Source organism: Aethalodelphis obliquidens, unplaced genomic scaffold (assembly GCF_003676395.1).
Source record: "Aethalodelphis obliquidens isolate GAN/ISIS:26980383/991018 unplaced genomic scaffold, ASM367639v1 scaffold63, whole genome shotgun sequence".
Taxonomy (NCBI): Eukaryota; Metazoa; Chordata; class Mammalia; order Artiodactyla; family Delphinidae; genus Aethalodelphis; species Aethalodelphis obliquidens.
The window spans coordinates 2,492,798-2,553,745 of record NW_020838007.1 but is presented as its reverse complement, the minus strand read 5'-3'; the positions used below and the strand labels follow the sequence as shown (position 1 = coordinate 2,553,745).

Here is a 60,948-nt window from a genome sequence, read left to right as displayed (position 1 = left end):
TCTTCCAATGTGTTTGTTGAATGACTAAGTGACTGAGCAAGAGAGCAGATGAAGGCATTGAGGGGAGGATGGCCAGGGGGTTCTCCACAGTACACTTTGGGTGGGATTTCTGAGCTCCAAGTTGGACTGGCCCTTCTCTGCCCTCAGCCTCTCCATCTGAAAAATGGAGCAAATCTTCATGCCCCGTGGATCATGGCAGCCCAGAGAGGGTCTCAGGGGCCCAGGGAGCCCTGGGAAAAGCAAGACTGGGCACTAAGCCTGAGTTGGCCCAGCAGGAGCCTCTCACTGTGACTTCGGAATGGGTTTGCAATGCCCACCCTGCCCTCCACTCCAATCTACTCCAGCTGGCAGCCATGGCCACGCCTAGGCCCGCCTTCCCCACCCCACTGGGTGCTTGTGGGTCCTCTAACCAGGTGCCCCCCTCTCCCGACCCGGTTTTGACCGCTTGCTGGGCTCCTGCTGTGAACAGTGGCTCCCAATTTAGCTGTCACTGGCGGGTGGGTGGCTCTGGAAGGATCCGCATTCCCTGCGGGGGTGGGGGAGGGGCATGAATCAAGTGCTGATGCCTTGGGCACAGCCTGGGGACCCTGCCTTCCAGACTTTTGGCCCTCAGGGACCAGGAACGTCCTACTCAGCCCTAGGCCCTCAGGGACCAGGAACATCCTACTCAGCCCTAGCCCCGGTCTCAGCCAGTGCCCAGACAGAGGCCACCAACTTACACTCACTGAGACAGGACCCTGAGCCCACCCCCCAGTGACCACTAGGGAGCCCTGGGGACTCACCGCATCTTCTGGGAGTCAGCAGAAGGGGCAGATCCAGCCTTGGGTGCCATGTGCCAGTGCTGTGGGTCCCACTCAGCCTGAGTTCCCTACCCTCTCCAGGCTTAGGTTCCCATCCTGGAGACCGGCCACTAGAAGCGGGGATGGGATGTGCAGTGAGGGCCACCACTGTGTAATGCACACACTTTCTCGACCATGCCCGGCAGCGTCCCAGAGGTGGGAGGTGCTGGCAAAAAGAGCATCCAGCATAGCAGAATCCAGGATGCCATCCTGTGGGAGGAAGCCTCTAGTTGGTGTGGAGATCGGAGGCATTTGGAGATGGGCAGCCCAGTGGGATTCTTGGGGATGCTGCCAGGGATTGGGCTGTCAGCCCCTTCCCTGCATTGGCCCCCATTGCTGCTGTGTGTGGCTTTGATGAATAAGAGATGAAGAAGCAGATTAATTATGGCCTAATATGCACCAAAGGTGGGCAGAGGGACTCCTCAGAGGCACTCCTCAGGCAGGCCTAGGCGTGGCCATGGCTGCCAGCTGGAGTAGATTGGAGTGGAGGGCAGGGTGGGCATTGCAGACCCATTCTGAAGTCACAGTGAGGGGCTCCTGCTGGGCCAACTCAGGCTTAGTAGTGTATGTGGCTTTACTGGATGGGTGTAGTGGGTGTCCTCAGGGGCACAGGGCTGATGACAGAAGGCCAAGACACCCTCTGCAGTCCTGAGGTTGGGGTGATGGGGGTTTCTGGGTGAAGTAGTGGCTGTGGGCAAAGGTCATCCTGGGAGGGGCTGCCAGGATGTGGGTCTACGTAAGTTCCCCTGACCTCCATTTTCTTGTCTGTAAAATGGGTAGTGGTGGTACTGTCTACACCATAGGACAGAATGGGATGTTGCACTTAGCAGGCCTGGCACAGAGTTCTTTTGGGCCTTGGGCAGACAGCTGCCCTGTGCAGAGAGAGCAGATGGCAGGCGCCCCCCAGCTCCCTGGAACTGCGACCACATTCCCAGCCACCCACTCAGAGTGCTGGGAAAGGTCACATTGGAGCAGCAACTGGGTGGAAGCAGGTTTGCTGCATGCCCTTGGAGCTAACAGGTCCTTTCTTGCACTGCCTTGGGGTGGCCCAAAATGTGTGCAGCAGAGGCCATGCCCCTTATTCCCCCATCCCTCCCTGGGAGGGTGTCAAGGGACCACATGCCCATGGGTACCACATCAGCTGCCCAAGCAAAGCCACCACAGGTCTTTCTGTCCAAGATGGAAACAAGCCTCTGGGAGCATCTGAGCAGGTTGACTCCTGTCCCTGTCACCCAGCACCAGCCACAGTGGAAGGGTCCCCTTGTCCAAGCTGGATTCTACCTCCAGTGGACCTGGAGGTTTGAGTGAGAATCCACGTGCCCCCTCAGGGCCTCGTACAGGCCTCTCAGGGAATAGGATAGGTTGGGCAAAGGAGGGACGGCGGTCAGTTGATCTATCCCAGGAGGTGTTAGTGTCGGCCTCATCCACATGCTGCCCTGAGCTCAGAGAGGGCAAGGGGCTGGACTGAGGTCACACAGCTGGGAGGGCCCGCTCATGCCTGACAGGCTGAACTTGGAGGCTGGTCCCCAGGGAGGAGGAGGGGGGTGAGGCAGCCCTGTATGTGGCTTTACTGGATGGGTGTAGTGGGTGAGCTGACAGAAGGCCATTGTGGTGGGTCTGAGGGGGACAATTCAGGCAGAAGCCCAGGCCAGGCAGGGGTGACAGGATTGTTCAGCCCCAAGAGCAGAGCTTTCTGCTGTCTCCAGGCCAAACCCACTCCTGATCCCCAGAGCTATGTGTGCAGAAAGCCTGGAGAACTCAGATCAGTGTGGCCCGAATGGCCTGTCATCTCTCCACCCTTGCTGGGCGACCCAGGGCCTGGTCAGCAGTGTGCAACCAGGCTCTCCCCACGGTGTCTCTGGCTCCAGCCCTGAGCACTGACCCCTAGGGCTGGCTGTGCTCCTGGACCAGAGGCTGCAGCCCCATCCCTCATGCTTTCCTGGACCTGCCCACACCCTGATAAACGTGGCTTACCATACCCCTACCCCACCCCCGCCACTGTCTCCAGCCTGAGGAGACAGCTGCATCCTGCTGGAGGCCAACTGACCTGCCACCCAGCCCTGCTCAGCTCCTCCTCTGCCTGCCATGGGCCCCCTCAGTGCTGGCCCACACCTACCTCTCCCTCCCCCCAGCCAACACCCACAGCAGACATTCAGGAGTCATCCTACAGGCTGGGCTTCCAGAGAGGAGGGCGCTGGCCAAGGTGCTGACTGGGGCAGGGGGCAGACGAAATCTTTCCCACAGCCTGCAGTGGCTGGCTTGCAGGTCTCAGCCCCACTCCCACCACACAGAACTGTAGGCCCAGCCCCAGGCCAGAACAGCCAGGACATCCGGGCTTGATGGATGAAACATGTGGGCCTGTGCCCCAGAACGGCTGCCCCCAGCTGCTGCAGGAGGGGGCTTTGAACCTACAGGCAGGCGGGGCACAATCTTTAGCAGTGGTGGGCCAGCCCGGGGTCCTAGATCACTATAGCCACCCAGGAGCATGAGATCGTGGTCCACACTAGCCCTGAGCCGAGAATGATGGCCAATGCCCCATGGCTTGTCATCTGGTCTGAGGTGGCCCTGCGGGGAGAACTCTTCCTGATCTGGGAGCTCCTGCATGCAGGGACCTTGGGGGAAGAGCTGACATGGGGGACAAGCCTCAGCCTCCTGCTGGCTCTGTGAGCTTGACCTCATGTTCCCCATTTACACAATGGGGGACACACCTCCATGTGGTTGTGGGGGGGATTCACTCGTGGCACCCAGCAACCAGTACCCACTGGGGAGGTGGCTCTGGGTGCATGGCCGGGTGCAGGCGCAAGTGCACAGGAGCTGGGGGTCTTGGTTCCCCCTCAGCTCCCATGTGTCTGGGAATTGAATGTACTCCACAATGACCTGGTAAGCCAATCCTGGGACAAGGGTGACAGGGACGCAACAGGCAAAGGTGTGGTCAGGGCCACAGTGCAGCAGCCAGAGGGGTCTGGGCAGTGTGGCCTGTACCCTAGGCCAGAGAGTTGGCCTGGCACGGGCACCATTATTGGTCTCCAGCCCACAAGGCTGCCTGTGATTTTGTGCTCAGATGGGAGCACTGGGCTCAGAGAGGTCCTACTTGCCCTTGGTGAGGCCAGCAGGCCTTGATCCCTTTGCTCTGCTGACGTCTCCCAGCCACATCTGAGGTCAGGAGGCCTGATGGGGAGGCAGAATGTGCCAGGCCTCCCAGTCACCAGGTCCCTCAGCTTCACATCACTGGAACACTGGCTGGGCTCCCAGGGAGACCACCAAACTCTCAGCCAGGATGCTCCAGTCACAGGGAGCCTGCCAGCTCAGGGCCTGCCCTGGGCACAGGGTCCTACAGATTGGAACCAACTCTCTCAGCCAGTCTCCATCCACGTGGCCCTCTTACCTGCCGGGCAGGCTCGGAGAGGCCCAGATCTGGCTGATCAGCTCCCAGCCCTCCTCCATGTGCAGGGCAGCCTGCAGGGACGCTGGCCTGGCAGCTGGCTGAAGACTCAAGAACTTACCTGTGAGGCCAGGTAGATCCCCGAGCAGCAGAGGGAGGTGGGACGCCTATGCAGATGTGCCTGGGGTGTGAGTGTGTGTCACTGGGTTCTCTGGCACTAGAGCCTGGCCTGGCTTTGAGGAGGGTGGGGTACTAAACAAGTGGGCTCAGAGGGGAACTCCTGGACTGGAGACCCCATCCCATGGGAGGGAACAGGTGGGGGGCACCTGTGGAGGTAGGGGCAGGCCCGTGCCTGAGTCCCCTCCCTGGGTGGTGCAGAGAAGGCCACAAAGACAGGTGGGGACCTGGGAAGTCTCCTAAGCTTTAAGCCTGTTTTCTAACTGAAAAATGGAGCAATGCTACCCCAGCAAAGGGTTGCTGGGCAGGGGGGTTGGCCTCCAGGGTTTACTGAGGAGAGGAAGGGCGTGGGCCAGGCAGAGGCGCACCCCGCATTCCCAGGCCTGCGGACCAAGCCCTGCCCGGAAGCTGGCCGCTCGGAGACCCCCAAAAGCCTCCAGTCCGGGCCGCCACGCCCTCAGCCCGCGCTCTTAGCCGACTCGGGCCGGGCCGCCATTCCCGTCGCCGCCTGCAGGGGCCGCCGCCTCTTTAGAAACGCGCCGCCTTTGTCCTGGTCGCGCGGCGCCGCTGCACCGGGCGGGCTGAGCGCCTCCCGCGGCCCGGCCCGCGCCCCCGGCCCGCGCCCCTCCCGCAGTCCCGGCCCGGCCCGGCTCAGCGAGCTCAGGTGGGCGCCCCGCCCGCCGCCAGGCCCCGCCCAGGCCCGCCCCCGCCCCGCCTGGCCCGGCCGGCGGGGACCCGGCGGAGCGCTCGCGCGTCAAACCACATGATCCCATAAAACATTCATCCGCTCCCGGCCGGCTGCCCTCGCCTCCGCGCCGCCGCCCGACAGCCCAGCCGACCGGGCGGAGCGTGCAGCCTCGTCCCGCGGCCGGGCCGGGGCCGGGCCGGAGCTGCGGCGCCTGGATGAGGACCCGGCCGCGGGGAGACGGGCGCCGGCCCCGGAGCGACTTTCGGTCCCCGACGCGCCCTGCCCGACCCCTAAGATGAAGAGGGCGTCCGCCGGAGGTGAGTGCCGCGCCCGGGCCGGCCGGCGGGCGGGGACCCGGGCGCCCCTCCCTGAGCCGCGGGGCGCGCCCGGGCTGCCGAGGCTGCGGAGGGTTACCGCGCGGCCGCGAGGCCACCGCAATGCTGCCCGGCCCCGGGAGGGCGGAGCCCGCGGCAGCAGGAAAAGTTGCCGCTTCCCTGGAAAGTTGGCGGCGGCGGCGGGGCTAGTGTGGGGGCTGCTGGCTGGAAGGGTGGGGTCCTGCCTCTGATCGCCCGTCCGCGAAGGGGTTAATAAGCAGGTCTGAAGAAACCCGGGTACCGAGCAGAGGTGGGGGGTGTCCAGCCGCCTCCATCCTCGACCCGCGGACTCAGCTCAGGACATCTGGTTTTTCTGGGGTTAGACCGCAGCAGGATGAATGGGGGCGTTGGCGACAGTAGAGGGCGTGGGGGGCGGGGCTGGCCCAGAGCTGTCCCCCCCAGGGGGCGGGCGAGGAGAGGCGCAGCCAAGCACCCCCTATCCGCAGCCTGAGGGTGCCTGAGAGCCCCTGCGGGCTCCGCTGAGGGGCACCAGAGGTGGTGGGGCTCCAAGCACCCCCTCCCTGGCAGCTCTCATGGGACCCTTCCCCCCTACCTGGTGTGAGGTGCTGGGGGTGACCTCCTGTAGGGGGAGTTGGACATGCCTTGCCTGGAGGGTGCTCCCACCGTCCCCCCCACCCCCCCCCTTGCCCCAGGGTGCCCTGCTTATTTCCAAGGTGCCGCAGGCTGCACACGTTTCTTTGCACGTGCACATGTCTACAAGGGCTGCACAGTTGCACACCGCATGTGCACATGCATGCCAGGCTGCCCCGTGTGCACGCGTACACACACACACACACGCTGTGGGTGCACATCCATGTCCTCGCCCCCGCCTGCTCGCCCACGACCATGCGTGCACATAGCGTGCCTGCTGTGGTCTCCACGCTTGGCGCACGCTGGGTCCCCTCCGAGGGACCTATTCTTGTGCCTACATGCACGTGTGTTAAGGGGGAGGCCCTGGGCAGCCTGAGCTCAGAAGGGTGAGAAACCGGCCACAGGATCCGACCCCCGTGTCCGGGATTCTCCCCTCCCAGCCCCCTGGGACTGTGTGTGTGTGAACTCGGTATGCGTCTGCACATGTGTCTCTGTTCGCATGACCATGTGTGCCTGTGAGCATATCGGCATGTGTCTCTTTGCCTCCGGACGTGGGTGCCCCTGTGTGCCCAGGCAGCCCGTGGCCAGGTTCCACCCAAATCTGTAGCAGAGGCCCAGGGAATGTGTGTTGGGGGCCCAGTGCCCCAGCCCAGGGTGTGAGGCCAAAGGAGTGTCTGATTCCTCCCCCTCCCCCCAGGCTGGGGCAGTGGTGGCTGATGGGGGCTGGGACCCACCTAGGCAGGGAAGGCCCATTTCACACCTCCAGGTCAGCACCGTGACACACAGGCCAGACCCCCGGCATGCTCTGCAGTCTGCCACTAGGTCCAGCTCAGGGTAGGAATATGCCCACCTCACGGCTGACCCAGGGTGACCTCAGGAAAGCTCTGCCCCCGGTGCCTAGGGGTCTCCACGGCGAGAGCCTTCTTGATGAGAGGTTCTGTGGTGTGTCAGCTGCCTCAGGTGCTGTGTGCAGTCTGAGGTAAGGGTATTGGTGACTCGCTCTCACTGTGATGAGGAGGACCCCAGGCCAGGGCTCAGAGAGGCAGGGCCACACCACCTGCTCTCCCCCGCACCCATCAGTGTCCTTGTCTGTAGAATGACGACAAGTAGGTCATCCTTATAGGCTTGAAACAGAGGGGTGGGTCCCACGATGGGGTGGGCAGTGGGGCTGGCCACTCCCCTTTTCTAAGCCTCAGTCTTTCTATCTCTAAAGTGGGTATCATCACCGCTCCCACTTCTACTCCAGTTGAGGTGAGGAAGGAACCAGGTCCCTGCAAGGCTATTCACAGACCCTGATTCCTGGGTGTGGGGTGGCAGGAGAAGAAGGGCCTGGATGTGGGTCCTGGTTCAGCCACCGATAGTGGTTTGACCTTGGGTGTGCAGTTCACCCATGCCTTAGTCTCCTTACCTGTGACATGGTCAGTAATTGGGCCTCCCTCAGGGGTTGTTGGGGACACTTAAAGGGTGAGGCCCCCACAGGGCTCTGACCCCAGTGCTTCTGCCTTCAAAATACTGAAAACACCACCACCCTGCCCCACTCAATGGTTCCCACACAGGGAAGTCCCCCTGGAACCCTTGCACTGCCAGCTGGACCCTCCCTCCTAACCATTTGCAGATGGGAAATAAAGGCCCATCGAGGTCACTGGGTAGTTGGAGAAGGGGGTGGGCAGGTGGGGAGGCAGAGAGGGAGAGATGGCCCTGTGGGAGGTGTGAAGTGGCCACCGATGTGTCCCCCACACTGGGGCAGCATCTTTACTCTGCCCCTTACCAGCTGGAAGCCTGCAGAACCCCGACCCTTGGTTTCCCTATGTGAGGACTAACGGTCAGCTGGGGGCCCTTAGGTCAGAGCTGGCTTTCTCCCAGTGGTCATGGAGGAGAGCCTGGCCCAGGGGGTCTCAACAGCCAAGAGGGCTTGTAGGGGGTCCGTAGGAGATGTGCTCGGGCTCTGGAAGGCAGGGGAGGCTGAGGGCTGCCCCAGGTCCTTGGTGGGACCCAGGGTTTGTTTGCTCTTGTTCATTGTGAGTGACGGGCGGTGAGGGGCCCGATGTGTGCAGCTGTCCCCACCCCCACTCTCTAGACTCCGACCTCACCCTCCCTCCGCTGCCCTCAGGACAGCCGGCACGCTGGGCTGGCCCCTCAGTGCTCCCTGCCCCGGCCTTGAATTCATGGCTTTGTGGCATGGAGGCCTGTGGCAGCTGGGGCAGCACCAGGAGGGGCCCAGCTGGTGGAGGCAGGAGGAACTCACCCCCACCACCCCAGGGCTGTGTTTCCTGCTCTCCTGGGCCTGTAGCCAGAAAGTCTCCGGGGAGACTCAGTCTGTGCATCCAGAGAGGGGTCAGGAGCATGAAGAACCAGTGAACTGAGCCAAAGGAATGGGAGAATGGGGGTCTCAGTGAGCATGGGGAATAGGTGTGAGTGGCACTCTGGCCCCCGGGCCCCATCCTGGGGTTCCTGACGGCTCTTGGCCCCACACAGTCAATGAGGTTCAGGCTGCCCTGTGCCCAGGGCTCTGACCTCTGACCCCTAGGCTGGGCTGCCTGACCTTCTGTGGCCCGCCTGCTCCTGCCCCTTCCAGCGGTCCATTCCCAGATGCCACGTTTGCTTTCAGGAACCTGTTCGTTCACTCACTCCCTCTGAGCCAGGCAGGTGAAGGGATGTGGTCCTTGCCCACCTGAGTTTATAGGACTAAATGCTTTAAAGGACAGGTGGCCATGGAGCTGAAAATGGCAGCCCAGCCAGAGCAGCATCCACACCCCTGCATATCCTGGTGCCGTTGCTGGATCGTGTGGGCCCAGCCGGGTGTCTTGTGCTGCAGTTTCTTCTTTGGTCGCTGTATTTTAAACATTTTGCACGTTGGAAACTGTTCTTGTGTATCATGGGTTTGCGGGTGTGTGTGGAATCCCTTCCCGAGGATGCGCCATCATTTATTTATCCAAACCTGCCTCGGCCTCTCACACTGCCCGCGGTTGTGCAGCTGGACAACCAGAGAAGTGTCCCTGGTGCAACCCTGCTATGTCCCCCGGGGGCGTGGTCAGGTGCCCCTCCCCCAGTAGGAGGCAGGGCCTGATCCCAACCCTTCCCAACCTTTTAAGTGGAGCAGGGCAGAGCCCTCGGGCCTCTCCCATCCCTGGGGTTGCATTTCTGCTACTCACAAGAGCAATCTGTTTCCTGGCCTTCATCAGGAATCCGGCTCTGCTGCTGGTCCAGCCCTAGTGCAGCCCGCGGCGGCGCTTTGGGGCTGTCTCTCTCCTGCCCCCTTCACTTAGCCTCCGCCCTAGCCCCGCAGTGTCCTGACAGTCCTGTCTCCTAGTGGGCCCGCTGCCTCTCCCTGCCTGGGGATAGAGAATGGGCCATGGCGGCCCAGTCCTACAGCCTTGCTAGTGCCCCCCCCACCCCCCCCCACCCCCGCCGCCAACCCAGGGCAGGAGGTGGAGCTGAAGGGCAGGGCTGTTGGAAGCCCTCCCAGAGGGGGAGGGGCCATGGGGAGGAGCTGTGCTTGTCTAAGGCTGGCCCAGGTGGGCCTGGCAGGTGGAGCTGGGCTGATGGTGACACGGGGAGCCCAGTGGAGGAACCGGGGTGTCAAGAGCTGACTCAACTTTGTTCAGGCAGCCTCCTGGTGCCCCAGGGGGATGCTCTTTGGCCTAACGCCATCACAGATCATGCTCCATGGAACTGAGGTTCCACGGAATGTTGGTGGGGCTTGGACAAGTGTTTCGTGGTCAAGCGAATTTGGGAATGGCTGGGTAAGAGGTGCTGACAGAGCTCCTTTACCACCCCTGTGTAACACACTCAGGGTCTAGTGTATCCAGTAACCTATTTTGGGAAACAGTGGCTGAGGTCCTTTGGAGGGCCTGGGTCCATCAAGGGCTCCAGGGTGGGTGGGCCATCCCACACAAATCCTGCAGCCAAGTACCTGGTGGGTGGAGGGACCATGCTCTCCTGGCAGCAAGGCAATGTGCAAATTTAACCTTTGGGTTTATGGCTCTATTTCTTTGCAGCAAATGTCACGGGAAATGTCAGGCTAAGGCTGAAGCTGATGGGTGAGGGGCCCATCGAGGAAGGGGGTGGAGTGCTGAGGGGCTCAGGCCAAGGCAAGGCTCTAAGTTCCTCACCTCCTCCCGGGAGCCCTCTCAGATTGCCCCTCAACTGCTTGGGCCCAGCACCATGTGCCCGGTCTGTCCCAGCCCTTGTGACCTTGTTGAGATGTTGCCTTTATTTACCTCCTGCCAGAGCCCAGATGGGGTGGGCTCAGGGACCTGCCAGAATTCTCCCTGCCCTGAAGTCTGGGCAGCCGTTGGATCAGCCTCTGCAGTACCGGCTTGCTGTGTGACCTTGGGCAGCACTGCCCTTTCCTGGTCACCAGAGACCTTGTCCGTAATCCACGGCTGTCGACCAGAGGTGGGATTCCCACTCGATGCCTTCATGGGTGGGAAAACCCTCTGAGTCTGAGGTGTGTGGGGTGCTGGGCTCTGGGGGTGGTGGGGGTGGGTGGCTGGCTCATGGCATCCTGTGGCAGCTCCAGGCACATAGTAGGTGCTCAGTATATAGGGAGGGGCAAAGAGTGGACATGGTAGGCAGGGGAGGGCTCGAGGCCGGCAGGGAATCCACAGCCCCCAGACTTACTGGCCTCCTGGCCTGCCTGGCAGGGCCAGCTCTGAGGCCTTAACCTGGCCTGTCATGGAGTTCTGTCTGGCCCTTGCATCCCAGTGGTTGGTTAGTAAACGTTTGTTGCCTCTCGGCTGTGTGCCAGGTCTGTGCAGCTGAGTGGGGGTCTCAGGCTCCTAGGTTGCCCCCGCCCAGCAGCTCCACACCACTTTCCCTACACGTGCTGCTCTGCTCCACTGGGTGTCCTGGGTCCCTCAGATTCAGCCTGTCTGGTGGTGATCGCCCTTATACCACCTGCCCCTCCACCCCCTACAACTTGGCCAAAGGTCCATAGTCCTGGCCACCTCCCTCTACCCTTCCCCAAAGTCCAGTATCAAGTCTGACCCCTCCCTGCCCGTCCCCTTTTATCCCTCATCAAAGGTCTGCTGTGGACTAGCCCCCCTCCTGGGCCTGTGGCCTCAGACACCCATGTCTCCTTGTCCACCATCTCATCCTCCTTTCAGGCTCTGAGATGCTTTCCTAAAACATGTTGCCAGCCAGGCCCCTCCTGACTGAACTCTCCTGTGTCTACCGCCCGATGAGGCCTGGACCAGGGGGTCTGGTTTGGGAATGTCTCTTCCACTCTGGCTCCCTGGCTCCAGTGCCTGGCACACACACCTGTGTCTGCCTCCCCACGTCCATGTCCCTGAGTCTAGCTCAGGCCTGGCACCGGTGTGCAGGGAGCCATGAATGGTAGGGTGGCCTCAGGCAGTGCCCTGAGTCAGCTCCCAGGGTCGCAGGAGCTGGTGGTCCTAGCCCTCAGGGTTGGCCATTGGCCATCAGGCGCAGGCCAGTTGCCCAAGGTGGCTCAAGAGGGCAGTCCCCTCCAGGGCACAGGTCTGGAGAGAGAGCAGAGGTGCCAACCTGTGGGGGAGTTGCTCTAGCCGAGGGCCAGTGGGGCTTGCATTGGGAGCCCAGGACTTCAGCCCAGAGCCAGCTGTGCACCTGGCAGGCCACTCACCCTCTGAGCCTCCATGTCACACAGGAGATTGCGAAGGGGGGTCAGTGGTGAATGATGCCCACGGGACAGCCCCTGGTGAGGGCTTGACTGTCCCAGCTTCTGGGGCTCCTTCCCATTCAGGTGGGACCTCCTGCCCTGAGCTGGAACTTGCCGTGGAAATAGAGGCTGTGATGGGGCCTCGTGGGGCCCCCATGTCCCAGGGGCCTCCTCAGATTCCCAAGTCCTTCCCTGCCCTGGGGACATCATGGTGGCACTCAGGCAGGTGTGTGATGGGTGTGGGCCCCACTGTCCTCTCTGGAGGAGGAGCCTCTGCTGAGCGCATAGGAGGAGCCCCTGTTGGGGCCTCCCTCCCCCCACCAGCCCTTCTGCATGAGGTCCTTGCCACCCGTCCCAAGGGGGGGTCTGTGACCTATTAGTTAATGCCATGGGGACCCAAGTGAGAAATGGGGCTGGGGGGACACGGTGGGATGGGGGTGGGAGGTGCAGGCCCCAGGCAGGGCCAGCGACTGGGGGAGGGGAAGTTGGGGCCCTCATGGGGTGTCTGCCTTTCTCAGTGAGAGGCGGAGGCCCAGCGGGGGCCTGGGGCAGGTGGGTGCTGAGCCGGCTGCGGTGCTGACTTGGAAGGAGGTTCAGGGTCTCCCTGCTTCACCACGTGGGTGTGAAGCCTTGCCCCACAGCTCACTTTGCACCAGCCTTCTGGTGTGGCGAGAAGGAGGCCAGTATTCCTGCCCGGTCCTTGGGCAAGACGGGAACTGGGCAGAGGGAGGGTGGGCCATCTGCCCCCTGTGTGGCCTCTGGCCCAGAAGCATCTCCTGTTCCCAAAGATGTGCTTGGAAGCAGAATTCCAGAGAAAGACCAGTCCTGGCTGGCCACAAGGACACACTGGGCATCAGAGTGGTCTTGGGAGGGCTGTGGGTCCCAAGGTCACACAGGACACCCCGTACCCAGCTCTCTCACCTGCCTCCACAGCACACCCCAGCCAGGAACCTGCGAGTGGGCTCTGGTGTCCTGGGCCACCCTCACCCTTCCCAGAGCCCTGCTGTGATCTCTCCCATGCTTTCCACTGCCTCTTCCCTCCCTCTGGCCTGGCTGAGGCCTCCCTGCTCTCTCGGGACACGTCCAGCCCCCACTTGTCCTCAGAGAACACAGAGCTAGCCAGTCACACCCGTCCAGTCCCAGTTTCCAGGCTCCCCAGGGCCTCCCAGAGGATGAGGCCATGTAAGGCAGTGGCTGATGAACCTGGTGGGGACCATGCTCTTAGATCTCCTTGGGGGCTGAGGCTGTGGCCCCCAGGGCCATCTGAGGAAGCAGCAGGACTGTCATGTAGCCCTGGCAGTGAGCAACCCCCATCCCACTGCGTGGGGACTAATGGAGGGCGGAGGGGGGCCCTGGGGCTGGGGTTCCTGAGTATGGCCTAGCAGGTGACCCCCCTCCCTTGGGGAGGGCCCTCCTCACCCCTGGTGGGGTTAGCCGTGCACCACAATGCACAATGCAGGTGTGGGTATGGGGATCCCTGGACAGGTCCCCGAGGGCCACTGGCTTCCACCTCTGTTCCCCTGCAAGTGCTTTCTAGCATTACTTTCAGGCCAGCCCCATGCCGGGCAGCAGGGACCTCGAGATTCTTGTGACATATTCAGCCCTCCAGGTCCCTGGGAGACACCCCAAAGCCCACTAGGTACCCAGGGGAGAGAAGTGAGGGCATGGGTGCTGGCAAGCTGGTGAGGAGCCTGAGGCCTGGGTCCCCCACTGGGCCCTCACCGAGGCCACCCTGGGCCCACGTCTTAAAGAGGCCCTGGAGCTGCTGGCTGAGGGGGAGGGGCTCCTGGTGTGAGCAGAAGCCCAGAGACTCCGGGACAGCCCAGTGCGTGCGCCGGGGCCCCTGGGGTGGGCTCAGGAGGCCCTGGGCAGCAGGGTGGAGGGAGATGGGGTTCAGATGAGGAGATTGTGGGACCAAGAGGGGTGCAGAGGGAGGGGTTCGGGGAGCTCAGGCTGGAAGGATGGGGTGGGGGCCGCAGAGGTGGATGGCGGCGTGCCCCAGCAGGAGGCCAGCCTGCTGCTCTGTGCTCCAGCCATGTGACACGTGGCCCCTGCATTCCGGCCATGTCCAGGCTGTCTTTCATCTCCCTGCCTCAGCCCCAATTTCTGTCAGGCAGAGGCTGACACGGGGACAGGTGTGACAAGTGTCTGGCTTCCTTTTCGAAAATTGGCAAAAGAAAAACTCTCGCCATAAAGATATTCCATCTACACACCTCCTGGATGTCACCGAGAGGGCCCGTCATGGCTGAGACAGATGGTGGCCCTAATGGACTCTATTCTTCACCTGCTGCTGGAGTTGTAGCCCAGCCCCCAGGCTGGCCTGACGTGGGTGGTGGTGGCATGGGGGGGTGTCAGTACCTCTACGGAGCCCTCCCGACGCCGTGGCTGCCTCCCCTGACCCCCAGATCACAGGAAGCCTGATACAGCAGGACCATCCTTGTCAGTACAAGGGGCTCTGGTGGGGCAGTATGTCCCTGGGGTGGGTGGTGGGAAATAGGGAGGTAGGGCTGTAGGCCTTCACGCTTTGACCCCCGCAGCTCATTTCCTGCCGGGTGGCCAATGTGGACTCTGGTGGGTTCACTGTCCCCACGTTGCCCCGAGGCCCAGGTGGGGTCAGGCCCTGCCTGGCATGTCATGCGCACAGGGCCCCTCAGGCCTAGCTGAGGCCCCTTCCCTGCCGAGAGCCCTTGGTGGGAGCCCAGGGACCGAGACCCCGGCCAAGCTCCATGCACTCTGCTTGTTCGCCTACTCCCTCAGTGGCACCCTAGGGGCTAAGTCCAGGTTTCGGGGCAGGGCTGTGGTTGGGGAGGGGAGTAGGATGTGCGTGGTGGGACTCTGGGAAGAAGAGCCTTCCGAGGGGGGTGTCTGGGAACAAGGTGGGGGTGCTGCCTGAGCTCAGGTCAGGCCAGGTCAGGTCAGGTGCCATCATGCCCTTGGTAGCTATAGCTTAACTTCCCCTCCATCGGGGGGACGTGGCCCCTGCCAGGGGCAACATGAGGTGCTCCCGTGGGGCGGGCGGGCCGGGCATTTCCTGTGCATCCACTGTGCGCACCAGGCCTGCGTGAGCTGTGTGGCTTCAACACCCTGTGAGGTGGGGCCTGTCGTCTGCACTTTTCAGCCAAGGGAATGGGTTTGTAGAGGTTGGGAGACCGGGCGGGGACCCCACAGCACGGGGCTCTTGAAAGGGACTCCCACTGCCTGGGGTTGGCCTCACTCACCCTACCCTGGGCCAGCTTCCCCATCCAGTGTCAGCACATGAGACCAAACGGAACAAACTAAAAACTCTTCTGATTTTACCAGTTCATGTGCATTGTAGAAAAATCTGGAAAAATATACTGGAGTTTTAAGAAATTTGTTGTACTAATCAGCTGAAGCTGTGATAGGAAAATGCTACAGACGGACACTCAAACCACAGAAATGTATTTCGCACAGTTCTGGAGGCTGGAAGTCTGAGATCAGGGTGCTGGCAGGGTCGGTTCTGGTGAGGGCTCTCTTCCTGGTTTGTAGACAGCCGCCTTCCTCACGTTGCTCACAGGAAAACAGGCTCTCAGGTATCTCTTCTTATGAGGGCACTAATCCCATCATGGGGCCCCACCCTCACAACCTCATCTAAACCTAATCACCTCCCAAGGCCCCACCTCCAAATACCATCACATTGGGGGTGAAGGCTTCAGCATATGAACTTGGGGGGTGGGGCACAGACATTCAGCCTGGAACAGAAGTGAAGCTGCCCTTGGCATCAGGCACTGCTGCCTCGCCCTGTGGGGACGTCAGTGCCCTATGGACTCTCCTGGGCCTGGGCACCTTTGGGACAGCCATCTCCACAGCCTCACACTTCTTACATTCTTACATTCTTACATTCTTACACTTCTTACATTCACACTTCTTACGTGACGGATGTTTATGGAGCATCTCCTGTGCCGTCACCAGCCCTAGTCCCGCCCCAAGGAGCCCACGGCCCGGGGGTGCAGAAACAAGCAAGGCAAACCTGCCAAGTTGACCATTGAGGTGTGGGGCAAAGGGGGCACCTGGCAGTGGACAGAGGTGGGGGTTCACGGACCCTGGGAGTGATTTGTCAAGTTCTCAGACATAGCCTCCCCCTTTTACAGATGACAGACCCGGCTCTGAGAGGCGGAGGTTGCTCGCCATGCCTGAGCTGAGCAGGGCGACGTGTCTGGGCTGGGGTGACCTGGCTCCTGACGGGGGCAAGCCTGTGACCAGGGAACAGTAGGAGGGTGGGCGAGAGGCAGCTGGCTGCCTGCCCAGTGGGTTGCTGGATTTTTCTGATGCGTCAACAGAAGAGGTGCAGGGGCCTGGGCCACGGGGTGCTGCTCTGAGCAGGCGGGGCCTGTGAGGGCCGTGGGCACCAGCCAAGGGCACCCCATTCCCTGCGCGTCTGCTTCCTCCTCCACACCGGGCTCCCCTGGCCCCATGGGGCCACGCGGTGAGGGGTCAACTTGAGGGAGGCCTTCGGGGTGCAACCCTTCTTTCCTTGGCTCAGTGGTTATTGAGCACCTGCTGTGTGCAGCCCCTCACAGGCCATCTGCAGGTGAGCAGGCCGAGGGCCTTCCAAGGGCACTGGGTGGGGAGCAAGTCTGTCTGACCCAGGCCTGGGCTCGTGCTGGGGACACTTGTGTGTTGGGCTGAGTGAGAAGGGAATGAGGATGTGAATTCGTTAGGAAAATTTTTAGGGAAAAGGCAAATGCCTTCATCAGGCTTGGTGAAGTCAAGCCGTGCCGGCCTGGGTGGGGAGGCAGGGAGGCCAGCTGGGCGCTGGGTATGTCCTCTGTCGGGTGAAAGGCTGGGCTGCCTGGGTCCTCAGGTTTACACAGAGGGGATGAGTGGAGTGTGGCCTGCAGATGGCCCCCTGCCTCCCGATGCCTGGCCACGGCAGTCCCCAGCAATGCCTTGGGCCTTCAGGGACTCCTCCCCAGCCTGCCCGTTCCTCTGCCAGGGGCATCGGTGCCCTGGGTCCAGTGAGGCGGGGGGTGGGGTGGGAGAGGCCATGCTGGGAACCTGTCCCGGGGGCTGGTGCTGAGGAAATGAGGCCACCCTCCCAGCCCCGCCCCCAGGGCAGCCGACCCCCTTCTGCTGCCAGGAGCGCCTGGTGCATCAGCCTCAGGAAGTAGCCGAAATACACTGACCTGCTTTTCCAGGAGGCAGCGGCGCGCCTGGTCCTCCCACCCTCACTGGTGAGAAGCCGCCAACAATTTCCATCCCAAATTGATTTCAAATAAGGAAGAGTTATCACACACAATCATATAGGAATAATTTATCACTCGTTAATAAAAGAGCAATTACTTATTCACGTCACCCCTGCCTGCGTGTCATGCATTTGGATGCAGAAACGCGATTGGGGCTCTCATAGAGGCCAAGGTCAGGGGAGCCCTCCCAGGGGCTGCAGACCCTTACCCGAGGGCCCGGGTTTATCCGCTGGATCCCCTGCTCCTGAGGGTCCCCGGTCTGGGGTCAGGGTGTCGGATCTGTGACCCCGGAGCAGGCAGGGCTGAGGAGGGACAGTGGGAGGGGCTGCCTGGAGGTGGTAGGACTGTGAAAGGCCCAGGGCACACATGGATCTTCAGGTTGGAAGCTGTCCCTTCAGGAGTCTGGATTTCAGAGGCCCCTGGAGCCAGGAGCTTGGAGCGTCCCCGAAGGCCGGGGGCGTCCTTGGCCACCCTTGGCTGAGCAGCCGCTGAAGAGCAGCCAGACGCTGGGCTGAGCACCAGGAGGCTTCGAGAGCTCTCAGTCCCGCTTTCTCTTCCTGTACCTTGGAGACGCCTGCTGCTAACCCACGTTCGTCTTCACCTTCTGGCAGATATGCTTTATTTTCTTCTTTTTATTTATCTCTGTTTCTGAGATTTCATTGCCAAGTATGCAGTCTTTTTAAAAAGATAACACTGTGGTCGGCCATATCTTGCTCAAAGTGAAAGCCTGCACCCAGCCCTCAGAGGCTGGTCTGGGGCATTGGTTTGTAGCCCTCCTCCAACCCACCTGCTGTTGCCGTGTTCCCTGTTTTTCCAGGTGGTTACCTTCACATTTCCATGTCTCCTACCCCAGCCCCCTCTTCTCCAGCACACTCCCCAGTGTGGCTGTCTCACTACCAACAGTTAAATTCATAACCAGTGTTTCCTAATCCAGGTCACATGAACGCTGTCACTGCCTGACTACAGGGGTGACCCTCTCGCTCTCGTCTGGCCTTCTGTTTCTCCTGGAGTTTACAGTTGACTTTGTCTTTTTTCCCTTGTCCCATATGCCACCCTCATGTGCTTACTCTTCTCTGTGTCAGGCATTCTACTGGGTGTCTCATTTTCCCCAGGGGAAGTCTCCCTCTAGGCCTTTGTCCTGCTGTCCCCTCCTGGGCTGGGCATGCTGGGGCCCCCTCACAGCTGCCCCTGACTGCCTTTCATCACCCAGTGTTTCTTGGGGTTCATGTTTATGTCCTGTTTTAGGTGAAGCACATTCCCAGCTAACCATCTAAGGAAGGCACAGCGAAGAATCATTCTATGAGCCCTTGAATGTTAGCAAATCTATTCAAGCTGGATTGGCCCAGTCCAGAATTCCAGGTTGAAAATAGTTTCCCCCCAGAGTTTTGAAGCCGTTGCAGTTTTGTGGTCTTCTGGCGTCCAGTGTGCTGTGGAGAAGTCTGCTGCCGTGTTGCTGTTCCTCTCTTGACGCCCAGAGACCTGAAATCGCACTGTGAATGTCACGTGTTGTGCCAGGCGCTCACCCAGGAGAGCCTTCAGCTCTGGGAGATTTTCGGGTATTATTTCTTTGATAACTTTTTCCTCTATTTTCTGTTTTCTTTCTGGAATTACCTAAGACAGGTGTTGGATCTGTATTTGTCTTCTGAATCTCATCATTTTTTCCGTGTCTCTTTTTGTTTTTCTTTCTGGAAGACTTCCTTAACCTTGTTTTCCAACCTCTCTATTGATTTGGGGGATAATTTTAGCAATTCTATCTTTAACTTCCAGGGACTCTTCTAGTTTTCTGATGGCTCCTTGTTCATAGCACCCAGTTCTTGTTTTAAATCCTCTTCTATCCCTACGAGGACACTGATTAGATTTTCCCTAATTTTTATCTATTCGCTGCACTGTCTCTGCTTCCTCTGGAGGCATTGCCGTGATTGTCAGCATTGGCACCTTTTCCAGACACCTGGTTTTCTGGTAGCGTTTACTAGGGAAGCATGGAAGGTGGCGGGATGCTCTGCTGAAAGTGGGGCTTGTCGACTGGCAGGTGTGGGTGGTCAGGCAGGAGCTGCTCTGGACACGCTGGAGGCCATGGTGGAGATCCTTCCTCTGGACGTTTCTCCGGGGGAACAGCCTCATCACCCTGCTCCCTAACCCCTCAGCAAGTACTGCATCACTGTCCTGGGTCTGGGGTGGGATGAACACAGGTCTCTGACACGGGTGGAGGGTGGGCACAGAGGGGCCCGCCGAGTGTGCCCGTGCTGCGGGAGGAGCAGCAGCAGCTTGTGAGGCCATTCCATCTGTGCTGGGCTCCACGCCTGTCTCCGAGCCTCCTCCCTCCACTGAGGCTGAGCTCGGTGGAGGCAGGGAGGTTGCCCTAGGTGTGTTCGCAGCATGGCCTGGCTGCCGTGCCCTCCTCCACCCAGACGCAGCCTCTCATGGACAAAGCAGGGCTACCATGCCAGGCAGGAGGGGCCTCAAGACAAGTAGAGCGATCAGCGTGGCTGCGGATGCCACCTGTGAGCTGTGGGCCTCTCCTGCCTGGGCTCCTCACCTCAGACAGGGCTGCCCAAGGTCAGAGCGGCAGAGGCCCCACACCAGCCCCTGGAGAGGCAGGGTGTTGGCCACAAAGCCAGAGCCTGGGTGGAGGTGCTCAGGGGGTTCCAGGCTGGAAGCATCTTGGGGCCCCGGGGAGGCGGGTCCTGGCCTGTTGTCATCCTCATGTCACTGCTGTAGAGACAGCTTCCCCAGCCTCTTGGTGAGGGTGTACAGAGCTGGCATCTGAGCCCAGGGCTCCTGGACCCTGGGGTCCACCTCGGGCAGCCCATGGAGCAGAGAGCTTGGGCCAAGGATAAGCCTCTCTGGGGGTCAGAGAGCCCAGAGCATGTGTTGGGGGGAGGGGCTCAGCAGCTCACCTGCTGCAGTAGGGCTGCTTCCCCTTTTTGTTATCTGGGTCACTTGGGGCTCAGGGCCTGCCCTGGTCACTTGATGTGGCAGGAGGGGGCTCTTGGACCCCGTTCCCTGGTCTTGCTGGTTCCCTGTGGTCACCACACCTTGATAAGGCTCAGTGCCCTTGTCTGAGGAGTGGGGTTGATGGTCATCTCCTCGTTGTGCTGTGGGATGTAGCGAAACCTTCAGGAGGGAGGGACATCTGTGACTTGGGCGTTCCAGGGAGGTGAGGGCCCCCTCTCCCCCAGCTCTCCCCTCCACTGGTGCTTGGTGCTGTGTGAGGCTGAGATGTCAAGGTGGATGGACAGGGCCTCCCTGGGAGACAAGCTCGACCAAGAAGGCCCTCATGGCCTCAAGGCACTGCTGCTGGAATGCTCAGGGCTGTCTCGTGTCTGCCCAGCACTGTCCACCCACTCACTCACCTCTGGGATGGTGGGGGTCTCTCCTCCTCAGGACCCCACACCCTCCTCTTTGACTCTGTGGCCAGGTCACACAGGGGTTGGCTCGCTGGCCCACTAGCATCACACTGTCCACTTGGCTGGGAGGAGGGTACACAGCAAGTCAGTTTTGACGCACTTCCCAAGATGTTAGGATTCAGGCCTCAGCTGACAACTCTTCCCATTTAGGAACAAATAACAAAGGTGGGACAACTCGGTCCAGGAAAGGAGAGAGGCACTGGCGTGCAGGCCGCCTTGCCAACAGGCTTCCCCGGACCATCCTGTGGACCCACGGCCCCTGGATGCAGTGACCTCAGCCGGTGGTGACTCAAATGGGAGCGTCTCAGGCTGAGGGTCCTGGGCCCTGCACTTGCCTCTGGCCAGGGGTGCTCAGCAGACCATGCTGGTCCTCCCCACGGTCTCTCTTGGCGAGTGCTGCCCCCCACCCTCACTCTCCCAGCTCAGTTTCAAAGCCCCCAAGCACCCTGCCCATGTTAACCCCTTCTCGGGGCCCAAGCCACCCTGGTCGGGAGCGTTTGCGAGAACTCGGCTCTCCTGGGACAGCGAAGGTGGGCTTCAGTCCAGCTGCTCCCTCCAGACGGGGCTAATGCGCAGCGGCCCAGAGGCCGGATGGGCTGATCCCCAAGGGTGAGCCGTCGAGGGCCTCCGGAGACCTGCATTTGTCTTTCCATAGCCAAATAGATGCTGCTCGGGCAGAGGCCACCGCCTGCCTTTTCGGTGATGTTGACAAGTGCCAAGGGCTCGGGAACACCTGGGAATGTGCCCACCCATCAACTCCCACCACAGAGGAGAGCAGAACCCCTCAGCCTGGCTCCTGGCTCCTGGGTGGGGCTCCCATGTCTGCCAGCCTCTGCACAGCAGCCCCTCTGCTGTTTGGCTGGCTCGCCTCTGTGCCCTGATCACGCGGGCCCCAGCAGCACAAGTTCCAAGAGTGCGTTCCTATTGTGTGTGCCCATGGCGTGCACACCCCCACCCCGTGTGTGCACCCCAAGCGTGGGCTCCTCCACTGCATTTGCCCTGTTGGAGGCTGCCGTCAGGGCCTCGCAGGAATGGTCAGCTTCGTGTTGGCGGTAGATGCAGGGTCCCGGGAGGAGTGTGGGATGGATTGCGGGGAGGGCAGGACCCATGTTGGCCCTGCCAGGCTAGGCGTCCAGTCCTGGACAGGAGCTGGCAGTGGACAGGGATCTGGGCAGGCGGGTGGGCACGGTGGTAGGTGTGTGGCGGTAGGTCCCAGGCCCTGGCACAGGGAATGCCCCTTCTCTGAGCCTCCCTGGGGCAGGGGCATGTCGGCCACTGGCCAGTTTCTCATTAGCATCCTCTGGGGACTCGAGCCTATACTGGCTGCCGGATTGAATTAGCCTCAGGACCCTGGTGAGCTGGTCGTGGAGACAGAATTCTCCAGGTAATTAGGCAGTGGGCGTTTGTTGGTGGCCTGATGGAGTGGGGGGTTTGCTGGGTGTCGGGGGGACAGGGCTGTCCAGCCTCTGGGGGGAGGAAATGCTGGCTGAGTCTCTGCTGCAAGTGTGGGCGTGGCCTGCATGGGCAGGGTCCTGGGGCTGGACGAGGCTTCAGATGCTGGTATCATGAGCCCTCCATGTGGGGCTCCTGGGTGGGAGCCGAGGGAGGTGGGCTCTGGGTGAAGAGCATGTGGACTGGACAGGGTGAGGCTCCAGAGCCTCCAGGCTGGCAGCCTGCCCTTGGCCAAGGATGGATTCCTGAGGCCTGCTGGCTGGGCCCAGTGTCCTGCCCATCAGAGGGTGTTCTTGGACCCGCACCCTGGCAGTGAGCTCCAGGGCTCCTCCCTTGACGTCTGCCTGCTGTCCGGGGCCAGCTCAGGGCTCTTTGGCTCCTTCAATCCCCCACGTGACACCTGTGGTCAGCCCGCTCCTGGACCACAGGTGTCACAGCCAGGACCACATCCCGACCACAGGGCGCCCCCTGGGGAACACGCTAGTGGGTGGGCTCTGCATCCAGGGCCTCCAGCTCCCAGGCAGGCCAGACCCTCCCCCGCCACTCTCTGTTTCCTTGCCTTGTAAGGGCCCAGAGCTGCCTCCCAGGTGCTGTGTCGGCTGGAAATTTTGGGTTCCAGGTGGGGCTGATGGGTGAGGTAGGGGTGGGGGAGCTTTAACTTTTTACTGCGCAGCAAGGCTTTTCAGCAACTGGACACCACAGGGCTGGGAATCCAACCGGCTCCTGGGCTGTGAGCAAGAGACGCCCGCCATCCCCCACCAAGCCTCATTCCCTCACCTGTAAAACGACTAAATACACTAGCCCCTGGGAGAGCTCACCAGACAGAGGGGCCTGGCCTGCTCACCCTGGGTCCACCCGTGCACAACACAGCCAGGAGGCCGGCTCTGCCCACAGTGGGCCTCAGTTTCCCCCACTGCACGCAGCTTGGCCTGGTGTTTGGAACTGCTCAGCCCTGTGTCCAGTACCCTCCTGCCACGGTAGGTCACCTTGCCCATTATCCACCTGGCCAGCCCGCCCTGCCCTGCCCCGCAGCTGCGCCCTGAAAAGATCAATAAGGAGGGGGCCTTGAGGGGCACAGCCGGGCAGAGAGCTGGTAGCCACACCCCTGGAGACGCAGGGCTCTATTGAGGGTGGGCTGCCTCACGGGAGCGGCTGCCACCCTCCTCCCTGGCACCTGAGCCAGAGAAGGGGACCAGGAAACGCCCTGGCCACGTGTGCTGCCGCCACGCATGTCTATGCCTGGAGGACGGACGGAAGGTGGGTGGTGAGTATGAGAAACAACGATGACCAAGGGGGGACAGATGGACGACGGGGGTGGGTGGTGAGCCCATCGCGAGTGGGGGGCTGGCAGGGATGGGAGGGGTATGGGTGCAGCCGTGACGGGTGCCTTGACCCTCTGCAGTGTGTGGACGCCACTGGCTCCCACCCCCGCTCGGAGCTATTTCTGGCCTGGCTGTGCTGACTATGGCCTCCTGTTCTGCCTTGTAACTGCGATCTGTGACATGACCCTTCATGGGACGTTCTTGGTGTTCGAGAGGGTCCTGAGCAGACTGATGTCCTAGCTATGCTACGGCGGTCTGGCCCCTCCGCGGACGGCTGACCCCAGCCTCCAGGGGGGTGTGCAGCAGCTCAGAACCTCCCGGAAACGTCCCCTCCCAGCCACCAAGAGCACAGGAGGGAGCTGCCCACACTCTCCTGCCGTGGCCGCATAGTGGCCGCTCTTCAGGCTTGGGCAGGATGTCCCTCCTGCCCCTTCTGGCAGCTCTGTGGCTCCTTCTCTTGCCCACCTTTCCTCCTGGACCGGCTCTGAGTGGGAGCAGGCCATGGTTTAACTGCTCACTGCCTCGGTTTCCTAATCTGTAAAATGGGCTCACGACACCAAAAAGAAAATTGATTCTTATGCAGCTCCAACTCATGCCTCATCATATCGGCTGGTGGACCCTTGTAATGACCCCCAAAGGGGGTGTTACAGCCACCCCATAGCCGCAGGGAGGCATAGAGGCCCGAGGGCACTGAGCCCGTGCTGTGGGCTTCCAAGGCTGCCAGCCCTGTACCATCTCTTCGGCCTCGCTTGTGGGGGCAGAGGCATCCCCATGAGACCTCAGGGGAGCTGTACTCCTGCAACCTCAGCCCAGGCTGGGGGGCCCCGGGAGAGGCAGGGGCCAGGGAACACACTGAAGACTTCCCCGTGCCTGCAGCCCCCAGCACGCCCTGTTTCTGAGCTGCTGACCTCAGCAGCCGCCTGCCCACTTGCCCACTGGCTCCTGCGGCTGCTGGTGACTCCCCAGAAGCCTCCACCCGTCCTGGCTCCCCTCCCTTCTGCTCCCCTCTCCTGCTCCCTCCACCTTCCTCCCCGCCCCCTGCAGTGGCCAGGAGCTGGATCAGGGTGAGCAATGCAGATGGCCTTTGAGGCCACACGCAGGCCTGACGCCCCCCAGCCTCCTGGGCCTTGTCAACTGGCCCGGAGGAGAGACCCTGAGCAGAGTCTGGTAGCTGTGCCCCCACCCCCAAGGCCGGAGTGGCTGGTCCTCCACCAACCATAGCCCTAGTGCCCCTGCCCCAGCTCCAGAGCAGACCAGGGCTAAGGTGGGGGCTCCTAGCCATGACCCAGGGGTCCCCTCCGTGGGGAGGGCACTAGAGAAAACCCCTGACCCATCCATTCTGTGCTGAGGCCCGAGGAAAGAGGAGGGATGGCAGGGGAGGGGCCGGCTTGGGTTTGCAGGAAGCTAGCTGAGGGGGCCTGGTGGCCTGGTGTGGGACCAGGACCCTGGTGTGCCTTGCGATGATTTCTGTGTATGAGAGCCGGGCGGGGCAGGGCTGTTTTCTCACCCTGTGTGCAGGAGGCAAGCTCCCACTGGACCCGGTGAGGCTGGGCGTGACTGGGAGGTGGGGCCAGGGGAATGGGCCGCTGTCTGGGGCCAGTGGGAGGGTTGGGGGGGAGAGAAAGGAGAGACAGGTGAGGCAGGGTGCAACCTGGGGGCCTCTGATGAGTGGGCAGGACCAGCGAGTGCAGATCTGCAGGCCAGAGAGGCCTCAGGCTCCGGACTGCAAAGCCAAGGAGGATGGGTTGGGGGGTGGGGGCTGTGGGATGAGAGGATGGGCTGGGAGGACAGGCTGGGGACGGGGTGGGGGGACGGATGGGGAGGACTTTTAGGGTTGGGAGGGATTAGGTGAGTGATAGGGTCCAGGGGGTTGGGCCAGGGTACACCCAGGGTACACCCTCCCACTACCTGGTGGGGCCTCCAGGCCCCTGCTGTGAGAATGAAAACATGACACAAAGTTGGGTTTGATTATCTCATAGAAAGATACCCCCTCTGCTTGCTCAGCAGAGGGGTTGCCATGGAGACCAGCAGGCAGGCCCCAAGGGGGCCAGGCTGGAGCCAATTACTGTGGCTGAGGCGAGGAGTGAGCCCACCGCCGGCCGCTATGCTGACAGCAGGGCCTGTGCTGAGGGACCGACCATCAGAAGTTGGTTTCCAAAAAGCAGTTGCCTCGGCGAGAGGGGAGCCATGTCTTCGCGCCTGTTGCCCACTTCCTGGCAGGGCCGAGCCACGTGGCTGCTCTGCCACTTTCCCCCATGCGTGGCTCAACACTGGTACCTATCTCAGGGCATACATAGAGCGGGCACGGCCCCAAGCCCATGGCTTATAGCCTTCCGGGGGCCCCGCTTAGCGACGGCTGGAAGCTGGAGGAGCCGGCCGGTTCCAGTGGTCAGCTGACCCCAACCCAGCCAAGCTCACAGACCATGGCTGCAGGCCTGGGAGCCAATGGTCAGGGTGCAGTGGTAACAGTGCAGTCGGTGATGTGGTGGGTATGGTCATGATGGACGGCCGCTGGCAGCCAAGTTGGTGGTGTGGCCCAGCCCGTGGTGGTGAGGTCCAGAGTCTGGCCTGATGAGTAACTGGAGCCCCACCTCACCCTGCCCCAGATTGTCCTCTGCCACAAGGTCTCGGGAGCAGGAAGTACTGTTTTCATAGCACAGTCATATCCCGTGGCAACAGTGAGATGCCGTGGGAGCTGGCTTAATCAGGCCCGACTTTCCAAAGGAGGCCCATAAGGAGAGAGCCAGGAGAGGATGCCAGCAGTTTAAATAGAATAGCTGAGATGCCCCCTCATGGCCTCCTGTGTGCAGCCAGCCCAGGGAGGGGCACCCAGGGCTTGGGCAGGGGGTGGTCCTGGGGCTGTCATGTCCCCAGCAGCCAACAAATGGCCCAGCCTCAGTGGCCACCAGAGCACAGGGGACAGAGGAGGCGCCTAGGCTGTGGGGACGGTGCTCCCAGTCCCGGAGGACCAGAGTCTGGGAGGGCGTATTCCTTGTGACCGCTGGACATGCCCGGCTTGCTGGGCCTCTGGGCTTGGGGCAAGCGTCTGCACTGGCCCTGGCAGAGAGGACTTAGTGGGGGTTCGGGGCCCAAGGTCATGGTTCTGGGTTGGGGAAGGTGGCCTGTGGGCCCCTCCTTTCTCCCTCTTGGCTCCAGCCCCAGCACTTAGCCGGCCTTATGTCTGCAGAATCCTGCTCTCAGCTGACTGCCAAGGAAGGTGTTAGCTGTCAACGCAGGTGTTAGCTGTCAACGAAGGTGTTAGCTGATAACTCAAGTGTTAGCTGATAAGCCATAACCCTCCCAGGGGGATTCACATTTTAATAGACTTACTCCTGAAGGCGGAAAGAACCTTCAGCATTCAAAGCAGTGGCTCTAATGGTGGGATGATAGGCAGGGAGCTTAGTATTGGGCATGTGGCCCTGCTGGTGAGCCCAGCCTGGATACAGCACCCCAGGAGGGGTCTCCTACCCGGTCTAGGTCTTTGGTGAGGCCCTGAGACGGGGGAGGGAAGAGGGGAGCTGCAGCCCCCTGGGCTGGGGCGGAACCTGCTGGGAGCATGTCTTGGCAGGAGGGTTGGGGGCAGCTGGACTGTGCAGAGATTGGCCGGGAAGGAGTAAGCTCCTCGCCCAGGGAGGAGACCAAGCAGAGAATGAGGCCGAGGGGAGGAGGCTGCAGGAGGTGTTCTGAGCCAGGCCAGGAAGCAGTAAGCGGCAGTGAGGAGGGCATGTGCAGGAGGGAGCAGCCTGCCTGAGGGGCTCACGGGGCAGGACTGCAGTGCCCCCAAGCCCTGGACCTGCCTGCCCTGCTACGCCTGCCCTCAGGGCCTAGGCTCCTGGCCTGTGTTGGCAGAGTTGCTCTGGAGCCTGGGGCTGCTGTGGCAGTTTCCTGTGTCCTGTTGGTGGGACCAAGACTCCTGCAGGAGGGCCACTGGGGCTGTGGCTCCCGGCTTCACCAAGGCCCCTGCAATTTCTTGGTTAAAGCACAGCTCCCCGAGGTGGGGAGGCTCCCTCAGAATCCAGGCAGGCCTTGGCCCCAGGGGCTCTGGGGGCCTGGGCAGGGCACCAGGTCTGAGTCACAGCCCCACCCTTCCTGCAGCCCGAGAGGACCCTCTGGGAGGGCTGCTGCGGAAGCTGCCAGGAGGCAGGCCTGGCCATGATCCTTGGCCCAGGGCTCCTCTGCATGAGTGGAGCTGGCCTGGTGCTCCAGTGTTTACCGGGGCCTCTCTCTCTGCCTGGCCTGTGGGCTGATGGGACAGGGACAGGCTGGGTCAGTGCTGGGATGGACAGGGACAGCGGGCAGGCCCACGGGGGCTTGGTGTTCACTGGAGTCCGAGAAGGTATCTGCAGGTGTGCATGTCCATCCCAGGAGGCCTTCACTTGGGCCTTGGTGGTGACCTGCTAACCCCGAGTGGCGGCGGGTGCGGGCGTGTTAGCTCGTGTGTTTGAGTGCCAGGCAGGGTGACGTGGGCGTCTGCAGGCGACGTTTCCTGGTGTGGAGCTTTCGATCCCTTGGAGGGCTGTTGTGCAGCAGCTTCCACCTGGCGGGTGGGGCAAGGATCACAGCACCTGAGTTCCCAGGGGCGGCAGCATATCCTGGGCCCAGCCCCAGCCCCTCCTGCACAACCCCAGCCTTGCAGGAGCCCCTGCCCACGAACTGCCCTCTGCTCTGCCCACAGGGAGCCAGCTGCTGGCCTGGGTGCTGTGGCTGCAGGTGTGGAGTGTGGCGGCGCCGTGCCCGGGTGCCTGTGTGTGCTACAACGAGCCCAAGGTAACCACAAGCTGCCCGCAGCAGGGTCTTCAGGCCGTGCCTGCCGACATCCCGGCTGCCAGCCAGCGCGTCTTCCTGCACGGCAACCGCATCACATACGTGCCAGCCGCCAGCTTCCATGCCTGCCGCAACCTCACCATCCTGTGGCTGCACTCGAACGCGCTGGCCCACATCGACGCCGCCGCCTTCGCTGGCCTGGCGCTCCTGGAGCAGCTGGACCTCAGCGACAACGCACAGCTGCATGCCGTGGACCCTGCCACGTTCCGGGGCCTGAGCCGCCTGCACACACTGCACCTGGACCGCTGCGGCCTGCAGGAGCTGGGTCCCGGCCTGTTCCGCGGCTTGGCTGCCCTGCAGTACCTCTACCTGCAGGACAACGGGCTACAGGCGCTGCCCGACGACGCCTTCCGCGACCTGGGCAACCTCACGCACCTCTTCCTGCACGGCAACCGCATTTCCAGCGTGCCCGAGCGCGCCTTCCGCGGCCTGCACAGCCTCGACCGCCTTCTGCTGCACCAGAACCGTGTGGCCCGCGTGCACCCGCACGCCTTCCGGGACCTCGGCCGTCTCATGACACTCTACCTGTTTGCCAACAACCTCTCTGCACTGCCCGCGGAGGCCCTGGCGCCACTGCGGGCCCTGCAGTACCTGCGGCTCAATGACAACCCCTGGGTGTGCGACTGCCGGGCGCGCCCGCTCTGGGCCTGGCTGCAGCAATTCCGCGGCTCCTCATCCGAGCTGCCCTGCAGCCTGCCCCTGCGCCTGGCTGGCCGCGACCTCAAGCGCTTGGCCACTGCCGACCTGGAGGGCTGCGCTGTGGCCGCCAGACCGTCCCGTCCCTTCTGGACCGGCGGGCCTGCCGATGAGGAGCTGCTGGGGCTGCCCAAGTGCTGCCAGCCGGACGCTGAGGACAAGGCCTCGGTGCTGGAGGCCGGGAGTCCGGCCTCGGCTGGCAACGCACTAAAGGGACGTGTGCCATCTGGTGACAGCCCGCCAGGCAACGGCTCTGGCCCACGACACATCAACGACTCCCCATTCGGGACCCTGCCTGGCTCGGCCGAACCCCCACTGACCGCGGTGCAGCCTGAGGGCTCCCAGCCACCGGAGCCCCCCACCACGGGCCCTCGCCGGCGGCCAGGTTGTTCCCGCAAGAACCGCACACGCAGCCAGTGCCGTCTGGGCCAGGCGGGTGGCGGGGGTGCTGGGGCTGGCGGGGCTGGTGGGGTGGAGGGCTCGGGTGCCCTGCCTGGCCTCGCCTGCAGCCTCGCCCCCCTGGGCCTCGTCCCCCTGGGCCTTGCGCTGGTGCTGTGGACAGTGCTCGGGCCCTGTTGACCAGCCACTGAGCGCAAAGCCTCTCTCAGCAGCCAGGTGTGTGTACATACGGGGTCCCTTCCCACTGCCAGCCAGCCCCGGGTGGCAGGCCCTCCCTGACGGCGCCTCCCGCCTGCCCACCTGCCCGTCCCATCTCCACCCCGTCATGTTTACAGGGCGTGGTTGGGGCGTTTGTTCCAGAACGCCGCCTCCCGCCCGGATCGCGATATATAGAGATATGCGTTTTATTTTACTTGTGTAAAAATATTGGACGATGTGGAATAAAGAGCTCTTTTCCTAAGCTGTGGCCTCTCAGGCTCGGGGTTGCTGTGAGCCGTGAGAGGCAGGTGGGCCCTGGAGGTGCAGCCCTGCCCCCGTCATGGCACAGAGTCCCAGGAAGGGAAGGCAGCTGCCTGGTGGTATGGCCTGAGCTGCAGGCAGCTCGACCCTTTTCAGCCCAGCACTTGTGGTGGCCATGAAGACTGACCTCAGTGTGCCTTGGCTCCCTCCCTCCCGGCTGGGCTGACAGCGGTGTCTGAGAGAGGTATGTGTCCAGCACAGACCATGCCCAGCCAGACAAGGCTGCCTCTGTGAGGACATCTGCTCTGCGGTCACACAGAGTCCCTAGAGGTCCCAGCCTTCCAGCCCAGCTTCGGCTGCCCCCCTCTCCCATGTGGGTTGAGGTGGTCCCAGGAGGAGCCTGAGGTCCAGGAGGACCCTGTGCGGGTGGGCTAGGGTGGTCCTGATGGAGTGCTGGGTGGTGAGGCTGACCCCACCTTCCAAGGCCTGGCAGGGGCCATGTGCCACCTTCATACCACTGCCTGTGATCTCATGCCAGTGCTGTGGCCATGCCTGCACTGGCGTGTGCCCAGGGTGCCGCATACCTACACCATACCACACACACGTGCAGGCACAGGCAGGGCAGGGACCACTTGTGTGCACACATAATGCATGTGCATGCGTGCTCACACGCAGCACAGGCAAACATATGCACATGCACATTTTCTCAGTCCTTACTGGGCATGAGGACTCAGTAACAAAAGAAGCCACGTGGCCATCCCACCATCCCCCTCGGGACAGGGGCCTGGGGGAGCAGGAAGAGGGAGGAACACACCGTGAGTTGGGCGAGGGAGTGGGGGAACGTTGCTGGTGGAGCCAGATGGCCGTGGGGGCGGCCAGGGCTCCAGAAGCCCAGGGGAGGGGGGAGGGGAGGGAGTGTGCTCAGCAGCCAGGCCCCGCTCCCCCACCTGGCCCCTCTGTGCCCATGGTGGGAGCTCAGACCCTCCCTGCCCCAGCCCAGGGCAGAGTCAGGGCACTGCTGGGGGAGGGTCCCTGCCTCTCCTGTCCGGCCTCTCCCCCTCCTCAGCCGGGTCCTCCCACATGCCCCATTTCTTCTTCTAAGGGACCCTTGGGCCTGGGGCCCCTGGTACCCCCTGTGTGAGCCCTGGCAGTTTGCCCCTCTGCACTGTGGACACGGGTACATCTGAGTTTCAAGACCAGGCCGCACTGCCCCCAGGCTCCAAGTGGGCAGCATGGGCAGTCCCCTTTGAGCCAGGAGACCCCATCACCACCTTGGACAGCCTCCACACACACAGCTCCGTGCCGTCTGGTGTGGAGGTATAGGGCAGCCTTGGCAACCATCAGCACCCCCGGACACCGTCCCTGTGACTGCACAGCCAGGCCAGGAGTCTGCCAGCCTGCGCCGGGGCGTTGGTGGGCAGAGGGAGCGTAGGCAGGAGTTTCTTTATCCAGTTTTATCCTGAGCAGCCCCTGCCATGCCCAAGAAGACACAGCCAAGCTGCTAAATCTGGAGAGGGTGCAGGGTTCTTGCTCAGCATGGTGGCCCCTGGGCTCCCACCACCTTCCTGGCAGCCAGGAAACTGCAGACACGCATTTGCGAAGATCTTTGAGGCACACCTGAGCTCCTCAGCTTGCACACCTCCTGGGATAGGGTGCTCACTACCTCTATTGAGCCTGCTTCTTACTGAGAGACACCCATCTGCCCTCAGGGCACTTTTCAGGCTGACTGTGCCTGTCACCACCAGCTGGCCCTCAGGTGGGGCCTGGGAGACCCCAGCAACTCAGGAGGCTGCAGGGCCCCATGCTGAGCTGGGACTTGGCTAACCCCCAGATGCCATGGCTCCATGGCCACATGCTCCTCCTGGCACTGCCAGAGCCCCAGCCCGTCCTTTGGGGCCCCGCATCCTCCCCTCCCCCAGGAGAGGGAAACCCAGGCCACAGTGGGGAATGGGGACAAGGGGCCATACAGGCCTTCTGAGGGTGAAGCAGGTAGACCTGGGGGTGGGGTGGGGTGCAGATCTTGGGGACTTTGTTCTGAGGTGCAGAGATGGGTTCTGATTTCCTGAATAGACCCATCTGGCCTCTGCGAACACAGTGAAGACTTGTGAGTGGGCACACAGGTCTGGCCAGGCCCAAGGAGGGTCGGGTGGGGGACCAGGAGGGCTGTAGCTGTGTTTGAGTTGGACCCAGCAGAAGGCAGAGGTGGGCAGGGCTCCCAGCGTCTGTGCTGAGCAACCCGTCCCCGAGGTGGGGGCCCCCAGAGGAGCAGCCCCCGTTGTCAAGGCCCAGGAGACATCTGGGTGGGGGTGTCGCGTGGGCTGTGCAGGCTGAGCTCAGGAGAGGGGCCCAGGCTGGAGGACAATTTGGGAGTTGTGAGTTTGGGTGATATTTACAGCCCAGGAAGCGATGACATCACCAGCTGGCACTGGGCCCGGGGCGGCAGGCTCAGCTCCTGCCTGCCCCACCCAACCCTGACCCCTACCTTTCACCGGACGTGCTGGTACCCTGGGGTCAGGCTCACTGGACCCAGACAGGAGGTGACCGATGTCCAGCCTCAGTCTCCCGGACCCTTGGACCTGGCTGGGCAGGAAGCTAATTCAGACCACGAGAAGCGCATTGGGAGTGCCCACCTCCCCAGGCCAGCCGCTGGTTTACCAGGATGCTCCTGGCCCTCAGGCAACGATGCCAGGCCAGCCACAGGGCAGCCTGTGCACGGGATCCTTCCCAGCTCACAGGTCCATCTGTGTCACAAGCCCGGCCAGGCTGGTGCTACCGAGAGGAGTCAGTGGAGGGTGGCACCTGGGGCCTGTGCTTGCAGGGGTGAATGGGAGGTGAGCAGCATGCTGGGCTCAGGCTGGGTTCCTCCCAGGTCACTTCTCTGCCAGTCCTGACCCTGGGGCCCTGGGAGGGCAGCGGGGCATGACTGCATGCCCACTGGGGACAAAGGGGCCCCTGGGGCCACCCTGTCCTGCCATCTACCTGCAGGGTTGGCCCAAGTCCTCGGACAGGAAAATCTGCCCCTGTCTATCTGGTGCCCAGGGCTTTGCACAGTAATTGGTAGAATTATTTTTTAATCCTTAAATTAGTGCTGAAATAATAGAAGCAGCAGTATATTCAGCAGCTGATTGTAGACCGATGTCCAGTGAGACTGAGAACGTGTCGGGAGTGTGTCTATGGAAAGGAAGTATTTATTTGTTGGATGAGCTGGGGCCCAGGGGCTGCAGGGCAGAGGCCCTTCCTCACAGCCAGGGTGACCCAGCCCACCCTCACCCCCCACGACGCCCTCGCAGGAAGAGGCTGCTGACGTCCCCTGCGCGCACACAAGTACACTGAGGCCAGAGGTGTGAAATGACACGTTTGGAGCATTAGACCTGCCTGAGGCCGTGCTCGCTCAGAGCCGCCCACGGCCAGTGTGGCTCTGCCCCAGAGCGCCATGTGGCTCCCTCCTGAGCCTCAGTGTCCTCACCCCAGTGCTGGGCCTGCACAGGCCTGGCATAAATCTCTCCTCCTTGTGCCAGTCAGCCTGGGGGTGTCCCTCTGCCCAGAGCATCACTTGACACGGCACGTGGATACATCCTGACCCCACTGGCATGATGTGTCGCGCTGTGCCCGGCCCCTCTGGCAGCCTTGCCTTTGGTCCTGCCTTGCCCCCCTCTTTTCCCACCCTGCACTGGGCTGAAGCTGCCCTAGAGCCCTGGACAGCTGGCCCGGCCGGTGCACGTAACAGCCCAGGGGCTTGGCCGGGCTCTGCACGTGAAGCCTGGGCAGCCCTGGGGGGACAGCAGCATTCTGGATGCAGCCCACCCCACGTGGCCAGGCTGGAATCCTGTGGGAATACAGGGGCCCTGCCCCATTCCCCCCCCACCACTACTGCCCACCCCAGCTCCCAGCCACAAAGTGCCGCAGGATCCTCCACCCAGCACCCTCTATTTATTTCAACACTCAACTCCGACACAAACCCCTCCTCCAGGAAGCCCTCTGTGATCCCCCCAGGCTGATTCCCACCCAGCCAGGCAGTCACGGAATGGATCCACAGTGCCCAGACCTACACGGCCAGGGCTTGGGGAAGTCCACGATTGGGTCCTGGGTCGGGGCAGATCACCACACCTCACTGGTCCTCGGTTTTCCTTCCTGTCATGAGGAATGAGTAAACCCTCATGGCACGGGTCCCCGTGGCTCATGGAGCCGCTGTGAGAAAGGCTCTCAGCTTGGACCAGCACCAGAGGGACTCCCAAGCCTCTGAGACGGCTGCGGCCGCCGGTGGAGAAGCGGATGGGATGTTCCTGCCACACCATCCTGAGGTCGTCCCTCCAGCCAACCCCCCCAGCCTACCCCCCACAGGCCTGTCTTCTTGACCCTCAGACCTCGGCACAGAGCACACAGTTGGATTCCCAGGCCGGGCGGCATGCTGTGGGGCCAGGCTGGGCCACCTGAGTGCACCTCGCCCTCGGGGCTGCTGGAGCTGGCGGCTGGGAGCACCCCAAGAATTTCCCTTCCTTCCTGCAGCCTATTGCACACCCCAGCTGGGCAACGGGAAGCAGACAGATTCACAGCCAGCAGCCACTGTCGGATGAAAGGTGGGACCTTTCATCCTGGCATCTACCAACTCACTGTGTGTTTATTAGGCACCTACTGTGTGCTGGGGGCTGGTAGTGGTGCTGCTGGGCTTTGGGCTTCCACCCCCTGGGCCACTAGGGAGATGGGGCTGCCTGGGATGGAACGTGGGGAGGCCGGTTATGTGGTCTGGCGTGTTGAATCCACACAGATGGAGCCCCAGCCTCTGTCCCCTAGAAGAAGCCCGGGGGCGGCGGAGAGCCCCTTCCCTTCCTCTGGGGGGAGTGCTAATTAAACCCACCGCCGACAAACACTGGGGAGCAGGAGGCCTCCGATCTCTCTTCACAAAGGGCTGTGCAGAGATTTATGGACAATAAAGGAACATTCATCTAGGGGAGGGCAGAGGAGCAGCAGCCGGGCAGGATGGGGGGAGGCAGCCCCCTCCCAACCAGCACAGCACAGGGGAGGATCACCGAGGAGGGAGAAAAATTAATGTGAGCAATCAGGGAACGATGAAGGCCTTGCAGGGGAAACACCTTGACACACACATCACGTGAGGCCAGCCTGGGTGGGCCTGGGGACGAGAGCCAACAAACCCAGGTCAGGGACAGCCTGATGCCACACAATTATTTTTGAAAAATGATGGAACAGAGAAAGAGCAGAGGTGGGGGTATGGGGGGTGCTGCAGGCTCCAGGATACCAGGGGCTTCTGGGATGCAGTCGCTGTGCCGCAAAGGGGAGGAGGGTCTCAGGGCCTCAGGAGCTCAAGGGGCTCAGTCTTAGGACCACTGGGGCTCCTGAGAACCAAGGGGGACTTCATGGCTGAGCCCTTCCTGGGGCTCCTTTGCCCCCCAGGAGTGGCTGCAGCCACACCTGCCCACCTCCAGGCTCTCAACCACCACCCATCCCTGATTCCCATCCTGCCCCTCCACCCCAGGACCCCTCTGCTCTCTCCCCTCTACTGGACCCACCCATCAGCATCTGACTCTCCCTGACTGCTGAAGGCCCCGTCCACACACCCGTCCACCTGTTCTCTGTCTGTCCCACTCTGTCCAGCCACACTCCTCTGCTCTTCCCTCAACAGGCCCTGGTGGGGTGGGGTGGGGGAACGAAGGCTCTCTTATCCCCAGGTCAATGTCACTCAGGACACACACTCTGCTCCAGCCCTGGACCTCTCCAGACCTGCAGAGGGACACACTGGCCCCAAAGCCCTGTCCCGGGCCAAGCCTGACTCAGAGTGACCACCCAGGCCGGGGCAGTGTCACTGTCGCCCCCATGCCTTCCGTGCCCAGGGAAGACTGTGCACCGCCCCCCATGCCGACTGCTGGATCTGGACTGTTCAGGGGCCCAGGCTGGGGACATGCACCTTGTCTGTTGGGGACTGGTGTGCCCAAGTAGTGAGATGGCCCCCAAACCCACTCCTTCCGTGCAGGTGAACTGAGCACAGCGACGTTTGCAGGTTTCCCACACATTAGGCGTGTTCTGTGGAAACCAACCCTAATTAACACCACCACACAGAAGCACCCAGCTCTGTACTCCAGAAATAGGACGTGCGCCGGGGTGAGAACTGCCATGCGGTGAAGTGAGGGGGCGCCTGGCATCCGCTGTCCCCACAGCAGCATCTCAGCGAGCCTCTGTGTCCTCGCCGGCTGTTGTGGGCATCCAGGCAGCAAGCACGGTGTCTGGCACTCAGCATTCTCCACCGCGATGAGTCCTATGGATGCTCTAACACCTGGATCTGGGGCCACCTCCTCCTGGAAGCCGGCCCAGACTGCATCCACCCAGCCCTGGAGCCTGAGCCCTCACCCGCCTCCTGAAAGAGCCCTAACTTTGTTAGGTCTTGACTCAACCCCTCCAAACTTGGTCTGGGGTGACCCCGTCTCCTGCCTGTGACAAGCGAGCATCAGGCATGGGCTGACCCCCACTCCCCAGAAAGGCTTCCTTGGTCTGGAGAGGGAACGTGGGAACAACTGTGATGCCTGGAACAGCACCTGGTCCCTTCCTGGGACCACAGGGCAGTCTGAGGCAGAGTGGAGCACCGACGACGGACAGCACAGCTGAGGGGGCCTTGGCCTCCACCAGCCTGGAGCCGCCTACCACCGTACCTGCCGTTTGCCTGGGCCAGGGAGGGTCTCTCTCCTGCAGCCCCTGGGCTGGGCCCCACCGTCACCGTCACCGTCACCGGTAGGGTACAAGAGGGGACTGGGACTTACAGAGGAGGAAAGGCTGGGGAAGGCAGTGGGGGTCAATGCCTCTTGGACAGGAGAAAGCTCACGCCCAGGGACCTGGCACCCCCAACCCCTCACCTTCCACCCACAACGCTGCCGAAAGCCAGAGGGGCCAAGGAGCAGCTGAGCCTTCAGTCAAGGAGATTCCGGCCCTGGAGAAACTAAAAATACACTCAGCCCGGTGGAGAGCCATGCTGTGGCAGTGGAACCCTCTCCTGCTGTGTCTCAGCTCTCAGTCCCTGAGGGCACCGTGGAAGGGGCGCTCTCCCCCTCATACCCCACACCCACCCTGGCTGAGCAGGTCCTGGCAGAAGGAACAGACTGTGCGGGAAAGCAAGAGGCTGACCTCCTACCCTGAGCTTGAGCAGCCTGGGTGGGGCCTGGGCTCACCTGTCAGGCTTACCTGTAGCCCGTGAGGGGTGGGGGCAGGGTCTCCCCAGGGAACCCAGTGAGGGGTGCTAGGCCAGGCAGGGTGAGGCTGAGGGCAGAGGGAGGTGACCCTGGGCACCCGTGGATGAGTCTGGAGGGTTTGCTGCACCTGCCTCTGGGGTCCCCAGGCCCCCATCATGGGCGGCTGCTGTCACGTGATGCCAAGCCTTCCCTGTTCCCAGCTAGCCTCCAGCTCAGCTGGCTGCATATCAAGCTAGGGACTCAATAATGAAGGATTTGACTTGCAAAATCGGCAAAACAGTGCTAATAAGAGGACGGGCTCACATGGGGTGGGGGCAGGGACTTGAAATCCAGGCATCAGGGCAGAACACCCAGGTCTGGCCCGGGTGCTCGTGAGGGTGGAGAAAGTGGGGCTGAGGGGACCCTGGGCCTGTCACCTCGGCCCCTGCCTGCTCAGGGCCAAGGACAGTGTATTGTGAGTAGGTAGGCAGCCCAAATTGTAGGGACAGTGCCCCACCTGCCAATCCCAGAGACTTAAGTAGGCCCAGCCCTTCCCTGTGCCCTTGTGGGAGGGGTCTGGGGTGGGGGTTCTTGCCTGACCCCTCCCATACTCCATCTTGGCTCTGGGGGCCTCACAACAGAGTGTGGCTTGAGTGTGGCTGTGACTGCTGTGGCTCTGAGTGTGGGTGGTCCTCAGTCCTGAAAATAGCAGCTCACCCCCCCCTTCTGGGTCCCCCATAGGGACTCAGAGCTGGCAGGGTGGGCCTGAGGGGACAGAGAGCTGACAACCTCAGCAGGGGCTGAGCTGGGCACACAGACGGAGTGACCCGAGGGTAGTGTGGAGGGCATCAGGGTTAGATGTCTCCACAGAACAAGCTGCAGCCACGAGGCTGGGGGCAGGGTGAGGACCCCTCCCTGGGCCCTGTGCAGGGCAGGGCAGGCCTTGCCCGAGTCGGGGCCACAAGCCACAAGGAGCTGCTTTGTGCACCCCTCCAGCGTGGGAGGTCTGTGGGAGGTGCCAGTGGGAGGAGGATGGAGGGAGGAGGGGGTCAGCTGGGGACCCTGCCAAGGCCTCTACCTTCCCAGAGCGTTCACATCTCAACGCCAGCAACATGGCTCCACGTGCCCATGAGGGCACAGCCCAGGCTGGTCGCTGTGGCCCACTGTTCATTTATAAGGAAATTCCCCAATTACAGCTCTGTCACTGAGACTGGCTGGCGAGCTGGCTGCGTGCATGTTGCCCAGAGGGGAGCTGGGCGGGGGCACCAGGGAGCAAGACGAGGAGGGACTCGGCACCTGGGAGAGCTCTGAGCCCATGAGCGCTTTCCCAGCAATGCTGAGTGGGTAGGAGGGGGGTCCCTGGCCCCCAGTGCGGCTGCCCACAGGAGGTCCTGGTCCTCCTGTGTCCGCCCAGGGACGCCGTGCCCACCCTCCACCTCCCCTCTGCACCTGGCTGGAATCTGTGCACCCAGGTCCCACACCCAGAATGCACTCGGACACACTGGCTTGAGGGTCTGGCAGGCGTGGTACCAAGTGGGCTCCTGGGGAGAAAGGCTCCCTCTCCAGTGCCCAGCATTGTCACCACAGGGTGTGCTGTGCACCCGCTGGCACTGGTAGCTGGTGGCCGCGTGTGGCCGCCCCTGGCAGGCTGGGGCTGAGGGCTCACCCACTCTTGGCCGGGCCTGCCTCGCCCCCACACTTCCCCTCTAATTGGGCCTTGTCGGGGCCCACGCGCGCGGCTTGGTGCCCATTCTGTCAACGTCGGCACAATCTTTGCTCACCAAAGTCTGGCAGAGCCGAGAGGCCAGTGCAGCCGCCGTAGCTCCTGGTCCCTGGGAGCCACGGAGCAGGAGGGGCATGGATCCCAGGTGTGGTGGGGACAGCCTGGGGCCACAGACGTTGCGTGGACCTCCCCTGCTCAGGCCACTGCGCCAAGCCAATGTGCACGGTTATGGTCTCTGGGCACCTCTCCTGAGCAGCAGGACACGAGAGGCCCCAGGATCAACTGCCCTCCTGCCTGCTGGGGAAAGCACAGACAAAGGCTCCGAAGGGAGCACAGGGGGCAGCAAGGAGGCTGGGCGGGGCCGACAGCCTGGCCTCCCGCTGCTGGGGGACCCTGGGGGCCATTTCACCAACCCAGGCCTTGTTTTCTCTTCTGCGAAATGGGGTGATAGGGAGACCTCCTCAGGGAATCACCAAAAAGCCCCGGACCTGCCCTCCTCAGCCCAGCAGCGCACACTCTCCAAGGAACTCACTGCGTGCATGGGCTGTGCCCGGGAGGGGCCTGCCGAACGTGCACACGGACTCTCACGTATGCACACGTGTGCACAGTGCACAGAGCACAGCGCCCACACGTCACCCAGCCCTCCAGCTCTCCACCCTCTTCCGAGGATCGCGTATCCGCGTCTCCCCTCGTCCAGCCTAAGGCCTCCTCCCATCGCCCCACAGCCCACAGCAGCTACTAACAGCAGACGTATCGTCAGCCCAGGGACCCCCCAAGCCCTGAGCTGCCCAGGCCTGACCACGCAGCCCTGGGAACAGCCCTCGAGCCCACACTGGGCACTGTCAGCTCCAGACGCTCACTGGTGCTCAGCCCTGGGACACGGTGCTGGGCGGGAGGCCACCTCATAACCTGACCCCAAGCAGCTGCCCTCAGGCTTGGGTGGGTCTGCAGTGTCGCCCTCCTTCTCCTTGGAACCACCCACCCAGCTGTGGGGTACCTGCACCCAGCTAAGGGAGCGAGGGTGGCCTGGAGGGGCCAGGGCTTCTGCTCCTAGCTCACTTGCCCCTCATTGCCTTGTGGCGGGTTGTTCACAGTTCACTTGGCATTAAGGTTACAAGCTGCTGCTGAACCTCAGGCAAATCGCTGCCCCAAAGGGCAGTCGCTTCAGTGAGCCGGGAGCGTGGTGAGAGGGGCTGGATGGGTTTGGGGCGGGTGCCCAGCTGCCAGTGTCCACACCCAGAGCCTCCTGAGAGCTTAGGGCCTCTCCGGAGATGAGCTCAGGAGCAAGTGCGGTGGGAGTGACCTGGGGCCATTGCGCACAGGGCTCACCCGGAGAGCAGCCCAGGGCTCCAGGCAGCAGGAGACCCCGCGCATGCATGGCCCCGTGCTTCCCAGTCCCATGTTCCACAACTGTCACTTTCCAAATTCAGCAAGCAGTTTTTGAGCACTTACCTTGTATGCACACAGTTGAGGGCGGTGCTGTGTAGCCCTCGTGGCAAGTATAGGCTGTGGAGCTAAAAGAGCCTTGGCCATGGCCAGCGTGGACCCCGGGCCTTTGCACCCCCACTGCACTCCCTCTGGGCGCAAGCTCCCTCCTCCTCTGGGCCAGTGCTCACAGCCCACTGTCTTGAAGGGCCTCCCCGACTCCCCAGCTGCACCCCACACTCTCCCCAAGGCAGTCCAAGCCACAGAGTGCTGTCCGCGCCAGGACGCTTCCCAGAGGCCTCGGCTGAGGGGAAGTGGACCTGGGGGTTCTGAGATGCCTCAGGGTCATGGAAGTGGCCCAGAAGGACATGGCCTGGCCCCCTGTGGCATCCTCCACCCCTCCTGAGCCTCAGGCCCGTCAGGGCCCTTCCTCACACGTGAAGCCAGGAAGCCGAGGGGAGGCTGGCTCTGGTAGAACAGCCACCCCAGGGAGCAGCTCAGACATGCTGACTGTAAACAGCTGTTAGTCTCTTGGAGAACAAAATAAATTGTTTTAACAGCAGAGCCGTTATTCTCTGTGCAGTTTGGGGCCGAGGGCCTTGGGAGTTCCACGCCCTGCTAGCTGGCCCTTGCCCTGGCCCCGCCCCTGAGAGTGGGGCAGCCCAGCCAGCCTCGGGGCCTTGGGTCAGCCTGTCCAGCGAGTGATGGATCCTGCCCAGGCCTAGGCTGAGTCCCCAAGACCCTCACAGGGCCCGAGCCAGGCCTGGAGCCCTATTGTCTCCCTGCCATGGGCACATGGTCCTGGCCTGCAGCTCCCTCTCTTCCCCTCCATCTACACCCCTACCCCACCACTGCTGTGCTGGGGGATCTGGGGACATGGGAGCTGGGAGGTCTGGGCATGCCCCACCTCGGGGACCACACCACACAGTCCCACGTCCCAGGCTCCTGCTGCGGGGGCTCCCCACAGCTCCCAAGAACACTGTCGGGTGGGGATGGGCTCTCAGAGCCCCCTCACCAAGCTGCAGGCTGTGGTTGCCCTTTGGTTTTGGAGAAGGTGAGTCAGGCCCAATTACCAGGGACCAATTATCGCTGCAGCAGCTCCGATGCCTGCCCAAGGCTTCTGCTGTCCTCACTTCAGTCTTCACAGAAAGTTTTGTGTGTGTATCCATGAACTCGCTACGTGAGTGGGCACACCTGTGAGGTCGTGGAGTCAGCCCTCCTGGGCAGACACCCGACTGTGGTATCTGCCCAGTTTCCCTTTTCTCACCCCGTGTCCCCACGCAGCACCCCAGCCTTCAAGTGCAGGGGGCACTTCCCCCAGGGGCCTGGTCGCCAGCTGCCACTGCACTGTCCCCCACATGGGGCCACATGTGGGCCAAGCTCAGAGATTGTGTCCTGGTCACCCCAGCTCTGGAAAGGGCTCTGCGGTGGTGCCCTGGGGATGGGCAGAGTGTCCTAGCCGGGAAGGGGTCTGGGCTGGACAGCTGCCTGCACTGCAGGGTGGCGCTCGGTGCCCATGTTGGGTGAGGCTTCCCCGAGTCATGGGCAGAAAGAGGAGCCTGAGTTCTGGGCAGCTCACCCCACCCGGCCCTCCCCTCAAGAACAGAAAACCATCCCCGGGCCGGCCATCAGCTCAGCGCCTGCTCACAGCACATTGCCTCGGCGAAGACAGGAAATCCATACTGGGCTGAGCAATGCTTCCAGCGAGGTCAGACCTGTTGGTTGGGGCGGGGGAGGCGGAAGGAAGAGTGGGCCAGGCTGCCTACTCTCACCCGCTCATAGGCTGGAAGCGTCTGTGCAAGCGCCCGACGTGCTTTCTGTAGACTAAGCTGGGCCGTCCTAGGGCCAGGACCTGCAAGGCTCCACCTGCCCTTGGGGGGCACCCGGCATATGAACCCTGGGGTCAGGTCCTCGCAAGCAGGCAGCAGATCATAGCTACCACGCCACTGCCTGCCCCAGCACAGGGGCACCAGGACAGGGCCCTGGCAGGCCCCTCCCCCCCCCCCCCCCCACTCCACGGCTGGCAGATCTTCAAAGGCCCCTTCCAGGGTCCCCCTCCATTGCCGCCCAAGGCCACATCTCATCTCCACAGGGAGCCGTCACCATAGACACCACCTGCACCGCCTGTGCTGTGAGTGCAGCTTGAAGATGCTCCTCTTCCGGCCCCCAGGCCCTTTGGCCCAGACGGGTGGCCAATGGGATTAGCACCCTCTATCCTCCAGGGGACCCACCTACCCAGTGTGAGCTCAGGCTGCGTGGTGCTGGGGGCTCAGGGGTGTTTGTGAATGAATGAATGGGAAAAAAAAACAAATCCCCAGGGATCCTCCTGCCCTAGGTGATAGCAGGATCCAAGAGCTCCAGGGCCCCACAGGTGGGGGCTCCGTGGAGGGCCCTGAACCCAGCTTTGTTTGGGGTTTCTGTCAGTACCTGCTGGCCACTGCAGCCGGGGCCTCCTGGGTCCACCCTCTGTACCAGGTGGGCTGGATACGCTGTGTGGCCTGTGGAGGGCAGAGTCATGCTCCCCAAGCATTTCCCATCAGCACCTTCCTGCCCAGGAGGCTGGCCCTTCTGACAGGGTGACCCTGTGTGCAGTTCTGGCCAATCTGTGAGCAGGAGCAGGTGGAGCACATCGGGGCTCCGTGCAAGGCCTGCAGGTTACCTCTCTCCCTCGGCCGGGATCCAGTGACGTCCCGGGTGGTGGCTGCCCGTCAGCCTGGGCCAACAGATGATGTAGACCTGGGTCCCCCGCCAACCATGGGTTTCATGTGAGAAGGAAACCATCCTCTGTTGCTTTAAGGTTTGGGACTGTTTGTTACATTTGTCAGCTTAACACGTCCATCTGATGGATACAAGGGACAAGCACAGGACGTAGAAACAGGTGACAAGCAGGGTCTGAGGCTGCCAGGGGAGGCACAGGTGTAACGCCCCCTCCCAGGCAAAAGTCCGAGCTGGTTGGCCAGCAGTCTGCAGACTTGAAGCCCATGAGGGGTAACTTGATGGACAGGCCAGCAGCACGGACTGCAGCCACAGTCCCCTGGGCCTTGCAGGGCAGTGAAGGGCCTTGGGCTGCAGCTCAGTGAGGTCAGTCTCTCGCTCAAGAGGCGCAGCCCCGTGGCCCAGCCGGGCCAGCTCAGTGGCACATGCACCCAACTGTCCTCGGGGCTGAATCATGTGATCAGGACGAAGCTACTGGCCTTCATCCCCGCTTCCCTCCTCCCCCTTCAGGTCAGACCCCTCCCTGCTTCCCTGACCAGACTGTGGAAGGGTGGGGATCCTGATGACCAGCACCCACTGTTCACTCCTCCAGGCCAGGCTGTCTGTTTTGTCTCCTGCTGGGTCCTGAGTGCTAGAGCAGCCGTGCCTGGCACACAGTAGGTGTTCACTAAACAGCCTTGAGCGGGTACCTGGTCCCCTCATTTTACACAAGGGGACACCGAGTCTCAGGCCACCTGCCCCGGCCCCAAAAGGTCTGCCACACCGCGGCCATCGCCCCAGGGCCCTTGCCCTTGGCCAGGCTTATCTGGGAGCCCTGAGACCCCATGAGGGGCATGCTGCCTGCAAATGTATGTTTCCATTAGCAAGAGATGAATAATTAATGCCACAGCACCTTTGAAACTCTTTTGGTTTTTATTTTAAATCTTTTTTTCTATGTATAGAAACAGCGCTTCCGTTAGGCACCAAATTTATTCTTTAATAAACACGGCAGTTATTTATTCAATCCCTAGGCTCTCTGAGGTGGCCTGACACAGGGGCAATGTCAGCCCGCACCCCACTGGCCCAGCCTCCTGAGCACACAGTGGGGCAGAGGGCAGAGGGCAGAGGTCACGGGAAAGGTGCACACTTCCCAGAGCCCCCCCGGTTCCTCTCACGTCCCCCACTGCAGGCCCGGGATGGGGTGATAGGTGTGTGGAGGGAGCCCAGGGCCGGGTGGCCCCAGCAGAGTTCCGGGTGGGGGCTGGGCATCTCCTGGCAGGACAGCACGTGTGGGGAGCGTGGGCCAAGCAGGTCTTGGGGATGTGAGGCCACCGGCCCCCCGGCGAGCCCTGCTTCACGCCACATGTGAGGCCTGCCTTCCTACATGCACCAAGCCTGGGACCGGAGCTGGTGGCCTGGTTGATTCAGCTTCGTGAGATCCTGGGCCAAGAGTCCGCGGGCGTTGATTTCTCAGCTCTGCAAGTCAGTCTTCAAATGCCATTACTTGATGCTTTCTCGGGGATTCAGTCAGAAACACTGATTTCTTAAACTACAAACCACGGAGCATTCGGGCAGCAGAATAGTCTCCAAAGGCACCTTCCCTGGTCTGAGGCTCTGCTGGCTGAGTGCCAGCACGCTGGAGCCCCTCGGCCTGCCCACAGCCGGAGTCAAGGGGTGGATATCACAGCCTACACCCTCATCCTGCTGCCCAGCTCCCTATCCTTAGCTAGAACATGATGCTGAACCAAAGAATTAGAATGTAGATATTTCTTTTCTTGCAAAAAGTCGTCATTAATTTTTTAAAGTGTGCAATATTGTCCTCAAGAAAACACATGAAAAATGAGTTGTCTGGGGCTTCCCTGGTGGTGCAGTGGTTAAGAATCCGCCTGCCAATGCGGGGGACAGGGGTTCAAGCCCTGATCCGGGAAGATCCCACATGCCACGAGCAACTAAGCCCGTGAGCCACAACTACTGAGCCTGTGCTCTAGAGTCCATGAGCCACAACTACTGAGCTCACGTGCTACAACTACTAAAGCCCATGTGTCTAGAGCCCGTGCTCTGCAACAAGAGAAGCCACCGCAATGAGAAGCCCGCGCACCACAACGAAGAGTAGCCCCTGCTCGTCACAACTAGAGAGAGCCTGCGCGCAGCAACGAAGACCCAACGCAGCCAAAAATTAAAAAAAAAAAAAGAGTTGCCTGTTCCTAATAAATATTTTCTAGATTAAGTATTTGTAACTCTATCAATTATTTATCTCCATATATGGAGAATACATAATTTGTAATAAAATGCAGAAAGGGTTTAATTTTTCTTCACAATATATGAAATTGAATTTTTGACTAATACGTGAATAAATTGACTCTAATCCCTTCCTGTCATAGTGTCTGGTATTGTTTTAGGTATAAATCTCTTATTTTATAGATGTTTTCAAAAAATTAATCTCCAGTATTTAAGGATCAGTGTAAATCTCCGTAACGGGGCATTCCAGCGGATTCCCATTCATAAGGCTTGTCGTTTCCACATGCCCCCCAACCCCGAATCATCAATGCCACGTGCCAAAGTCACACCAGGGCTCCCCAAACACTCACAAATGTTCATAATTTACAAAACAGGTGCCGACTTGGTTGTAATGAGGCGACCTGGGCCCGTTGGTGGCAGGAGGAGCAGCCCGGGCCCCGCACTGCAGGCCAAGGGCTCCACGCGGCTCCAGGCGCCCAGCCTGGTCCCGACGGGCAAACAGGAGGCTGGTCCATCCCTGCAGGCCTGCCCCACACGTGAGAGGGTGGCAGCTGAGGAAGCAGGGCTGGCCCGGCTTGTGTGGCCCTGAGGCTCGAGGAGGAAAGACTGGTGGGAACCTGGGAGAGCCAGCATGCGGCTGGGCACAGGCCAGCGAGGGGATGACAGCAGGGGGCAGCCCAGCCACAACCATTGCTCTGCTGGTCACTTCACAGTGACTGGGTGGAGGGAGAGTCATATGACCCAAGCCAGGCTGGCTGGGAACACAGACGGGGCCAAGAAGCAGTAAATGCCCCGAGTCAGATGCTTCCCTAGAATTTTTCACACTGAAGCAGGAGGTGGAGACCCTTTCTCCACCTGGTCTGGAGGTACAAGCCTGGCATTTCTGGGGCCACAGGTACCCACTAGTCGGGAAGGTTGACCGTGGAGGGAAGTGGCAACAGGGGCTGGGGGCACCTTTTGGGCACTCTGTGTCCTGAGGCCGCCTGGAGCCCACACCATCCTGAAACACATCCCTGGGCCTGGGGGGTTCACAGCAGAGCCTGAGCTCTTGGCCCACGAGAGTCAGCTCAGAGGTTCTGTTAACTCGGGAGCTGGGCTGCAGAGGTGCCGGGCCCAGGGACTCCGGCTCAATCCGGATGTTGTCTGGGATGTCATTCCAGAGTCTGCAAGGTGGGAAGTCGCAAGAATCGCCTCATTACACATGCCTGATAATTGAAGAACCAGAGAGGCAGGTGTGTGTTTGAAAACCGAGACCTGAGTCCTCGAAATTAAGAGCAGGACATCCGTCTGCCTCACCACCCGTGGCTGCAGGACCCAGAAAACCCAGGTGCCAGGCAGCAAAAAGGCATGAAACAGACGGGTGAAATAGGCCAGACACCAAAGGACCAATGCTGCATGACTCCACTCGTATGAGGTCCCTGGAGTCTTCACAGTCACAGAGACAGAAAGTAGGATGGAGGTTGCCAGGGCTGGGGGAGGGGAGGGGGACTCAGTGTTTAACAGGGGCAGGGTTTCAGTTTGGGAAGATGAAAAGTTCTGGATGTGACGAAGGTGATGGCTGCAGGACAGTGTGAATGTCAATGCTGCTGAGCTGTGCATGTGCACTTAAAAATGGTTAGAATGGGGCTTCCCTGGTGGCGCAGTGGTTGAGAGTCTGCCTGCCAATGCAGGGGACACGGGCTCATGCCCCGGTCTGGGAAGATCCCACATGCCGTGGTGCGGCTGGGCCCGTGAGCCGTGGCCGCTGAGCCTGCGCGTCCGGAGCCTGTGCTCTGCAACGGGAGGGGCCACAACAGTGAGAGGCCCACGTACCGCAAGAAAAAAAAAAAAAAGGTTAGAATGGTAAACTTTGTGTTATGTGTATTTTACCACATTAAAGAAAAAAGGAATGTCCTCCCTCCAAAAAACCCCCAACATTGTAAGTCTGTATGTATGTATTTTAAACATTAATGTTTAAAGTACGTAAAAATAGTTCTATGCTTCATTCGAGGTTGACTGCGCAGGATCACCTGCAGAGAAAATGTCCTGGTTACGCAATCTTTCAACACGTGGGTCATCTCAGTTGAAGGGGGAGAGCATGAAACGGGGCCCTCAGGACTGGAGACCAAAGCGGACCTGGCACCAGAGTCCACAGCAGCTTCCTGGAAGGAGGACACCCTCAGAAGGGACAAGCCCTCGGAACGCCATCCCCACTGCCTGCACTGCCGTGGGGAAGGGTCCCACGCGGTGGAGTCGGGGTTGGTGGGGGGACATGCGGGGCTTCATCCTGAGAGGCCTCGCAGCCACACTCGTGGTAGGCTCCGGGACACAGTGACTAATGGGGCAGACAAGACATTCTCAGGGGGACACAGATGGGGCCAAGAAGCAGGAATGCCCCACGTCAGAGTTGCCCTCCGAGGGGACAGCTCCTCCTTCTCATACTTTTCTTTTTTTTTTTTTTTTGCGGTACGCAGGCCTCTCACTGTTGTGGCCTCTCCCGTTGTGGAGCACAGGCTCCGGACGTGCAGGTTCAGCGGCCATGGCTCACGGGGCCAGCCGTTCCGCGGCATGTGGGATCTTCCCGGACCGGGGCACGAACCCGTGTCCCCTGCATCGGCAGGAGGACTCTCAACCACTGCGCCACCAGGGAAGCTCTCTCATACTTTTTAAATTTCCTCAAACAAAAGTTGTAATGAAAAGCCACAATAACCAGAAAGCACGTGAAGGTAGGTCAGCCGGCTGCCAGGAGGTACCAGGCCTGAAACAGGGGGCCAGTCCTCGTGAGGCCCTGCCCCCCATCCCAAACAGGTCGCTGGCCCTCAGGGATTCTAGCGGGTGACAGGCCCAGGTGGCTCAGTGGGGTAGGCAGCCAGGGTGGGCCCTGGGGTCCTGGCAGATGGGAGCCTGGGTGTCAGCAACTGCTGACCACCCCCACTCCCTGCCCTTGGCTTTCCATGCCTTTTATTTTCTGTATTTTTTAAAAAATGTTTATTTATTTGGCTGTACCGGGCCTTTGTTGTGGCATGCAGGATCTAGTTCCCTGACCAGGGATTGAACCCGGGCCCCCTGCATTTGGAGCTCAGAATCTTAGCCACTGGACCACCAGGGAAGTCCTTATTTTCTGTATTCTGATGCTTTGTCATCCTGGTCCTTGCTGACCCTGGAGGGACTGCCCGTGCCCCAGGCTAGCCAGCTCCCAGCCCTGGGAAAGAGCAAATGTGCCCCGGTCTGCACATTTCATATACAAACCAGCCGATCCAGAGCCCACCCCCAGCCCTCCCCCGCCCCAGGGCTCCCACACTCCAGGTCACTTCCCACCTGCCCTAGTCACCCAGGGCCGGTGCCCCAGAGCTGACCCTGAGCCTGCTCACCTGCTTCACAGTTCTTTCACTCAGAAGCAGCAAGACAGGGTCCTGCCCACAGCTCCCCCGTCCCTCTGCCTCACTGACCCTACAGCTTCCCCATGTGGCCCCCGGAGCTGGTGTGCCCCCTCCTCTTGGGATCTGTGAGTAACAACTCTCTTCTCAATGACGGCCGTCTCCTGATCTGTTGACTTTGCCATGCCTGAATAATATTAATAACAAGACCTACATTTGAAACCGGCAGCCCACGACGACTCTCGGGTCAGCCAGGTGCAGGGGTGGGCAGGGGCACGGGGGGCCCCATCCCTCTGGGGCAGCTCCTCCCTCAGGTGGGGCCTCCCAGGGACCACCAGCTCCCCAGGGTGACACAGATACCAGTGGGCGTGGGGCTGCTGGAGGCACCCAGACTTCTGCCAGGCAGGGTGTCTGTGTGTGGGAGGGAGTGGAGGCCATGATGTGCCCTGGGCGCCCCACCTTCCAGGGACAGACGCCAATCAGCTGCCCTGTTGGTCTGGTCCTCCCATGTCTGCCAGGCACAGGCGGCGTCTCTGAGGCCAAGGACGTGGTGGGCTGAGTAGAGTAATAACCATTGGGGCTATATAGCCTCGATTTCCCTGGGGGCCTCCCCATCCTGGGCTTGACAGGCAGGAGAATCTGTCTCCACCACAGTGTCAGGCGGGTGGAGCAGCCAAGGCAGAGCTGAAAGGAATCGGTGGGAAAGTCAGTCATCAGAGAAGCCAGGGCCAACGGAGGCTCGGGGGCAGAGCCTGGGCACTTGGGGGCCGAGGGCTGGGGAGGGAGGTGGGCAGGAGCAAGTGTGGATGTGCTCCCCCCTCACCTCAGGCTGCTGGATGGGAGCATGTTTGACAGCAGGGGACTCTGCCCAAAGCCCCAGTGGGCTGAGACGAGGAGGTGGGGGATGCCCAGGGCCCAGGCTCAAGGACAGCATGGGGCTGGGCCAGAGCTGGGACAGAAGGGAGGCCGGGCTGTGAGTGGGCAGGAGAGGTCAGGGGACAAGCTGCTCTCGCAGGTGCACCTGACCTGGCCCCTGGCAGCCTCTCAGAGCCATGGTCTTGGTGGTCAGTCCCCATGAGGGGTCTTGGGCAGGGGAAGGGGCGCCTGCAGCACAGCCGACGCAGTGCAGGGAGGCTGGCCAGGAGGGCAGGCTGTTGGGTGGACCTCCAGGAGCTGAGCATGTCCCTGGGCCTGGTGGGCACAAGGGAGACCCCACTGACTGGCCTCATTACCTACAGGGTGGCTGGGTGGACAAGCAGTGGGGTCCGACTCCTGGGGTGGCCCTTGAGTCTGTGGCCCAGGGGTCTCTGTGTTCAGCGGCACTCAGCCCTCAGATCCCTGGCTTCGCTGGGCCCAGGCCAGGTCCATCCCCAGACACTGCCCCTCCTGAGCTCGGGGATCCTCCACCAGGCCTGAGGCACCTCCTCTTTGCCTTCTGCCCCTGCTGGGCAGGCAGAAGGACCCCTGCCATCCCCAGGCCAAAGATGGGATTCAAATCCCTGATTCGGACTCCAAATCCTGACCCTATGGGCTCCCTGCCTCCGCAGAGACCACCTCGGGCAGAGGGAGGGCAGAGGGAGGGCCGGGCCCAGCCCAGGCCAGCCCCAACCCGCCACCAGGCCTGACTTCCCTGGGCACCGCTGGCCAGTGTTCCCGTCTGACCTTCCTGCCACCAGCCCCTCATGTGTGTGAGTGTGCGTGTACATGCACGTGTGTGCACATGTATGTGAACAGGCATGTGAACGAACATGTGTGGGTGTGCAGACGTTTGAACCGTGGTGGCTGCCCTGAGGACCAGCCCCAGGAAAGGCTCTGTCCCCAGGTCCTGGTATCATCATATACTTGGAGCATTGTGGGAACGGATTCCTAAGTGGGCAGAGGTCAAGGCAGCCCCGCACTGGCAAGGCGCCCTGCCTAGCCCGGGTGCAAGAGGACAGAGGCCAGGCAGGGCCCCCTCATCCAACACCCCAAGTCCAAGCTTGAGGCCACAACACAGGCAGATGTAACCAGGCCCTGGGAAGCACTTGAGCTACAGATTCTGTCACTTGGGGAATGACAGGTACATCCTGTGTCTGAGGGAGGACCCCACCTCAGAAGACAGTAGCCCTGCCCACCAGTGAAGCAGGTCCTGGACCCCCAGATGGGCGCCTTGCCTGCTGGGGGTGACAACACAGGACAGGCAGAGGCTAGAAGCCTGGAGAGGGTGGAGGGCACACAGTGATGATGCCCTGTTTAATGAGGGGAAACTGAGGCTCGACGATGGAGGTCTTGACCGAGGAGCCAGGAGCTGCTGTGGAACCTCAAATGGGACCCCTGCTCTCAGAGCCCCCAGGGAGGGCTGGGAAGGCTCATGACCCATGGCAGGCTCCCTTACCTGCGGAGACAAGGGTGGCTGTAGAGAGGCCTCAGAAAATCCAGAAACTGCACACATGTCACCCTGGCAGGGTCCTGGGGGAGCAGGTACCAGGAGGACACTGAGGCTGGGCAGGCAGTGAGGCCCCGGATAGCGCGGCTGCTCCGTGGGAGCAGTGGGATTCGTGCCCAGCTACCCGCAGGCTCGGTTCCAAACCCTTGTGGACCCCTGGGGGACCCGGGGCCAGTGCACCTGCTCCGGTCCCAGTCGTGTGTGTGTGGACAGCTCTGCATCCAGCCTGCCGCACGTGAGAACTGACAGGCACTGCTGTGAGCCCCGAGACCATCCTCTTGCCGTTCAAATCAAAAGTGCACATAGCTGTGATTCTGGCTGACGGAGCACCGGCCCGTCAGATCCCTGGCCACACAACTAAAGCTGAGTGGTCCTGAGTCCCTACTAGGCCTGCAGAAAGGCAGGCACTGCAGGGCCAGGCTGGACACGCCTCCCCATGCTGACCCACCTGGGCCCCAAGCCTCAGGCTACCCTCTCCTCCTTGTCTGGAGCCTGTGGACACATCCGGGTGGTCAGCCACAGGGCAGGGTGGAGGCACAGCCCAGCATCCCACCCTGCGTTCCCCGGGCCCAGCATCCGTGGCCAGTCTTGCCCTTGGCTCCCTTCCCGTCCCCTGTGGGACTGCGGTGCTGGCAATGCCCCAGGGGCTGCAGGGTCAGCAGTGCCCCCCCAGCCACTAGTCTGATGAGCCAAACAGCACCCAGCTGTGCCCAGGCACATGGCTTTCATGAGGGTGAAGCTGAATACTCCTCCGTTTCCTAAGACTTCTCATCACTTGGCTGGTGAATCGCCAGTGTCCCGTCTGCCCTTGCCATCCTTTTCTTTCTACGTCTCAGGAGCAGAGTGGAGCTCACACCGACCTGCAAGACCCTCAGACATCAAGCTCGTGGACCTGCTGTGCCCTGGGTCTTCCTAACAATCCTTGTGCTCCGACAGCCTTGTGTTCTGGCAGACCAGCCCCAAGCAAGGTTGGGAGGTGACAGAGGACACCGTGTCCCCCCCACCCCTGGGGACACTGCCAGAGGCTGCAGGCAACATATGGCAACAGAACAGAGTCTGGTAACAACCATGGCTGCATGGTTACCACGAGCCGCAGCCAGCCATCCTGGTCTCTCCTCACAGCAGCCCGAAGACAGGATATGAGGGGGATCCGAGCCAGGGCCACATGGCTGGCGGGAATGGTGCCAGGATTCCAACCCACCTGGGCTAACCTCCTGGCCTGGGCCATCAGGCAGCCCACCTGACACGCGTCCCACAGGCAAAGCCCCTGCCCCAGGACCAGCATGGGGCCCAAGTCCCCCAGGGGCCGAGATTGCCTCAGGGCCCCACCCACCAGCCCCTGCCACCCCCCGTCCCCGCCACTCTGTGCCCCCCCAGGCTAGAGCTGGCTCCCCGAGTGACAGCAATTAGGGCTGCGGCTGGCAGAGCAGCCCGCTCCCCCCAAAGCACCTGACGTGGCAGCAGCTCCCAGGGGGGCCGCTGTGCTCCGGCTTCGGCTTCGGCTTCGGCACTTGGATCTGCTGCCTTCTGCTGTAAAAATGGAAACATCCCCTACGTGAGACACAAGCTGGTGAGGAGACACCACCGCAAAATCTTGCACCGAGAAGGGCGGGCGGCGGCCAGGCAGGAAGGCTGCAGGGGGAGCCAAGAACCTGGGGGTGCAGAGGCGAGGCGCAGACCCCCAGCCAGACAGCCCCGCCTCGAGCGGCCGTTTTCCAAAAACGCCCATGGAGCCAGCCGCTCCCGGCTTTCGGCACCTGCCAGGATCTGCTGGAATAGCTGTGATGGAGGTGGGCGTGCGAGCACAGGCGGGGGACGGCGGGGGGGGGGGGGGGACATCCAAACTGGGGGGAGGGCGCTCTCTCCCCCCCCCCACCCCCGGCACCCAGAGACACAGCTGGCTGGGAGTCCAGTTCTCCTGCCTGGTGGGGAGGGGGGTCAGCAATGGTGTCTAGGCTGCGAGGCAGGCTGCAAGCTGCGCCAGGCTGTCCCAGCTGGGCCGTCGGAAGCAAACACACAAGCCAAGTGCACACAAGACCTTGGCCCGAGCCCCCCAGACACAGTCAGGCCGGTGTGAGGCGCCCTGATGATCCCACCTGGCAGCACAGGGTCCTCCTTCCTGGCCCCCAGGCACTGCTCAGCTGCAGGCTCTGCACCTCGGGACTGAGATCTTCCCGCCGGCTGAGCCAGTGCCTGCCAACACCCACTGGCTCACGGAGCCATGTTGTGTGTGTGAAACACCCCCACCCAGCGGCTGCTCTCGCCCCCCCCACCCCAGATTCACAGTGAGCTCAGCTCAGTGCCTGTTTGCTCTGCAGATGGTGGACAGGCCCTGGGCTGTGTGTCCCTTGGGGGGCCAGGTGTGGAGGGGAGTCCCCGTCTGCCCTCTGGGGACAGGGAAGATGGCAGCCACCTCTGTGGGGTGTGGACAGGGCACCTGTGGCAGGTCCACCCTGTTGGCACTTTCCCTGCGAGTCACCGGTTATCAAGAGGCCCAGTGGAGGGCAGGGGTGTGGCCTCCAGCCCCGAAGCCCGCGCCCTGCTCCAAGCTGGTAATGACCTGGAGGCCCCTGTCCTCCTGAGCATGTCCTACAGGGCCAGGAGCCAGATATTCTGGCCTTAAGACAGCCCAGGGGCTCGGCTATCCCATGGGCTCGCTCAGCTTTCAGAGTCCATTCCCAAGAGACAAAGGCCATGCAGATGTAAGACCTGGATGGCCCTCACATCTGCACACAATACAGGCTGACTTACACGCTCATCACACTGTCTTGCTCACTGTCTCACGTGCACGAGCACACGTGCACACGGACATGCTCTCTCACGATTCACACACACGCACAAGCACAGTTTGTCCTTGGTTCTCTCTCAGACTCTGTGCCAGGGAGGGCACAGACCCTCCCTGGCCCTCAGAGGCAGGTGTCCCCCCGGGAGCTGCTGCCAAGTGCCCCCTCCCAAGTGTCAGGTGAGCAGCCACAGCGGCCCCTCGCCTCCAGACCCTCCCCTGCAGCCCAGGGACCCCAGGTCTCCCCTCCCCTCCGAGAGGCCCTGGGTGACGGCCCTGGGTGGGGCTGGCAGCCAGCTGGCATGCCTGCTTAGCCGGATGCCGTGATCCTGGGCCCTCTGGAGACCTCCCTGGACTGGGGCCCGGGCGGGTGTGTGGGGGAGATGGGGCAGGCAAGGACCTGGGCTCTGCCCCGTGGGACTCAGAGGGCAGAGACAGGCAGCAAGATGGGGGCAAAGCCCCTCCCCTCATGAAACTCACCTCTGAGATTCCTAAAGGCCTGGAAGACACCCGATTCAGAGGTAACAGTGTGATGAGTGGCCCCAGAGGGTGGGAGGAGATGCTGGGTGGGGAGGTCCTGGGCCAAGACAGGGCATGGGTCACGACCCACCGTGGGGCCCAGGCACAGGGAGTCAGACAGAGGGACACCGTCAGGTGGACAGAGTGCAGGGGGGAGTTGTACTCAGACCCCCTGCCTGGGGGTGCACAGCCACGGGGAGAGGCAGCAGACCCCCTCATCAGCAGGTCTGGGGGACCAGGAGGACACTGCCCAAGGGCTCGAGGTCTGAGTTTGGGGAGAGGCTGGTTGGGGTCGGGAGTCTGGGGACTCTGAGGCCCTCTGTGCCTTTGCCTGCCAGTCTGAGATGACTTTGAGGGGGACGGCAGCTGGGAGGCCCTCCGGGCCAGATGCTGCCATGGAGGGACAGGCCTGGCAGGCCAGCTTTCCCGAGGCCCAGGCCACAGCCCTGACCACGGCCAAGGCCCAACCAGGAGGTCTCCTCCTCAGCCGGCGGCAGCCCAGCCCCTCCATGCACTGGGCAGGAGCCCCATGGCAGCCGAGCCAGCAGGGCAGATGGGGAAGGGGTGGGTTGGGCAGGGAGGCTGGGACCGTGCTGATGGTTGGCTGTCTCAGGCAGGGTCCCCCAGAGCAGCCATGAGCGGAGGGGACACTCGGGGAACGTGCACAGGAGGGAAGCCGGCAGAGATGCGCCTGGTCTCGTGGGGGCGTCCAGAGCTGTCTGACCCCGGGCGGGGCCAGCTCTGTACCCTACACTAGTCAGAGACAGATGGCTGGTCATCTTGAGGGCAGCCCCTGCTCAGACCTGAGCCCCCTACCACCTCTCACCTGCTAGTCCCTGTCCACACCTCAGCGGTCCCAAGCCCTTGGTGCCGAGCAAACAGGTTTGTTTACCACATTTGCACTGGGTTTGATCAGGGTCTGGGGACCCCCACAGCTGCCCACCTACAACTTCAGGCTCTCTCGTCCATCCTGGGCACCGGCTCAGGTGGGCAGTGGGCAGCTCCACACTGGTACCCCATCCCAGGGAGCCCAGCCTCAGCATGCCCTCTGCCCTCCTGGGTCAGCACTTCTCCTGTTATCCATGGGGCCACTGGGAAAGGTCAGGGGCCACAGTCCTTTTGAGCAGCCCCTGATGACAACTGGGAGGAGCTGCCAGAGACCACTGGGTAGGCGGTGCCCAGGGGGCTCTGTCTCACCCTGGGCCAGGGTCAGCAGCCTGGGTGTTTAATCAGGGGCTTGGACAGCTTTGCTGCTTCATCACACCCCTATGCTCGCTCTGCTGGTCGGGTTGCCAAATACAGGGGGAAACCGAGGCCTGGGCATAACTGACATTCCCTGGGATCCCCGCCAGACCCTTAGAGATGGACCTGGTCTGTACCTGGAAACCTGGGCTGATGGCTGGGTAACTGGCACCAGGGTTTTATTTGAGGGGCAGAGTGTGTTGGGGAGTGTCCAGTGATGAATTTAACCCTCAGAGACCAAGGTCAGTCGTGCTGACACCACCCAACAGCCCCCAAACCACAGGGCATGGGAGCGCCTTCCTCTCAGGCGGCCCCTTCCAAGCCTCCTGAGGACTCGCCTGCTGCCTCCCCAGCCCCTCACAGCCTCCTGGGGTCAGGCCAGAGTGGGATGGCACGGAGACCAGGCCCAGTGCTGGCTCACCCTCTTTCTCAGCCAGGGTCCAAGGTAGGGCACAGTGGAGAAAATGCTCAGGAGCCGTCCTGAGCCCCAGCCTGGCGACCACAGCCCCAGGGCCAGCTGAAGTGCCGCGGGGTCCCAGACATATTTTCAGGCTCAGGCAGCAGGAAACAGAGGGTGGCTGCCCTGCCTAAGTCGATCCACACAGGGCCTCACAGCGCAGAGGGGTGGGAGGGCCAGGCCAGGGGCCGCAGAGCAGCAGGCAGAGGGGGTGTGTTGGGGTCCCTCCATGCTGAGGCCCCGCACACCCGGCTGGGCTGTCAACGCTGCTGCCGTGCGTCCCATGGAAAATCATCACCACCCTCTGCCACAGGGCCTGGCACGTGTGTGAGTCAGTGAGTGAGCAAATGGTGAGTCTCCCCCTACACACACACACCCAGTTACACCAAGGCCACCGAGGCTCAGAGGGGCTGGGACCGGCCTGGGGTCCCCGCTCAGCCAAAGGAGAAGGGACTTCACAGAGTGGCTGGGCTGCAGCCCGGCCCCACCTCTGTCCCCAGGGCTGCCCCTGCCTAGGAGTTGATGGCCTGATTGAGAGCAACGTTTAAGTGCCCAGGGAAAAAATCAATTCTCCTGGGTCCACTTTAATCCATTAGTTCCTTTTCTGATGAATTTCCTGGTGCCCAGCGGAGAGTGGCTGCCAGGTTAGGATTGCGAGGTGACTGGGGCTGTGCTAGCGGTCCAGGGCTCACCGCCCTGCAGGGGCCACTCCAGCCACTCGTCTCAACCTCAGCTAGGAGGGTGGCAGGGCCTGAGAAGCACGTGGATGCCCCTCCCTCTGCTCAGGTGTTTCAGGGACGCTGCTCAGGCTGGCCCCAGAGTGTGGCGTCGGGGGCGCTGAGGCTGACATCTGACAGGGAAACTACCCCAGGCCCCGTGCAGACCTGGGTCAGACTCCACCCTGCCATGGTCCCAGCCCTGAGCCCCCACAGCCACAAGGGGTTCACATGTGGCCCAGCAGAGGTGCTGGGCCCTGGGACCCTCCCCTTCTCAGCCCCTCTCTGGCCTCCTCCCCTCCACCTCAAGCCTGGAAGCCACACAGAGCATGCAAGTCCTGGACAGAACGTCTGAGGGGCAGAGGTGAGTGGCCCAGAGAAGAGGAGCTGCCAGGAGCAGGGGCGGGAGGGGCCTAGAGCACAGCCGTGAGCCCAGGACATCGGGGTCTATCTGCAGCAGAGAAGGGACCCTCACCAGGGCTGGCTTCGTCCTGGTCTCTGTCCAGCCACCCAGCCCTGCTGAGGTGCCCCACGTGGGCCTGGACTCTGGGCAGGGGCTCACCCAGCTTCCCCCAGGGTCCAGGCGGAGCCCCCGACCCCTCCCCAGCATGGTCCCCGACCCACCCTGTGTGGCCGGAGCCCCCCTCCCTCCCGAGGCACGTGCCATGGCTGTGGGGGACTGACCCGGCACAGAGGTCAGACCCCAGCTCCAGCCCCACCTGCCAGGAGCCTGGCCAGGCCTCAGCTCCCTCACCGTGACCCGGCAATATTGTCACATCGTCAGGGCCTGGATTAAATGGGTTGATTCGGCTGCCACGCTTGGCGCCTCAGAAGAACAAGCTGGCACCAGGGGCAGTGGATTAGAAGGCGGTCAATATTTGTGGAATTGAATTGAATCCGTCTCCTGGGGGCTGTGTGTGTTCTGGTTAGTTTTGTCGTTTCTGCCACGGGTGGGTAACCCAGCAAGAGAGCCCTCGAAGGCCCCAGTTGGAGCCTGACCCAGTGTCCTCCAGGCATGGCCAGCTAGGCTGGGTGGGCCGGGGGCAGAGGCCAAGCCTGGCAGAAGTGGGTGAGTCAGCTGGGGTCTCAGGCTGAGGGGGTGTCTGCCCTGGCCCCCGTGGTGCTGAGGTCCCACCGCACAGGCCCTACCCCCAATCCTGGGTCCCTCTGTTCCTTCAGGAAAGGGGTGCATTGGTCTCCCAGCAGTCAGGCCGCAGGGACACACCGTGCACCATGCTCGCTGTCATTCAGGGCAGGCACACAGAGGGACGGTAACATGAGGGGGGCAATGGCACAGGGTGGAAGGCCTGCTCTGCCTCGAGGGCATCCTCACAGGAGTCCTCTGCCTCTGTCAAGTCATGGGGAGGGGACTCATGCCAACCCAGGCCCCGCCCCCTCCCAGGTGGTCTGCTGGCCGGCGCTGTCCACCTCCAATCCCCAAAACCCAAAGTGGATTAGTTGTGTTTGGAAAGCGGCAAAGCTGCTTATATTTGAGCAAGTGCAGATTATGCTGGGCCAAGAGGGCGCCATGCTGCGTGAAGGCGGATCCGACGGGGAAACGGCACTAAAACAGGTGTTAATTGAAAATAAAGTCAAGGGCATGGTCTGCCTCCGCTTGGTTCAGCTCTGGGGACCACAGGGAGCAGGCACTGTCAGTCAGAGCTGCCGGCCCTCAAGGCCACACCTGGGGCCAGGATTGTCCCCAGGAGAAGGGGAGTTGGTCGACATGCAGCAGCTGAGGTCCCCTCCTGTGCCTGTGACCCTCTGGAGGGCCCAGGACCCGGCACAAGGGAATGTGGTTTGTGTTCTATTATCACATCCATTCCAGCATCTGGGAAGCCCGAGGTCCCGCAGGCCAGACCCCGTCTCGGGGCTTTGAACACAGGCCTGGGCCTGGAGGGGAAACTTAGGCAGCACCGGGTGCAGCTTGGGGGTCCTTGGAGCCTCCTGGCTGATCCTGGCAGCAACGCCCAGGGGGACCTCTTGGCCTCACCCTCCCCGGCCCCCTGCCACAGGAAATGACTCACCTGTGCAACCCCTCCTGACCCCAGGCCAGCCGGGAGGGAGGTTGACAAACTTTTATTTAATAAAAATGTGAATAAAATCCCTCCGTTGTAAACAGCCCGGCTGACTTTGGGAGAGCAAAGTGAACTAGAGACGGGAGGGCAGGTGGGTTTGCAAGCCCCCCTTCCTGGAGGATTCCACCTTGGGTGCCAAACATGTGGTCACAGACAGCCCTGTCACCAGGAAAGAAAGTGGCTCAGTGTGGCCTGGGCTCCGACCCGGCGGCCTGTTGGTCCTGGCGGTGTGGCTCCTGCCCCCAGGTCCTGGCAGCTAAGCTCGGCCCCCCATCCCCACCCGCTGGCTCCTTGGGGGCTCACTGCCCTTGGGCAGGGGAATGGTCCCCAGGCTGCAGGAGGTGGGGGGGCAGGCAGAGACAGAGGAGAGAGAGTGCATGCCGATGAGGACAGATGTGCACAGTGGTGGAGGGTGGTCTCCTCAGAGGGAGGCCAAGGCTGCCCGAAAAGGGGTGCTAAGGGATACCGCAGCCCACCCTCACAGCCCCCTCCAGTCATCTCCCACGGCTCACATGGCTGAGAGAAGTGTCCAGGGGCCCGGCAGGGATCACATCCAGGCCTCCGTCAGGGTGGTCACTGGGCTGACGGAGCTGCGAGGTTGCAGGGTGGGTGGGCGGGCGCGAGTGGGGAGGGGAGGTCACCCCGGGATCCTCTGAGCTCTGTTCCTGGAGACATGCGTCCCAAGGCGTCTGTGACCCCTGGACCCCCACTCGGGGTCCCCAAGCCCTCTGGCTGGTTTCCCAGCTCTCCGCAGTCAACGCCCAACCACTCTCCCTCACGTCCGGCCTGGCTGCCTCTCTGAGCCCTCAGAGCCAGGTCATCAATTATTTAGCTCCTGCCTCTCAGCCTCTCTCTGCTGGTACCTCGTATAGTCGGGGAAGATAAATCTCCTCTCGGCTTGCTTCCCCCGGCTGACAGGGAGCAGGCGGTCGCCAGGTAAGGGCAGCCGGAGCCCCAGCCACCGGGCCAGAGCAGAGAACCCGGGCTGCCTGCTGGCCCTCTGCTATTAAACCCATCATTCATCGCGAGGAGATGCATCCTGGGCCATGGCAAGGAGAGTCCGCCCGCCACCATGGCTGCGCTCGGCTGCGAGGGTGACTTCTCGGGATCCCCAAGTTTCAGGAGCTGTGTTTAAATCCAAGCCAGTGGAACGTTCCGGATGAGTCATGGAGCCTGGCTCACAGGGGAGGACCTTGAGAGTTCTTTGGGGCGGGGCAGCCTAAGAGGCAAGCCAGGGGCGGGGACGCCTGGGCAGCCCCTGCACACCCTCTGCCACACCCAGGGCAGGGTCACCAGGGAGGAGGCTGTGCCTTTCAAAAGCAGAGCCATCCGCCATGCCACCATAGTTAGCTGCCTGGGCAGCGGGGAGGGGGGCCATTCACAGCCCCAAACCTCCAGCCAGGCATGTATCCCAATGAAAACAGAAGGATGATTATGTCAGTGGGGGTTCAGCTGCGTCCACCCCCTACACAGCCAGAACAGCCCCTGACCCACACTGGCCTTGGGGTGTCCCAGCGGGAAGTGGAACATGGGCCGGGGTGGGGGGCAGTCGCAAGGCAGGACAAGGGGGGCTGGGGAGGGGTGGGGTCCATTCTCAGAGCCCCTCCCGACGGACCCTCTACTCAGGGGGTGACTCTTAAACCCCTTGGGCTCAAGGCAAGACAGAGGCTCCGAGTCCTGGTGATTCCAGGCCAGTGACCTAAACGTCTGCTGAGCAGAGCAGCCTGGCCGCCCGGAGGTGGCGACTGGGCTGCTGAAGGCGCCGCATTCCCCTCCCCACCCCCACAGGACAGGGGCTGAGGCCCAGGTGACAGAAGCCAGAGGGGCCACCCAGTCCCCACAATTAGCGGTAATGAGTGACCGGAGCCCTTGCTGGCCACAGGTCGAGAGTTAATGGAGACTGATAATGAACTCGGGGAGGCTGGGAAGAGGCCCAGACCCTCCTCTCTGACCATTAATCCTCTGGACGTGGCTCTGGCCCTGCCCCAGAGCTAACGGGGCTGCATCTCAGCTGTAACCACAAGGCCATTGAATGAGGAGAGGCTGGGGGCTAGGGGCCCCCAGAACCAGCCCCCAGCCCCGGATGGCCACCCTGCCCTGCTCACTGGCTCCCGAATTGGCCATCTCACACCCCTGGGGTGGGTACCCCGGCAGGCTGTCACAGTCCCGTGTCACAGCCAATCGGACACGATAGCCTCCTACTCCCTCCACGCCCCCCGCCAGGGTTGCCTCCCTGCCACCGGCCACCGCACAGGGGCAGCTCTCCTCTTCCCCCGCCCTTTGGCCCAGGCAGCCACCAGGCCCATGTCCAGCTTTAGGTATAGACCACTTCGTACCTGCTTCTGCCGCAGCTTCAGGCCCCTCTCCACCCAGCAGACCTGTCCCCTCCCTCCCTCTAGGCCCCGACCTCTGTTACTATGGACAGTGCTGGTATCTGAGCCAGCGTCCAGCCACACTGGGGACTCATGGGACTTTGTAGCCTGATTCTGAGTCTCCTTCTCTGTGACCGGCCAGGCCTGCCTCTCCACCTGACCCTGAGTCATGGGTTTTGTGGGCAAAGACGAGACAGTCCACCATGTCAGCCCCATCTTGTCCAGGCCGTGCGCAGGCCACGCCTTGTGCCCCCTGCACCCTGGTTGGCTTGGTAACACCTGTCCCCAGGCATC

General features: G+C 61.9%; 1 protein-coding gene across 1 annotated transcript; it reads left to right on the top strand.

Moving 5' to 3' along the window:
* The first annotated feature begins 5,150 nt into the window (after positions 1-5,150).
* RTN4R (reticulon 4 receptor) lies at positions 5,151-29,456 on the top strand. The gene is made up of 2 exons (XM_027088561.1): positions 5,151-5,403; positions 27,753-29,456. Exons 1-2 carry the CDS (start codon positions 5,382-5,384, stop codon positions 29,174-29,176), a joined length of 1,446 nt encoding a protein of 481 aa, XP_026944362.1. The 5' UTR covers positions 5,151-5,381; the 3' UTR covers positions 29,177-29,456.
* The last annotated feature ends 31,492 nt before the right edge of the window (positions 29,457-60,948 follow it).

Excerpts from the sequence above, each read along its gene's own strand:
- RTN4R (XM_027088561.1), top strand. The coding sequence starts at position 5,382 with ATGAAGAGGGCGTCCGCCGGAG. Across the intron at positions 5,404-27,752 it reads GAAGAGGGCGTCCGCCGGAG|GGAGCCAGCTGCTGGCCTGG; the intron begins GTGAGTGCCGCG and ends CTCTGCCCACAG.